Below are 72,089 nucleotides of genomic sequence, written 5' to 3' on the forward strand. Positions count from 1 at the left end.
CACTTAAAGTTTTATGCAACATGTCTTTAGTCATAGCCATAACAAAAATGGGATCACTGAACTTTTGTCCCCACGAACAAAATTTAAAGGGTACTGACAGCACTTTATTTCTTTAACAAAAATCTGACATGTGCACTAGGTGCAATACAACTAGCATTAGCACCTAGTAAGCAAAAATAGCAAATAGAAATAGGAAGCTAAAATAGAAAGGACAGTTGGTTAGGGATATCCCTAACCTAATAGCCACTTGCATGGAAGTTTTTCCTATGTCTGGACCTGCTTTTACTCCAATATCAGTCTAGCAGTGTTCTGAAGTCTTTGTCTTTCCCCATATTCAGAAGTGTACTGGGTCTCCACTTTGTGCCCTAAGGCCCAAGGCCTGCCCCTGTGGTCTTCCCCATTTTCTCTACTGAGCACTCTTTATGCTCCTTGCTCCTCAGTGTCTTTATTGATACTTGGTCTACACACCAAAGTTTCTTGAAGATCCAGCATAGGAAAGAAATCCACCAAAACCTTTGCATGTTACAAACTCTACTTGAATATCCACTATTCCAGATTTAAATGATTTTAGAACTCTGAAACAGGGACCAGTCATGCCTTCAAAAGATTGAAAATGAATCTTGCAATCCTCTTGTGCCTTGGAAGAAAGGCAATGGGCTAGACAATGAAGTATATACTTTCTAGCATGACCAGTATATGGATTTGCATGCCTTGACTACATTAATTTATTACAAGAGAAGGATTCAGAAATGGTATAGGAAGAGAAGCTAAGTACTTATGGTTATACAAAAGAAGAGAATAAAGAAATGAGCATTCAATGAAAGATTTTGAAAATACACGAAAAAGGAGGCTAAAAAAGGGGACAAAGATTAGCAGAGCAATGTTGTTACTATCATGATATATGTGTGTGTGTGTACACACATGTATGTATATTGAGCTTGTATGTGCATGTAATACACACATATAAATGCACATATACATATCTGTGTATAAATTCTATGTACCAAAGGTTTACAGTTTCATATGTAATCTTGAATTCTGTTCTTTTTATGTGTTTATTTACTGGTGTTTATAAAGTTCCTAAGAAAAAAAATAAATCTTTGTGTCTACTTTTCTCTAACCATTGTTCTTCTTCTATCTGTGACTTTCTTATATCACTATCTTTAAAAATGTAGCCAAATTTCAGATTCCTTTTTCTCCCCCTTAGAATTCCTCTGATGCCATGGATCTTGAGTTGAAAAACAGAGCTGTAACTAGCATGGGATGACAAGTGTTTTATAGCCAGGGTACCAGAACTTAGAGGGGACAAAATTTTATAAATGTGCCATTTCAGAATCATAGAAGTTACCTTCCCACACAAATAAATTTGCCTAAATTATTTTTTGTCTTTTTTTTTTACATTGATGATTACATTGTGCGATTTTAAGTTGCCATTCAGGCTCCTGGTCCCAGCAGGACATGTTCCTTTCTACTTATCACCAAAATTTCTCATTATGCCTTTGACTGAAAACCCTTCCCTAAGGATACAGAGAGCTCTGGGAGCAGAAGTAGGACTATAGGATTGTATTGCTAAGAAAGGGAAGGAAATCATGGCAAGAAGTTAAAATCCCAGAAGTTCATGATATTGTCCTCCAAGGAGTTTGAGGGCATCAGAAAGCCTACAGGAGTTTTTAATCTTTGAACTTGCTTAAGCTCTGATTTGGACAAAGAAAAAATATCCTTACAAAGGCTTAGCTGGTGAGCAGAAAAAACTGCATTCTTATTTTTTTTTGAAAACCAAAAATCAATCCAAATTTCTTTGTACACATGAATAGAGCTTTCTCAGTGGTAGTTCTATAGTTTCATGCCTTAGACTCCATTAGGAAAACAATGGCATAATAGATGAGGGGTCCAGGAAAGGACCTGAGACAGTTTTTTTTTTTATTATATGCCAGGGCCCCTGTCAGTAAAGATTTGAGGAAAAGGAGTCAGAACAAGTTATGATAAAATTATGGATACTTTCTACTTCAAAGTATTTCTAAAATTAAATTTAACTTCAGGACAGTATGCAAAGAAATGATCATCTAACAGGGTCATCCTTGGAAAAACTCACAGCCAAGAGCTTGATGAAATGACCCAGAATGAATAACTAAAGAAAAAAGGAAGTCATTGGAGATTCAGGATCGGGGGACTCGAGTTATTGGACATTTTCCTACAGAGTATCACTTTGACAGATGTACAGAGGATGGATCAGAGAGAGTAAAGAGACTGAAGTAGGAAGACCAATTAGGAGGTCATTGCAATAGAGCAGATGAGAAATGATGAAGACCTGGATGAGCATGGAAGTCATGTAAGTGGAGAGAAAGGAGTGAACATGAGAAAGGTTGTGGCAATGGAATATATGTAATTTGACTACTAATAAGATAGATGGTATGAGGGTGAGTGGTTGGTTAAGACATGAAAGTTAGCCATCTGAGTGACTAGAAGGGACAGAGTCAGGGAAGATCATATATTACAATTGACTTCCAAGATCATCCAGCCCAACTCTCTCTTCATCTAGTTAAAGAAATAAAGGTGATATTTAAAGAAAAAAGTCACAGAAATAGTAAGTATAGGGAAGAATTTGGAACCAAAATGACAAACGATGTGTGAATCAAGTGTAAATGGGACAATGAAGGAAGCGAATTTAAAAATGTGTTTGAGTTCAGTAAGCTGGATAATTTGGGAATTGGAAATAGTACAAGAGGTCCTTCAACAGAATTCTCAGGGAATTGGCAGATATTTCAGGATGTGCCTTTATGAAACCTAGAATTCCTCTGCTCCCTGATAGAAGTTAAGACTCCTTAGTTGAACACACCTGTCAGATTAGCTAGAATGACAGGGAAAGATAAGGTGGAATGTTGGAGGGGATGTAATGGGACACTGATACATTGTTGGTGGAATTGTGAACACATCCAGCCATTCTGGAGAGCGATTTGGAACTATGCTCAAAAAGTTATCAAACTGTGCATATCCTTTGATCCAGCAGTATTACCACTGGGCTTATATCCCAAAGAGATCTTAAAGAAGGGAAAGGGACCTGTATATGTAAGAATGTTTGTGGCAGCTCTCTTTGTAGTGGCCAGAAACTAGAAATTAAGTGGATGTCCATCAATTGGAGAAAGGCCGCATAAGTTGTGGTATATGAATGTTATGGAATATTATTGTTTGGTAAGAAATGACCAGCAGGATGAATTCAGAGAGGCCTAGAGAGACTTACAGGAACTGATGCTGAGTGAAATGAGCAGACAAGGAGATCATTATATACTTCAACAACAATACTCTATGATGATCAATTCTGATGGATGTGGGTCTCTTCAACAATGAGTTGAACCAAATCAGTTCCAATAGAGCAGTAATGAACTGAAGCAGCTACACCCAGCGAAAGAACTCTGGGAGATGATTATGAACCACTATATAGAATTCCCAATCCCTCTATTTTTGTCCGCCTGCATTTTTGATTTCCTTCACAGGCTAATTGTACACTATTTCAAAGTTTGATTCTTTTTGTACAGCAAAATAACTGTATAGACATGTATACATATATTGTATTAACTTATGCTTTAAAATGTTTAACATGTCAACCTGCCACCTGGGGGAGGGAGTGGGGGGAAGGAGGGAAAAAGTTGGAACAAAAGGTTTTGCAATTGTCAATGCTGAAAAATTACCCATGCATATAACTTGTAAATAAAAAGCTATAATAATAATAAAAAAGACTCCTTAGTTGGGGGATATCCCAGTGATTAACACTATAAAATTCCTTTTCCAAGTGTCTTGCTTCTTGACAAAAGTACTTGCTTCAGCCCCTTAATTTATCTCCCATTTCAAAAATTAATAAAGTCAATGCTTCAGTGTATTTCTTGTTTATATTTTGCATCCCCAGCACTTAGTACAGTGCCTGCCACATAATAAGTGGTTTACAAAAATGTTTCATTCATTTAATTTCTTTCAGGCACTCATTCATTCATGTGTGGACATAGCATTTCTCCCTTTGTGATTTTTGTCCTTTATATCTGTAAATCTTCTGTGAAAGATCTGTCAAACACTATAGCCTTTCTTCTGATTCTGTGAAGATTGTGTAGGTGCCAGTGTTCTGCTTGAGTTGTCCATCTGCTATCTTTCACTTTCATTCTGTAAATAGCCCCTATCCTTTTCCAGTCATACATCTCTTTAGAAATAACTGAGATTCTTGCCAACTGTGTAATCCTGGACAAGTTACTTCTCTGAGCCTCAGTTTCTTTATCTGTAAGAGAGATATAACGTTTTCCTTATAGAGATGTAGTGAAACTCAAATAAGACACATATGCAAACCTTAAAAGACAATATCAATGTCAGATTTTTCATTATCATCATAATTTGGTCTTTTATGCCATTTGTCAGATGCAAGTCATGATTAGTAACTCGCTGTAGCCTGCTTACATTCACCATGTGTTTTTCACTGTCTTTTGAGTCATCTGAAATTTTGGTTCACATCGTTTCATGATTCACAAGCTTATAGCCTCATAAAAAAATGGTAGCATCAGAGCTGGATTTTTTGCAGCATTGAGCTAATTGGAATCAGAAAACACCATGATAATTCCTAAATGTGATCAAGCTTGATTTCCTCCTATTTATTTCTGATACCAGGATATAGATCCATATAAACTAGGCAGCTAGGTGGCTAGAGCATATAGAGTACCTGTCTAGCATCAGGAAGACTAATGAATGTTATGAGTTCAAATCTGGCCTCAGAACCTTACTGGTTGTGTACCCCGGGCCAGTCACTTAACACTATTTGCCACAATTTTTTATGTGAAAAATGAGCTGGAGAAGGCAATGTTAAGCCACTCCATTATCTTTGCCAAAACTTCAAATGGGATCATGAAGAGTTGGACATGACTGAAAATAATTTAACAGCAAGAACCATATTAGTTTTCTGTCTTAAGATTTGGAAAATAATAGAATGATTTCAGGACTTCTTCAACTGTATGCCATAATCTGGCCAATGGATATTACTTTAAGGTTTGCAAAGAGTTTTACAAGCATTATCTAATCTGATACTCAGAATAATCCTAGGAACTGAATACTTTTATATTCCCATATTACAGATAAGGAAACTGAGGTAGATGATAGTTAAATGGCATGCCTAAGATTATATAGCTATAAGCTATAAGTAAGCACCTGAGGCTGGATTTGAACTCAAATCTCTCTGACTCTAGGTTCATTGTACTATCTCGGTGCTTTTGTTATTGCCTAGAACCTTTCAAGGTTCAAACCAGGAGTCATCTCCTATAAGAAATGTTATTAGTGCTCTCTGCAAATTATATATATATATATACACATCTGTATGTATAATATATATGTATGTATATATAACCATGTATGTATATATAACAGATATTGTCTATCCCTTTTAAATTAATACAGATAATCCTCTATGATATCCTGGAATACTTTGGTTTGGGGAGCATGAACTCTCTGTGTCAGCTCAGATATTGACTCTCTACTCCAATTCATCCACTCTCTGGGATATGCAGGGAAGTGATGTTGGGTTCTAGAAAGATCTGAAGAAAGAAGATAAACTTTGGGAGTTCCCATCATCCTGGTAGATGTTTAAGTAAATTCAATAGACTGGACATTGGTCAGCAGAGAACCAAACTAGCTGACCTGGAAAAGTTGATCAACAGGATGATTGCAGAAGACAAAGTGGTTTAGGGTCAAGGGTGATGGATGTGGATTCGAGGCTTTGTTCACATCAGGGTTATGAGTATGACCTTAGGCACATACCCTTGTCTCTTTGCTCTTTAGTTTCTTTATGAAGGCAGCATGTTGCAGTAGAAAGAGCACCACACATAGAGTCAGAGGAATAGGTTTCAAATCTGGAATGTGCCATTTCCTATCCTCATGATCTTGCTCAAGTTACTTAACTTACTACTTTCCCCTCTCCAGATCTCAATCCCTCCCCTTTAAGGTAAGAGAATGGAACTAGATGGTCTCTAAGGTCTCTTAAACCTAGGACATATTTTTGACCACAGTAACTGAAGAAAAGCACTGGCTAAGCCATAAAGATAGGACTATGGGTGGAGACTGGATCTCTGCATTAGAAAGAGAAATTTGAAGAAATGGGAAGTCCCTGTACCAATGAGGACTCTGACTGAGAAGGAGTGGAAACTTCAAGAACCAGAAATAAGCAGCTTTAACAAGTGTTCAGACTGATCTGGAGAGATCTATGGGTCAAAGAGAGAAATGGTTGGAAGAGAATAAAAAAAGAAATTAAAGTCAAATCAACAAGTATGGACAGAACATGGTGGCCCTTGCCTAGAATCCTTGCCCAGAATTAGAGAAAAACATAAGTTTAAATTAGGAAAGAGAATCAAATCTCTGTCTAAATGTTACAGAGACCTCTGGCTATTATGATTGTACTGGTATATTGTCTTCTAACAATTTATGAAAATCAAATGAAATAATGTTTGTAAAGCATTATGAAAATAGAGGATCAGAGAAGGAAGGAACCTTGGTTTCAAAATAATATAACACTCCCATTTTACAGATGGAGAAACTGAAGCCCAAAGTCAAGCCACAGGTCACAGAGGCAGTGAGGTGTAGAAAAAAAAGAAGGTATTGGACTCCAAAGTCAGGGCTCCCTCCACAACAGTATAAGACCTCCCTCTTGTTAGTATTGTTGTGCTGTGTACTGATGATGTCAGTCATTATCAGACATACACTGCTAAGCAATAGGAAGCAGTTTGCTTCCTGTGTCAGGCTCATTTGAAGTGATAACTCCATTCACCAATTCTTCCTTTCTTGTTCAGTTTTTAAATGTGTTTGCATGAGTTTTATCTATAATGATTCTCCCCTTGAGTGTTTGAATGCCTCTGGCAGCCTGAGGAAAGGGGTTTTCATGTTCATCAAAGAACCACCGCAGGGAAAGAATTATGTCCTGGGGCCAGAAATTTCTTTGCAAGACTATCTTTCATGGGGTAATACCAAATAATGCGAGATAATTCTATCAGGAGATTAATTAAAACACTGTTGGTTTTTCCTAATCTTCCTTTGGATCCCCTGTGTCAAATCGCATTTGTTCTCATCTGATCAGTATTGTTCCAGTCTCTCACTTACCTTCTCTTTTTCTTCTCATTCTCTGTTACTAAACTCTATTTCTTCCTGTTTCTATATTTCTGTCTCTCTGTGTGTATCTCTCTATGTCTCTTTTCTCTCTTTCTCTGATTATTTCTGTGTGTCTGCCTCTATCATGATCATGATCATGATCATCATCATCATCATCGTCATATCTTTTAGGGACTGGAACAAAAAGTATCCTCTTAATTGGGAGTCCTAAGAAAGGATGAAGTCATCACAAAAGTACTAGATTAAGCAAAACCAATCACACTTGAAGAAAATATTGATCTCCAGGGCAGGATTAAATTATAAAGAAGCTGAGCTGAAGGAGACTCAAAGAATTAAAATCAGAGAACTAAATCTTATTCTGGATTGGGGTGCTCATTCAGTGACTTTTCTTCCAAACAGCTTGAGAAATGGGTTCAGAAAAGGATGTTTTCTCTACTGTTGAACATTAATTAAAGAACTTAGCCTCCATTTTCTCCCACCTCCATCCAACTGTCACAGACAGGCTGCCAGATTAATCTTTATCCACAGATCAGCTCATGCCGTATCACTGCTTAACCACCTGCAATGGTTCCCCATTGCATCCTGAATAATCTTCCGCCTAACGTTCAGTCCTTGCCATTATCTTTCCACATACATTTCCAGCCTAATGAGTGAGTGAATAAATGAATGAAAATCATTCATTAAGCACTTTACTAGCATTTGGCACTGTGCTTAGTTCTGAGAATAAAAATATGAGAGAGAGAGAGAAATAGAAGAACAAAGTCAGAGAGAGAGAGAGAGAGAGAGAGAGAGAGAGAGAGAGAGAGAATGAAAACACAAGGAAGAGAGAAGAGACAGAAACACAGACAAGCAATCCTTCCTTCTGGGGAACTTACATTCTAATAGGTGAAGAGATCCTATATAAGCATATAAGGGTATAGTAGACTGGGAAACATGGTAGAAAGTAGGGCTGGGAGAAAGTATTTGCCCCAGCAAGAGGAGGCAGATGGACTGGGTAGATAGCTGGATGAAATAAGGAGGTGAAGCATCATCTGATCTTATTTCCTTTTTTCCAGATAATGTGGGCTACCCCCATCCTTCTTAATGCTTCTAGGAAATGGTCCATAAGAGCAGAGACCACATCTAATTGGAATTTTGAATCTCTACCAATACTCAATGATCTGTACAAAGTTGATGCTTGATTCCTGTTTGTATTCATGTTCATCAAATTGGATTCAAAGAATGGAAATTGTTCAATTCATCTCTACCTTCGCTCCAAACAGCAGCGGGTTGAGGTAATGGAAGGCACTAGTAATTGGGTCAAGAGACCTGAATTCTGTTTTCATTTATGCCACTGGTAAATCCCATGATGTGAGCAAGCCACATAAACAGCCCTCAATATCAGTTTCCTTCTTTTTAAAATGAGGTGATTGGGAGCAGCTAGATAGCACGGTAGATAGAGCACCAGCTCTGAAGTTAGGAGGACCTGAGTTCAAATCTGATATCAGATACTTAACACTTTCTACCTGTGTGACTCTGGGCAAGTCACGTCACCCCAAATGCCTCAGCAAAAAAAAAAAAAAAATGAGGTGATTGGAATAGGTATTTTTTTAAATTCATCATTCTATAGATTATTTCCCCTAATTAACAGCTTGCTCAATTTAGTGCTTCAACAAACATTTATTATGCTGTTGTTGATTGAGTGCAAGGTACTTTGCTAAATATGGAAGATGAAGAGTTAACACAAAACTTCCTGCCTTCAAAGAACTTTCTCTTTACTTGGGAGGGAAGAGTCAAATAAGGGAGGAGAAAAGAAATACAACATGTAGGCATGGGAATATGTACAAAGTAACAAAGGATAATTCCAAGAAGTTAATAACTGGGGGAATCAGGAAAGAACTAAACCTTGAGCTGGGCTTTGAAACACAAAAGGGAGCCTATGAAGCACATCTTAAAAGAAGAATATTTTTAAAATGGGGCAAAGGGGGTGGTGTGTGTAAAGACAATTGAACTATGCTTCCAGTGAAACCAGATCAATAAACATTTTATTGAATATGGAGGGACAGCTAGGTGATGCAGTGGATAGAGCAATGGCCCTCAGAGTCAGGAGTTCAAATCCAGTCTCAGACACTTCATGCTTACTAGTTGTGTGACCCTGAGTGATCCTGTGTGAACCCAGTTATCTTGCCAAAAGAAAGAAAGGTAAAGCACCCTATAATTCATTCCACTCATCCTCCTCATTTTATAGGTAAGAAAATTGACACTCAGAAGGGTTGCATCTTCTTGGGTCTCTTCCCGTCTGATTATTTATAATACTATTTCTGGGATCTTGATCCACTTTTCGTATATCTCTAGCCTAGAGCTATAACTTTATTCATATTTAAGCAGAGATTAAATCTGACCAAAGACAACTTCTAAGTTCCTATTTCATCCCAAGACCAGTTGCCCTTTCTTACCTTACTATTTCCTTCCTGGAAGAAAACATGTCCCAGATTTGCATGTATTTTCTGTTTCCTTGGAACATGGCCACTCTGTGAGAAATTACTTCAGACTCTGAGTAGTTACCTGCCTAGTGTTAAGCAGTAATTGCCTAAATAAATGGCATATTAAATACAAAACCCAACACTAAAAGAAGGCTCCAATATAATTCAAATGAGAATTTAATTACAGACTCAAACTGCAGCGAAGAATGAACCAGAGCAAAAAGATAATTAACAGTCTAACAGGATGAGGCGAAGATAGAGATTTGGAGAGATGGGATTCAGCTTGCTTGCAGAGGACATTCACAAAAGAGAAACTCCCAGTGAAAAAGAGGATTGAAGATAATAACAGCATAACATCCTGCTTGGCCCAGTGGAAAAGTACCAGACTGAGAAGTTGGCAAACTACTCTGTTAATGCTGGTTCTGGAGATCTGGATTCAAATCTCTCACAATAATTTACTAGCTGTGTAACCTGAATTACATATCTTCTGTGAGCCTGTGTCCTAATCTGTAAAATGGGGACAATAATGGTACCTCTTAAGAGTCATTTAGGATTATACATAAAGGGCTTTGCAAATATTATATAAATGACAGCAATTATTCACTGAATCTCAGAGGAGAGGCTGGATGATCTCTAAGGTTTCTTCCAAAATTCTATGATTTCAAGCAGTTCATGAAATTCTCTGTACTTCTGTCTCTTGCTTACTCTCCTTTTATGGGAAAAAACAGATATTATGTGTGTGTGTGTGTGTGTGTGTGTGTGTGTGTATCGAAAAAATTGAAGATACAGGCTTTATTTTCTGGATCATACTATAAGACATGGGAAGAAAGAGCTCTCAATTAGGCATGATGGACAGCAAGGAAAAAGAATATTTGATTGCCTGCTCTTATCTGTAGACTTTGAGCAGATTATTTAGCTGCTCTGGATCTCAGCCTCCTTGTCTGTTAAGCAAAGGGCTTAGACCAGAAACAGAGGGGAGAACTAAGGTCCCCTCTATCTCCAAATCTAAGATCCTCTGAATAGTGTCAAGGAGACTAAAACTCCAAATGAACTGCGGCTTGTGAGAAATTCTAAAGACAACAAAAAAAGGGTAGTTTGTTTTGCTTCACTTTATTTTTAGCAATCTTAAAGAAGGAAAAGCAAGGCTAGATGAGACCTGCTGCTTTGAACAGATGGTGTCATTTTAGTGGACCACAGAGAGAAGAGAAAGGGGAACTACTCAGTTCCTAGTTTATTTCCCTTTTCTCAGTAGAGAGTGATCTTTTAAGTAGGGAAGAGAAGCTAAAAAAATAAAACTAAAAGGAGTGGTAGCTTAAGATATCCTTAGAATATGTCCAGCTGCCCTAACTGGGTTCAAGTCTCTTGGTTAGAAGACCAACTCAAGGTATTAAAATAACTTGCACATATAATCAGCAATGATTGTTGATCAATTAAAAAGTGGACAAAGAGAGATGGCACTTATGGCATATTAGAGTCATTTGCAGACTAACAAGTATTGTTCTATTTTTTTAATGAATAAAGTAGATTCTGGATGTAATTTTCATTGTATCATGGTCTGAAAAGGATGTATTTACTATTTCTGCCTTACTGCCTTTGAGTTTGAGGTTTTTATGTCCTAATATATGGTCAATTTTTGTATAGGTTCCATGAACTGCTGAAAAGAAAGTGTACTCCTTTCTGCCTACATTTTGTTTTCTCCAGAGATCTATCATATCTAACTTTTCTAGTATTCTATTTACCTCTTTGACTTCTTTCTTATTTATTTTGTGGTTTGATTTATCTAATTCTGAGAGTGCAAGGTTGAGATCTCCCACTATTATAGTTTTGCTGTCTATTTCTTCTTGTAGCTCTCTTAATTTCTCTGTTAAGAATTCAGATGCTACACCACTTGGTGCATATATGTTTAATATTGATATTACTTTATTATCTATGCTACTCTTTAGCAAGATATAGTGCCTTTCCTTATCTCTTTTAATTAGATCAATTTTTGCTTTAGCTTGATCTGAGATCAGGATGGTTACCCCTGCTTTTTTGACTTCACCTGAAGCATAGTAGATTTTGCTCCAACCTTTTACCTTTACTCTGCATGTATCTCCCTGCTTCAGGTGTGTTTCCTGTAAACAACATATTGTAGGATTCTATCATTTAATCCATTCTGCTAACCGCTTCTTCTTTATGGGAGAGTTTACCCCCGTTCACATTTATGGTTAAAATGACCAATTCTATATTACTTGCCATCTTGTTAACCCCTGTTTATGCTTGTCTCCCTTCTTTCCCCTTCTTTCCCCCTTCCCCGCTTCCCAGTATTAAGCTTGTGAGCACCACTTGCTTCTCACAGCCCTCCCTTTTTAGTATCCCTCCCCCCATCTTAGAGTTCCTCCCCCTATCTTACCCCTTTCCCTCACAGTTTCTGTATTGCCTTCCACTTAGCTTATTCCTTCCCTTTTCACTTTTCCCTTCTCACTTTTCAATGAGCTGGGAGAAGTTTCACCATAAATTGAATGTCTAAAATTTTTCTCTTAAAGCCAATTCTGATGACAGTAAGATACTCACTATAATGAATAAAGTAGATTCTGGAAACTCTAGGTTAATGTTAGTCCCCAGAAAAATCCTAAAATATATTCTGAAACTGATGAACTAAAATAAATAAAAATTCCTGCTCTCAGGCAAATGAACTAAAATCAACTGAATGTACTAGGAGAGACACCACTAGACAACAATTCAACTATAAAACACCTAGTTTTATTTGGAAGTAAGTTTAATAGACATTAACAAAATGGAGTAAGTTATTGTGAAAAAATGTGAAGCATAAAATTAAGTAACATAGGTTCTAATTCTACCTATTGCACTGAGTCGTCATGAACAAGTTATTTAACTGTCTCAGTTTTCTCACCTTAAAATAGGGCTAAATTAAGATGTGTAAATCTAAGACTTTGAAATGAATATTATTCATTTTTTATTAGTTTTTATTAGTTTAGTAATTTTCCAGTTATATCCAACTCTTTGTGACCCCATTTGAGGTTTTCTTAGCAAAGATATTGGAGTGGTTTGCCATTTGTTTCTTCATTCCATTTTGCAGATGATAAATTGAGGCAAATGTGGTTAACTGATGTGCTCAGTTATACAGTTGGTGCCTGAGACCAGATTTGAACTCGTAAGTTGAGTTTTCCTGACTTCAGTCCAGTACTCTATCCATTGTGCTAACTTTTATTATTTATTAATTGATTTTTTATTAGAGAACTTCCCAAATTGTTAAGAGGATCTTATCTTTCATTAATACACATGTGATATCTATTGGAAAGGATGTTCTTGTCTTGCTCAGGCCACACCTGGAGTAAGGCATTCAGCTCTGCAGACAATATCTCTCTTAATGCTCCCTCAGATGACAACAGATATTTTTATCTGATAAATCACACCACGGACTCATATTGAGTTTGTGACCCACTAAAAACCTTAATCTTTTTCAGATAACTGCTACCTAACTCCATCTACTTATCTTGTACTTATGAAGTTGATTTATTGAACCTAAGTCTGAGTATTTACATTTGTTCCTGTTAGATTTCATTTTATTAGATTCAACCCAGTGTTCTAACCTGTCAAGATCTTTTTGGATCCTGCCTCTGAAATCCAATCTATTTGTTATTTTTCCCAGTTTTGTTTCATCTGAAAATTTGTTAAACATGCAATGTATACCTTTATTCAAGTCTTTTGAAAAATATTATGTAGAAAATTTGCCTCTGTAGACCTAAACAATTTTTTCAATATATATTTTGCCTCGCCAAATGAGAAACTAGCATTTCCCCCAACCCAAATCAAACATTTCCAGTCTATTTTTCACCCCTTGCTCTAGAAATGATAATTAAATCAACATAATCATTACTTGTAAAAGGCAGCATAATATGTTGGAATTTATAGAGGGTCACAGATAGTGGGGAAACTCTGGGTGAATTACAAGACCCTTCAGCCCAGAGGGAACCTGCTAACAATGCTTGGTTCAGCTCCCCATCTCCCCTAAGGGCTCTCAGCCTGCCTGAGACGTCAGGGGCCGGTGACAACCTGTATTGAGATTGAAGCAGAGTGATACCAGGTGGAAGAGTGATCACCAGGTGGCAAATTATATACAATAGCAAATTGTTTATGTGGTCCCATGTGCACAGGATATTCTTAGCACATGCCCAGTGTTTTTGTTACATAAGGGTATGAGGGTATAAAAAGGGGAAAGTCCTTGAAATAAAAGGACTCCATTTTCCCACCATCCTCAGAAGTCCCACCTCATCACTTCTCTATTAAGATGATATATTTTAATCACCCTGGCATGGGGACTCTAGAAAGCAATGGGACATTTTATCACCCCAACTTGGGGACTCTAGAAAGCAAGGCACAACAGGAATTGGAGCCAGGAAAAAAAAATCTGATTTCAAATCTGACACAGATACTTACTAACTATGTGATTGAGCAAGTTACTTAATTTTGCCATGTCTCAATTTCCTCATCTGTATATAAAGGTAATAATGGCATTTGCCTCACGGTATTTCTGAGAAGCAAATGAAATGTCTATGTCAGGTGCTTCACAAACCTTAAAACATAAATTATTATACATCTTTATATTTATACATAGATATTCTAAACATTTTAGAAAGGGCAACGTAGTTTACTGATTTATTGTTCCACTTAAAAATCTTAACTTCCCAAACAAACAAAAACAAAAAATTCCCTGGCCACCATTTCCTATCTATATGTTTTGTTTACCTCTCTATATACTCTATTGAAGGCAAGGATTGCTTAGCTTTTATATTTGTATCCCCAGTGCTTACCATGGTTCCTGACATATATGCTCTTTCATTTTTTCATTTATTTATTCAATATCATAGGACCAAATACAGAACCCTCAATCAATCTATAAGATATCCCCTTCCAAAGTGATATTGAACCATTTAAAGACTACTCTTTAACTCCAGGCATTCAATCAAATGAGATAACACAAAAAGCTCTCCAAAAAACCTGAAAGTGTTACTAAAATACTGACTGTTATCATTAATCAGTTCCAAATCCACCTAACTATATTATTACCTAATCACATATTGCTACTTTTTTCTATAAGAGAGCAGATGTAACTTTGTTAAACATTTTGTTAAAATCTAAGTAAACTGTAGCTCTGATCTTCTAGCCTCAAAACTTTTAATAAAAAGGGAAATAGTTACTATGACCTGACCTGTTCTTAATGTGGTAACTACTTCCTTTGCTAGATATTTATTAATCATGCCTTTAATTCTAGACCTTTAAGATGGTCTAGAATTGCTCCAAGTGTAACCACTTGGTGGTGCTGTGAGGCAGGGTTAGCTATATTAGGAGTTGGTGAAGGGAAAATGAGAGAAATCTTATTTCCCCTTTGCTCCTTAACTGTTCTTCTGATGTGGATGGACCTGTTCTTTCTCAATTCTTCTTTTTTTTTTTCTCCTTCTACCTCCTCTCATTCCCCTGAACATGGATGATAAAATAGCACCTATCCCTCTCACAATCCTATGATGGTGTATTTATACAGCTTCTCTGGAAAAGCTCATTTTAGTTCAAGTGTCAAAAGACTTTGGGACTATCTTTAAAATATTTGCAAAAGTTAATAAATAAAAAAGTATTATATAGCTAAATCCATAGTGGGTATTTTCTTTTTAAGTCGAGCCTTTTTAGATACAGGGGTCAGACTTTTGTTTTCATCTCAGTATCAATCCCAACCATCCATTAAATCACTCCTTTGTAATCCTATTAGCAAATGAGCCAACACAGAGATCAAAGCAGGTAATATTTATTTTATTTTTGTCTAGAGAAATCTGCCTTTAAAATGCTATTCAAATACCAATATAAATAATTTAAAAGAACAGAGAAGCTTTAAGGCAAATCTGTCATCTGAGGCAGAGGAAAAGAGAAGGAAAAGAGGCTAAGTGTATCACCTGTCTCAATCCTTTTGTAGGAATGGGGGGAGTTCAATAATAGTTCAACACTTCTTATAAGGCGATGGCTAATGGAGTCGGTAGTGTACAGACATTCTAATTGTAATCTCTTCAATCATATCACAAAATGCCTAATGCAGCGCCTCTTTTCCTCTCTTATAACATGTATCTCATCCACTACAGGAACTTCTGATAGCAAATCTAAGGGGGTCCATTCCAACTTATAAAACTTTAACTATCCGCATGCCATTTCTTTGCCTCAGAGAAAGTTGGCTAGAGCTAACGAGCACAAACTCACAGGAGCTAATTGTTCATTTTTCATTGTCAGCATTTATGCCTCAAAAATCAGCAAACACTACAAATCAGAGCTTGATTTATTATTTTGTTGATTATTTAGATGCAATAGACTGATGGAGAAAATAGTAACAATTCAGATTAAACTTTAAAGTATTTCATAGGTATCTGGGGTACGAGGAGGGGAAGGGAGCTGATTGTTGCACATTTACTAGCACACAGTTGGAGAAATGTCACTGATTACAAAAGAATCAAAATCAAGCTAACCAGCCTTTATTTTCCAGATTCTATTGTCTTTCTTTTTCTTTTTTGAAAAACTAATATATTTGTTTTTCTCTTGCCATGGACCACCACATCATAGATAGAGACCTGGAAAGGACCTTAGAAATCAATCAAATTCTCTTATTCTTCTTAATGAGAAATCTGAAGCCTGGAGTAGTTCACACAGGAAGGAAGGCTTTCCAGGTAGAAAGTGATAGAGTCAGCATTTGAATTCAGGTTCTTTAATTCCAAATCCACTGTTCTTTTCATGGTGTCATACTGCCTCCTTTGCTACCTAGCTCATGCTCATTTTCTTTTCAAAGATCACTGAAAATATCCCAACAATCACATCTGTCAATTCTTTTCAGGACCTTTAAATGCAACTCATCAAGATCTCATAACTTGAGCTCATCAAGGGCAGCTGAATAATCATTTGCTCTCCTTACTTACCTTGGATGTCAATTTCTATTAGCCATTTTTGTTCTCTTCTTGTCAGGACAAAGATCATTAGCCTTGATGGAGAAAAAGAAATCAAATAAAAATTGAATAGCCTTTTTCTCTCAGTCATATGATATTGTTACTCCACCTACTTTGCCTAGCATACAGTAATTTAAGCCCTTCTCTTATCTTCTTTTTCTCCAATATAGCTTTTTGTAAAACTTAAAATCTTTTTTGGTCTTTTTATTGTCTTGTATTCTGAGCTCATCCTGAGCTTTAGTACTCTTAACACTATTCATACAGGACCATGCCATGCCTTTGAATTTATTTGTTTTCATATATGCTAGCTTTAATCTTCTATATGTGTCTTTTCTTTTAATAAATTACCAAGTATTTACTTTTTCACCTTCTACTTCCCCCCACCCTTGGATGAATAAAATAAAAGTATTTTACATATATTTTCAAATCTAAATGTGCTTGATGAGTTCCCTATGCATCCATAACAGTTCCTTGAAACTACTTTCTTTTCTGTATCTCTTCATCAGATTTGTTTCTCTTTGTGTCTTCAGAAATCCATTCTGGAGAGTCCTTCCATCCCTCCCTCCTAGGCTGGCTGCTCCAATTCAATGCTAGTCAGTAATAATATCCTAAGGATTGCTTTTGTAAGTAGGAAGAATATTCTAACAGAGTAGCTAGTGGCATGAGTCAAGCTGAGGAGATGAAGTTGAATCTTGAAGATATTTAGGTACAGTGCCATCAGCAAGTTCACCACCTATGTCCCATACAAAACAGCTAACACCAAGAGTGAAGGATGAGCAAAGATTTAGATCTTTGGGGGCCATCTGCAGAACAGCCCTTTTAGAGAGAAAATGGGCTTCCATTTCACACACTTTGAATGGCAAGATTTTTAATTCCTCAGAATATACTTTCTGATTTGAATCTTTCTGAGAGTCCCACCTCACCTTTCCATTTGTTTGAGTTTTGTGTGTATCTGGGATCCAGGCAATCAGTACAAAATGATTTATGCAATCAGTCAGTATCATGATGCTGGGAAAATTTCTGGTCTTTCTTCATCCACCAGAAAGAAAGGTTGAGAGGAGAAGAAAAAAGTATGGAATAATCAGTATGACATGAAGTTGAGCAGATTGCTGAAGGAGAGTTAGTCTTGAAGGTCAAGTTTATGAGTGTTTATCTTGTTCTGAGACACCCTCTAGTGGCATTTAAAACCCTCTGCAATCTAGCTTCCATTTACCTTTCTTTAAAAAAAAAAATCCAGCTCTTGAACAGTGTCTGACACATAATAGGTGCTTAATACTTCCTGATTTGACTTAATTTTTCAAATTTATTACACACTACCCTCCTTAATTAGGTTCATATTTCAATCATACTGATCTACTAATTGTTTCTCAAATTCAATATTTCATCTCCCTGTCCCACATCTCTGGAAAATACTTCGACTTCACCTCTGCCTCACAGATCCCTTAGAACCTTCGTATCAGCTGTTTTTTTTTTCTCCAGAAAGCATTTATTGATGACCCCAGAGTTCTCTCTCTCCATAAATTACAAATTTACTTATCTGTGTACATGTTGCATCAAGCAATATAATTTAGGATTCTTGAGTTCAGAGACTATTTGTTTCTGCTTTATTAAGTCCACTTCCTATCATGTTGCCTTGTACATACAAGATACATGCTCGTGATAACAGTAACATGGAAATTCCTCCTCCAAAGCAGATTCTAAGCCACCTATCACTTAGTAAATTAGACTCAGTATGTTGTTTAGGCTCACAGTGGTTATTTAGTAAGTTCATGGTTTCACAGTTTAGTAAATATCAGAAATGGGATTTTAACCCAGTTCTTTATTCCAAGCTCAATACTCGGTCTATGAGAACATATAGGTGCTTAATAAATGACAGTTGGGTTGAATTAAACTATTCACAACATTGAAGAAATGTTTTTTGGAGTCAGAAAATCTGGGCTGAAATCTCACATCTGACTTCCTGTATTATTTGCATTTCTTCATCTGTAAAAACAGGTTGGACCAGATGGCTTCTGAGCTGACCAGCTCCAGATCCATAATTCTATGATCACTGTAGCTTTCAAATCCCATAAATTCAAGTATCCTCCCTGACTTCAAATCGAGCCTTAGAAACTTAACACTTCTTAGATGTGTGTCAGATCAATTAACCCCATTTGCCTCTACAAAAACAAACAAATAACAACAACAACAACAACAACAACTAAACTAAAGTGTCTTAAATTGTTTAGTCAATATTAACAGATTATTGATTAGGAAACTACTGTGGTGCATTGGAAAATCATTCAACTCATCCTCTCTTTCCACTTCTAGGCATATAATATTAAACAACTCACAGATTGTTTCATCTCAGAGCCTTTCTCTGAAAGAGGAGCATAATAATATCTCTACTGGTCATCCCATAGGGTCATTTGGAAGCCCCCGAGACAACAAAGTACATGAAAGTTTTTGTCAGATGAATAGGATTTTATAAAGTCAGATGTGATTATTCTCTGCATCAGGAAATTTCATAAGAAATCCAAAACCTGGCTCTGAGAATCGGAGATAAACTGAGCCTCTCTATTGTATATAACAAAGAATGTTTATTTTGTTTTCTTTAAGGGAGAAAAACTAGGGGAAAATGAGGAGATATTTTATTCACATCTTTATAATGTGAATTAAAGCAGCCAGGGGGTGAGCAGGGCATATAATAGTAGACATAAAGCTTGACCTTTAACTAGAGCAGAGTTATCTGACCCTGGTACTCTAGAGACCCAGAAAACAGCAACCTCTCCATAGTGAAAGGAGCTCAAAAAGAAACCCAACATGGATACTCAAAGGTGCCATTGTCCTGAAGTTCCTTAGTGCTTCTCCTCCACAGTGGGACAGACCAAGAATTGATTTTTAAACTTCAGCTCTGCTGCTCCCAGGCTTCCCACACTATGTTTTAGATTTCTACCACCTGCTGCCCTCCCACAAGCCATGGGCTCTTTCTATCATACCCTGCTGTTTCCCCTGTATTAGAATGAAGTCATTTTTCAAGCAAAACAGAAATTACAGAGTTAATGATTATTTTTTGAATCAACAAATAATCCCAGAACCTAAGTATCCAAGATATTACTAAAGAGATGAATTTTTTTTGGGGGGGAGAATGGACCAGTATATTACATAGTAAGAATAAGAGTAAACTGATAGGCAGCCTTACTTGTATCTACCCAACACTGAGACATCTATACGAGGGTCCTACTACATTGAATGGATATCTATGGAGGATTTACAGGATGATTTGGACGTAAATGGATGGAAGTCTGCATCATTGAAGGGAACATCCAAATTGATGAAATCATAGATACATTATGTCTTTCCCAAGCTACTACAATAAATTATATTATTCCAGAATGAAACTATATCTCTTTACCCATGGCATCCAAATTTAACAATTTATTCAATTCTAAAAATGCATGAAAAGTACCTTCTATGTCCCACTGTCCTTGATGCTGGAAATACAAGAATAAAAACAAAATGTTCTCTGCTCTCAGAGAGGTTATTAATTTATTAAGGAAAGGGTGAATGATCACATACCTTTTGTAGCTGATTACCAACTAAATGAAAATCACAGAGCTTAGAGCTGGACTAGACCTTGAAGACTAGTTAGTCCCAACCTTTCATTTTGCAGTTAAAGGAAGGAGTGAAATTGCCACTTAGACAGTAAAGAGAAGGGGATTGAAGTTCAAGAAGAGGAAAGGATTTCTCTAAGTTCATTTAAACAATAAAAAGAAGAGCAAGATTTCAGAACCAGGCTTCCTAATTCTAGATACCAGTCCAAATTTTTTTTAGGGATGTGTGTGTGTGTGTGTGTGTGTGTGTGTGTGTGATGGATCCCTTTAATAATCTGGTGAAACCTACAGACCCACTCTCAAATGTATGATTTTAAATTCATAAAATAGTTATGTGAACAACAAGATGATAGACTAGACATTTTCTCTGATCCCACAACCTCTCAAATCTTTTCTAAACAGAAATTATGCACTAAAAATAAGACAAATTCAACTGTTTCCATGGTCTAGTACACCCACAATTCAAAATAAGGTTAGAAAAAATATGAATTGCTACCTGCTCTCAGTTCACTCATCATTGCCTCCCCCACCATTCCTCACACTACCAGCTGCAAGGCTCCTGTAGCCAACTCATAGCCTAGGTACAAAGGCTTGTGACAAAACCCAACATCTTGTCCTCTCTCCCTTTTTACAATGTCGTGGAGATTCCCTGAGCCAGGCTGTGGAAGTTGGCTCAGGTTATGACAGATAGGAAGCACTGAGGCCATGTTCCAGGCTGCAGACGCAGACTTGGGCCACAACACATAGCCAGGACTTGAATGGCAGCAGTGACAACATTTTGTGCTACAAAAGATCTCGCCAGGAGAGCCAAGGAACAGAGGGAAAAGGGTAAAAGGCATGGCAGGGCTTGAAATAAAGGTCAGCCCCACACTCTACGCTTCACCCCTAGAGTCTCAGAGACCCAAATTACAGAAATAGTCCCATAGTGCCATACCTCAGGGCAAAGAACTGAAGAACAGAGGAAGATAATTTTTTTTTAAGTGGGACAGGACCTTTTTGGAGAGAGGAAAGGGAGCTATGTGGTACTTTAATCCTGAAAAAAAGAACTCCACTTTGAGCTAGAGCCAGTCCTGTCCCCCAAAAGTCTCTTGGGGAGGAGAACTAGATTGACAAAATACAAATTGTTCAGAGAGGAGGATGGCTGTGATGCTTCGAGATGCAAACTTCAGGGAAACTAACCCACAAAAAATATTTTTGGAGATCTGAAACTTGGAGGAAGATTTTCAAAAATGATTTTATTCTTCAATCATCATAATATTAACACCTTCCATTTATCTATTGTTTTATTGTACTCAAAGCACTTTCATGCTCCCAACAATTATGAAGTGGTCAGAACAAGAATCCTACTTCCCTTCTCCCCCTTCTTCCCCATCCCACCCAACAAAGCTTGATTTGTGGGAAATAAAAGTTGGACATTTTTCCTAATTGTTAATAGAAAACAACCAGAACACCACTGAAAGTTTTTAAAAGGGAAGTTTTCAAAGACAGATACCATAAATAGCATCTCTGTTACTTTTTTTCTTTTTCTTCCTTTCTTCTTTCTTTCTTTGAACTTGGTCCATCATTTCATCCTTTGCTGAAAATGTACAAGGAACTAAAGGGCCATCATGAATACCCTGAAAATTATAATTGGACAGTGTTATATATCTCAGATAAAGCAAATTGCTGTAAATGAGAACAAGGCTATCTTCCTTCTCCAGCTATGAGTGTTTTTAATGATTGTGATGAGTCTTAGAAGTCATTTTAATTTTCTTTCAACAATACTCTGAGGTTACATGCTTCTTATAATGCAACTACTTAACTCTTCTAAAATACTGCTGGATGCATGTGTTTGCTGTGATATTGTCCCTTGGTTATGCTAAAAAGTTAGCTATCTTCCCTTACTGGACTTTAGTTTTCTTATTTATAATGTAAGGTAACTGGGATAAGTGGTCTCTAAGGATCTTTGCATTTCTAACATTTTGTGCTTCCATTTTAAAAACCAAGTACAGAGTCATACATTACTTGTTGAATTTGAGCCTGTACAAGAGATAATTAATTCTCAGAATAATGCTCTATCTTTTTTATTTATTTTATTTTATTTATTTTTTGCTGAAGCAATTGGGGTTGTGACTTGCCCAGAGTCATACAGCTAGGAAGTGTTAAGTGTCTGAGACTAGATTTGAATTCAAGTCCTCCTGACTTCAGGGCTGGTATTCTATCCTCTGTGCCACCTAGCTTCCCCAATAATGCTCTATCTTGATAGCAGTAAAGGCTTATCTTAAATATTAAGTCACATATAACTACACACACTCAGCAGGCATGGTGAAACTGTGACCAATTCTGTAGCCTAGTTTCCTCATTGTTCTGAACCACTCCCTGTTTCTTAGGTTAGAGGTGCCATTTTGAGTAATTAGTGGTTCAACTTCATAGCTCACAAGACACTGCTCAGTGATGACTGTATTGCTATATTTGGTCCGAGCAAAGAAAACTCTAATCAAACAATTTAGACATGAAACATAGTAAATAACAAAAGAACTTAATAAGTATAGATTATGGACAAGGAAGATAGTTGATCTAAAAAGGCTATTACCTTCCCACAATTCCTGCAATAAACAAGCATCCCAGATCTTTGGAAAGTAGTTATAGTTAAATTAAACTTGTAGCTAGGTATTAAGATTCTAGAGAATAGAATTCTTTAATAACATCTCTTTACAATCTCACTTCTTTTACTTATCATAAGCATAATCAAGTTCTATCCTTCTTTAGTTCTATTTGTCTAACATTACCTCTCTAACATCATTAGCTACTTTTCTTTCATCACTCATTTCCCTTCTTTAATTCCCAACTTCATTTCAGGCTCCAACCTCCCATGTTTTACTCTTTTCCACAAAATTTCTATTATACCTTTTAAATTGGGTACACTAAATGTTGCTAAACTCACACACAAGTTTCTGGAGAATATGGTTCTCAAAAGTAAGCATGATATCCATCCCTTTGACTTTGACCTTAGGACTTATCAAATCAAGTATGATATTTTAATCACGCTGCTAAATCTTCCTCCAATATCTCCTCAATGTGTGTAAGTGATCTTTTGTTCTTGAAGATAATACTGACAGTATAGAAGTTCTAATGAGCATTACAAAAATGGGGTGGATTAAGGATGTATTTGGTGCAGGGACATGGGAGCATGCTAAATAAGTCTTTGAGAAATTCACTTTGCTTTTAGATTGTTCTTTGGTAAGATCTGTATGATTTTTTCATCACAAAAAAAATGATTTAATATCACTGAATTTATTCATTAAGATATAATTAAATATTCAAGAAAATATATGATATACTAATCACGGTTCATGTATTTTCTATTTGCATAGACTCGGTTAAATATTGTGCTTCTTTATTCCAAACTCAACATAACTTTGGAGTTTGGAGAGACTAACCACCAGATGGTTGGCCTCCTGTCCTCAAGGAATTCACATCCCCCTAGGGAGAGAAGACAACATGTAGACACATAAGTAAATACAAATTAATCAATTGGCAAATATTTGTAAAGTGTCTATTATGTGTCAGGCATATGGTAGGTACTGGAGACAAAAGACAAAAAAAGCTTATATTCTATCTAGGGAGATGACTCACATTTCTAAGCATCTATATAACAAATATATACAAAATAAACATTAGTTAATTGGGGAGATACTTTCTTCTTTGGTTGGGAAATAGAAGTCTCTTGGAAGAGATGGTACTTGAGCTGAGTCTTGAAGAGAGCTGGAGATTCCAAGAGGCAGTGATGAGGGAGAACATTTTGGGTATGAGGGACAGCCTGTGTAATTGTATAGAGAGAGTAGGAAGAATGTCATGATGCAAGAACAGCAAATGGGCCTGGAACACAGAGTTTATGAGGGGGGAATTCATAATCTGCCTGGAAAGATGGGTTGCAGAGATATTATGTAAGCTTCATGTGTTAAATAGAGGAGGTTGTGTCATAACTAGGGATAATAAGGAGCCACTAACAGTTCTCAAATAGGAGAATGATATCCTCAGTCTTATCCTAAAGGAATCTTGATTTGAGAGCCAAGTATAGGATGGAAGGAAACAAATTAGGAGGTCATTGTCATAGAGGAGGCAAGAGGTTATATATAAAAGTCTGTACTAGGGTGGCAACTGTGTGAGTGAAAAATACAAGTGTTAGTGACACTATGGCAATAGATTGGACTGGCCATGGCATTGAATTAATTGAGTGAGAAAGAGTGAGGAGTCCACAAAAATGACAAAAGTTTCAAGGATGGGGAATAGAAAAGGTGATGATCTTGAGAGTAATAAGGATATTTGGAGATAGCTACATTTCAGAGAGAAAAAGTGAATTCTGTTTTGGACATGTTAATTTGAAATGTTTTGGGGGTATCTAAATGGACAAATCCCACAGACAAATAGACATACAAATTATGAGTTAAACCCAGAAGTCCAAGCATCTTATCATACATACATACATAAATGTTTCTCTACCTGCAATAAATTATTATTAATTATTATGAATAAAAATAGTCCACATTTGTATTGTACATTTTCCTTACAACAATCTGTGAGATAAGGATACAAGTATCATTACTTCTCTATTTCAGAGGGAAAACATTAAGACAGAGCATTGATGGGGCTTCTACCCAAGGCTATGAATGGTGCCACTTTCACACTAGATCTTCTCACTCCAGAATCACTGCCCTGATTCCTATATTAGGCTGCATTAGTATAAATCATAATCCATTGATTAAATTAATATAAAAGATCTTTTTCTGAGTGAAAGTATTCAAATCAGTTTAATTTGATTAAAGAAAGTCACTTGTGGACAGAGAGGAAAGGATAAGGCAAGGGCAGAGAAGAAAGGAGAAAAGGAAATGAAAGAAAGAGAGGGGAAAGAAAAGAAAGGAGAAAAGGAAGAGAAAAATAGTCTCTTAACAATGAAGATTATGAAGGCTCCCCAAAACCAAGCTTCTATCTATTAGCATTGCAAACTAAATGCAGGAACCCCAAATGACTTTTGCCTGGCATGGTTATGCCACAAAACTGGTTCTTCCAGGTCCCTATCCATTACATATGGCCAGCCAAATGAACCATATTTGCAGTCTCATTTAATTTGCCCAATGTGCAGATATTGACTCCTTTCCCAGAAGTTAGAGTTTTCATTTCAGAAATTATCTTATCCCAGAAAACAGAACATGTATAGAGGTGACCAAATAATGCAGTCAACATCACATGAGATGGCAGAGACAAAGTCATTTGTTTTGAATTATGCTATGTACAGTTGGGTTTTAATGTACATTATCTAAGTAAAATAAGTGATGGCATTTGACAGTACCTTGTGATAGTGTAGTAAAGTGACAAGAGTAATGAGTTGAGGGTTTGGTTTTGAATTTTGTTCTACTTGTGTGGATTTTTCAAAGTCACTTAATCTCTTTGTGTCCCAAGTTTTTTCTATTTTAGAATTGAAAGAATTGGATGGGATGGCCTCTAAGCTCTAAATCTATGATTCTATTGTGTGATTTTCCTCAGGAACTAAGTCTAGACACACACAAAAATCAAATTCAATAAAAATGAAAATTTAGTCCATCTAACACATGGAGGGCAGAGTGGCTAAATGGAAGAAATCTAATCCTTTTTCCTCATCATAGCCCTTCAAATGCTTAACAATAGTTATCATGGCCCCCTCCCTCTCCTCCAGGCTAAACATAGGATATCAAAATTTTAAGAAAGAAAATTATTTAATTTTCTGTGCTGAAGGATTCAATGTTGAGAATACAAAGCATGCTGAAATGGATCACACTAACCTTGAAGCTAGAAAGATGGAGTAAAGTCCCACTTGTGACATATTCTATTTTCAGGAACAAAAAGCTGACTCGACTACTTTGAATAAATACTAATTATTAATAGGAACATAGTATACTATTTCATGTATCAATCATTAAAGGAGTTTCATAAAATCATTACGTTTTGAGCTAGAAAAATCCCTAGTATTCTTCTTATGCAATATTCTCCTCATTTGCTAGAGAAGTAGAAAGAGGCCTGAAAAGTTGAAGGGATTTGCCTGAAGCCATACAATTGAGTTATAGAGTGGCTGAATTAGAAAATTGCCATTTTCTGCTTAAATATTTTTTTAATTGGGATTTTCTAGCCTATTTTAAAAATTAGAATTTCCTAATCTTAGTGTTAAGTGACCTCTCTAGTGATCTGCAGTTGGAGAAGAGTGGAAATTCTCAGGATCAAAAATAGACAAGATAAGTGATACATAGATCACTTTCTTCCATTTCACCCTATTATTTCTCTATCCCAAAGTAAAATGTAAACTCGTTAAAAGCAAGACAATTTCATTTTGTCTTTGTATCTTTCCTCAGTATCTAGAACATAATAGGTGCTTTGTAAATGTAAGTTGAGTTAAATAAAATTAACTTTACCACAGCCAAACTTTACAAATGCTGGATTTTTTAATGAAAGTAGTGGTTAAAGTTAATTTAGCCACATCCCCACATTACCCTTGAGGCAAGTAGGTAAATATTACTGAGGTTCTTTTAGGTATGTAATCCTTGACATGGATTGTAGTTTTACAGATGGAAAACCTGATAATCAGGCTGTAAACTCCCTAAGGCAGAGAATTAAGGAATCAGTCCAAGACCATAATGAATGTCAGCCTAATTGCTATAATCAGCACTTGAGAGTTCCTGGCTTTCATTCTTATTTTCTCATTTTCTCATTCCCTCTCTTCCTTCCTCCCTCCTTCTTGCTCTCCTTCTCCCTCCTTCCCTCTTTCCCTCTCTCAACTTCCTTCTTTATCACCCTCCTTCCACCCCTTTAAATCCCAATTCCTCTTTATCCCTTTTCCCATTCTTGCCATTTTTCTCCTAATCTCTTTCCTCACTCTTCCAACTTGAAATTTATAGATGCAATAGCCTCTCTCTCCTAAAACTCACTAGAAATCATCAAGCAAAAATGGATAACTACTTGTTAAAGATGCCATATGGGAGATTCATTTTTGAATCTGGTCTAACTGGATTGGATAAGACATTGCTAAATTCTCTATCAACAATAAACACTAAAATTTTAGGATTCTAAATCACAACAAAACCTATTGGGAAATTAATCATCATTTCTGATCACCCATGGTAATATGTTCAACATTGGTCGAATAGCTAATCCTAATAAAACTGATCATATATTGGAAATTTTAAATGAATCAGAGCTGATTCTTTGTGACTCTTAAAGTCAAGCTTTTGCCTTTTATTGCCAGGGTCCAGGTCTCCATTGTGCTTCCCAGCCATATGCATACCAAACATAATGTGGGCAAGAATGCTCTCTTTTGCATGTAAATGGATTAGCAATTTTTAGCAGATTAGAGTCATCCTGGCAGAGTGAATAGAGAGCCAGTCTCAAACAGATCTGAGTTCAAATTCTGCTACTGATCCTTGGTGATTGGGCAAATCACTTAACTTCTCAGAACCAGTCCCATCCCCACCTCTCATACTAACCATGGATAGAGGAATCCCACTAGAATCAAGAAGATCTGAGTATAACCTCAGACTCTTAATAGTTGTGTGCCTCTCCTACTCACAGTTCCCTTGTAACAGGATCACAGAGTGTTGTTGCAAGGATCAAATGAGATAATATTTATAAAGCCCTTTGAAAATTTAATTAAGCACTATGTTTTAGCTATTGTCTTTATTATAAATTGACTAATCTATATCAACTGAGTTTCCTCCTCTTCCTGTTGTAGATTCCCATTATAATCCCATTTGGGGTTTTCTTGGCAGAAATACTTGGAGGAGTTTTCCATTTCCTTTTGGAGCTCATTTTATAGATGAGGAAATTGAGGCAATTTTTATTCAATCACCATTCTAACCTCTTTCTCCAAGCAGATGCAATTCTTTCTAGATTGGTATCCATTGTCTCATATGCTCAGTCATAGGCTTTTCCTATAGGAACTTTCCTTGGTGAGATTCTTCTCACACTTGTCTGTCTTATGCTCTTTCATTTTTAACTTTCAGGATTTGTGTATTAGATAGCCTTAACGCCTCCTAGAAGATGGAATAAAAGCTAGTTAGTTCTCAGCTACATATATCACTAAAGAAAGACTACCAGTGAAATCTAATCCTAAGGATGGGTCAAAGAACAAATCATAGAAGTAATTCATAATTTCACTAAAGAAAATGACAATGAGACAACATACCAAAATTTATGGGATGTACCCAAAGCATCACTTAGAAGAAAATTTATATTTCTAAAAACTTACATCAATAAAATAGAGGGAAAAGCCAATCAATAAAATGGACCTACAACTGAAAAAAATTATCTAAAAACAAAATTTAAATCCCCAATTAAATACCAAATTAAACATTCTGAAAATCAAAGGGGAAATTAATATAATTGAAAGTAAGAAAACCATTGAACTAATAAATAAAACTAAGAAGTTGTTCTATGAAAAAAATCAAGAAAATAGATAAATTATTAGTTAATTTAATTCTTTTAAAAGAAAAAAAAATTACCAGTAAATGAAAAGAGTGAATTAATCACCAATCAAGGTATTATTATAAGTTATTTTATCCAATTACATGCCAATAAATCAAACAATCTAAGTGATTACAAAAATATAAATTGCCATCAATTATTCCCTAAAAAAAATCACCAAGACCAGATTGATTCACAAGTAAATTCTACGAAACATTTTAAAACAATTAGTTCCAATGCTAATGAATAATTTGAGGGGAAATAGGCAAAAAGGAGTTCTACCAAGTTCTTTTCATGACACAAATATGATGCTAACACCTAAACCAGGAAGAGGAAAAACAAATAAAAAACTAAATATCAATTTTCCTTTTGAATATTGATGCAAAAATTTTAAAGAAAATACTAGCAAGATTACAGCAATACATGATAAAGAATATACACTCTGATGAAGTGAGATATATACCAGGAATGCAGAGTTGGTTTACTATTAGAAAAACCATCAGCATCAATAACAAAACCCAGAGCATATGATTATCTCCATGGGTGAAGAAAAATCTTTTTAAAAAATATACTTGCTCCTATTGAAAAAAAACCCACTAGAAAGCATAGGAATAAATAGAGTTTTCCTTAAAAGTTTAAGTTTTGTAGTTGTCCTAATCTAGTCTGGTTTTTTGGGCAAAGATACTAGTTTGTCATTTCCTTGTCCAGCTCATTTTACATATAAGGAAACTGAGGCAAAAAAGTGCTTTGCCTAGGGTCACACAGATAGTAAGTGTTTGAGACCATATTTGAACTCATTAAGATGAGTCTTTCTAATTCCAATCCCAGTGTTCTACCTATTATGCTACCAAAGTGGTCAAAAAAGGGTAAGTAGTATTTATATAAAATGATCAGCAAGCATTATCTATAACAGGAATAAGATAGAAGCTTTCCCAGTAAGATCATGGTTAAAGCAAGGATGCCCATTATGGCTACTATTATTTGATACTGCATTAATAATGCTAACTATAGAGATGAGAAGAAAAAAATGAAGAAATAGAATAGGCAATCATGAAACAAAACTATCATTCTTTACAGATGATGGTATACTTGGAATCAACTAAAAAGAACAGTTGAAATAATAAACAACTTTAGCAAAGTTCTAGGACATGAAATAAACTCACATTAATCATTAGAATTTTTATATGTTACCAACAAAGTCTAGCAATCAGAGAAAGAAAGAGAAATTCCATTTAAAACAACTGCATACAATATAAAATAATTAGAATTTAATAAGTCTAAAGATCCAAGCTTTGAGAACAAAAACTTACTATTTGACAAAAACTGCTGGGAAAACTAAAAAGCAATTTAACAGAAATTAGGTATACACCTCATCTCACACACTATCCCCAAGATAAAGTCAAAATGGATACATGCTTTAAACTTAGAGGGTGATACAATAAGCAAATTAGGAAAGCATAGGGCTAGTTTATCTGTCAGACCCATCAATAAAAAGGTATTTTGACCAAACAGGGAAAAGAGAGAATTCCAGAATATAAAATGGATAATTCTGCTAAATTCAACTTAAAAGATTTTGCACAAACAAAATCAGTGTAGACAAGATTAGAAGAAAAGCAGAAAACTGGGGTGGGGGAGAAGTTTTACATTGAGTTTTTCCTCATTAAAGCCTTATTTCTCAAATATATAGAAAACTAAGTCAAATTTAAAGTAATTATATACAGGTTATTCTCAAATCAACAAATGGTCAAAGAATATAAACAGGAAGTTTTCAGAAGAAGAAATCAGAACTATTTGTAATCATATAAAAGTGCTCTAAATCACTATTGATTAAATAAATGTAAATGAAAAAAACTCTGAGGTACTACTTCATACTTATCGCATTGGCTAATGTGACAGAACAGGAAAATTATAAATGTTGGAGAGGATATGGGAAAAATTGGGATTTAACACAGTGCTTGGGTGGGCTTGTGAATTAGTCCAATGATTCCTAAAAAACAAATTGATATACACCCAAAGAACTATAAAACTTTGCATAACCTTTGACCCAGCAATACCACTACTAGATCTGCATCCCAAAGAAAACACAGGAAAAAAGGAAAAGGTCCTATATGTGCAAAAATATTTATAACAACTCTTTTTGCTGTGGTAAAGAATTGGACATTAAAGATATGCTCAACAACTGGGGAATGGCTGAACAAGTTGTGGTATATAATTGTAATAGAATACCATCGTTCTATAGGAAATGATAATCAGGTAGATTTCAGATAAATGTGGAAAGACTAATATGAACTGATACAAAGTGAAATGATCAGAACCAGAGCACTGTACATAGTAAAAACAATATTGTATGATGATCAACAGTGAATGACTTAGCTATTATCAGAACTACAATGATCTAAGACATTATATAGTCTTATGATTAAAAAATGCTATCACTTCCAAAGAAAGAATTGATGGAAGATCAAGATTGAAGCATATTTTTAAAACTTTTTCATAGTTTTTTTTTCCCCTGGGAGAGGGGGAGAATTTGTGTTATCTTTTACAACGTGACTAAAATAGAAATATGTTTTACATGATATAATCTGTATCAAATTGCTTGCCTTCTCAATGCAAAGTGAATAGAGGTCGAGAAGGAAAGAAAGAATTTGGAACTCAAATTTTTAAATGAATATTAAAAATTATTTTACATGCAGTTGGAAAAAATAAAATATTTTAAAATACAAGTAAACAACCTGACAAGTGATGAACAAATTGAAACTCTTATCTACTACATCAAAATTTAATTAAAACCACCTACCAAAGATTTTTCAGGTAAATATGCTCCAAGACTTGATCTTTAACCTTTGTTTCATTATCCATTTGCTCCCTTATTTATCTCCCATAGGTGCCCCAAACCTATTTTGATTTAATTCCTGGACTTCATCTAAGTATTGCCAGTCAGTTTCCTATTGAATTTTCCACTAGCCCTTCAAATACATTTCATAATTAATCATTTTCCTACCCCAAACCCTTCCTTATTTATATGGAGAGCACCATTGTCACTCATTTTCAAAACCTTGGAATATCACAAGCACATTTGAGTCTTCTTTGCAATGTTCATATCCGGTAACTTAGAACACACTAATAATTCTACCTCAGTTGCATATTTTTTTCATTCATATCTTTCTCTTGCCATCTTCTTTACCTCAAGGCTCCATAAATCATCTATGTTCTTAACAATAATTTATTTTTCTTGTGCCAGACAAATGCCCTTTTCCATCCATCCTTCAACTAGTTTCCTGAAATTGCCATCATATAATTTAGTCATTCTCCCTCTCAAAAATATTCATTGTATTTCTGTCCCTTCCTAGGGAAAAAATTCTTCAGTCTGACTACTTGTTTTCCAAAATTTTATCTTGTGACATCTTGCATTCCAGTAGGCTATCCGTGATACCTAGAATTCATTCTGTCTTCCTCTCTGCCCTTTAGATTCTTTATTTTCTTCCTTCAAAAGCCCAGGTTAAGTGTCATATCTATGAAGATTTCCTTCATCTGTAGTTTGTTGTCTGAGAATGAATCTCACTAAATATGGAAAGACTCATCTCTATAACTTTGATCCAAGTGATGAATTATTCAGTAAAACTCTTGAAAAAATTGAATAGCACTGTGATGAAAAACAAGATTTAAATTCACATCTAACATCATTTAATATAATAATTTCCAAGTAGGTCAATGATTTAAATATTTTAAAAACTACTTTTTAAATTAGCAGAAAATGGTGTAATATATTTTTTGTACTTGAAGAGGAGGAAGTTTTTTTATCAATTAAACAAATAGAAGAAATTATAGGAAATAAAAACAATTGAGTATATAGAAATGAAGAATTCTGCATACTTTAGAGCAATACATCTATAATAAATAAAAAAGAAGGAACAGGAAAAATAATATTTGCCTCAAATATTTCTGGCAAAAATCTGATCACCAAAACTCTATAAGGAATTGACACTAATTTCTAAGAGTAAGATCTGTTCCCCAAGGATAAATGTTCAAAAGATATGAGTATGTGACTCTCAAAGGAAGACATAGGAGTTCAGAGCCACCTGAAACAGATTCTAATAGAGAATTGAAATTAAAAGCAATAGTGAGGCACTAACATATTTATTCATTCAAATTTAATAGACTTCGCTTATATGCAAGGCACTGTGACAGGCACATTCATTACATTCCACTAAAGTATACAACACATATAGGGAAATACCAGGTAATTTGAACAAAAAGAGAACAATAATAATTAGAGGAAATACAGTAAGGCTTCACTGAGGAAATGACAAAAGAGATGACTCTTGGAAAATGGTGAGAAGGATTCTAAAAAGCAGAAATTTTTAAAAAAAAAAAGGTAAATTCATTCCTGGAGAAGACTGAGGGAAGGGTAGGATAGATGATTGAATACTGGAGAAAGAAGATTCAATGATGAGTTTGAAGAACAAATAGTAATGCATTTTGAATAAAAGAGAGAGAGCATAAAAGTGAACAATATGAACTAAAACTAGGGTGAACTTGTGGAGGGCCTTACAAACCAATGTGAGAAGATTATTTTTTTTTTTGAAAAGAAGCCACTAAAAGTCCATTAGCAGGAAAAGAGCCTGTACTTTACGGAGATTATTTTGGCAGTTCTCTGAATAAATGAATTGGCCATGGAAGAGACTAACAGATTTGGTATTGGTGGTCTAAGTAATATAAATACTACCTGGTGGGATGTGAAAATATAGGTACACCATTATACCACTGATGGAATCAGGAATTAATGTTATTAATCTTTTTGGAAATGAATGCAAAAGTCTTCATACCCTTCCCACAACTTAAAACTTTTTCCTTTAAGATGTTATTAAAATAAAAAAATCAGAATGAAAATATCCATAACAGTTTTATCTGTAATAACAAAAATAGAAATAATCTATATATCCTATGACTGAGGAATGGGTAAACAAATTTTGATATGCTGATATAATAGAGAACTTTGATTTTTAAGAAATTGCTTTTATTAAGAACATTAAGGATATGGGAAGACAGGAAGTGATACTAAATAAAGTTGCATCAAGCCAACAAGATTCCCACCATTTATGATTACATAATAAAGAATAATGGTAATGGTAACAGGGAATAAAATACATATGAAAAAAGCAGTCAGAAGTGAACATAAAAGTAAACAAGATGTAAGTACTAATTCTTAGTCTTAATATACAGATTTTAGAAAAAAAATTTTAATAACTTAAGACTTATAATTTTATAGATGATAATTTTTAAATGATTTACCCTGTTATTTGTTTATGCTGATGTTTTTTTTTAAGTTTAGAATTTAGATATCCACTTAGACTTACAGATTTTTCTTCTTATCCTCATTAGAATCTTGAAGAAAATGTTTTGTGTTCCATCAAGGATGTTCTTGATTCAAATACAAGAAAGAAACCAGCAACTTTTCTCCAATCATTTTCCTGAAGACACATCTTCTTTTCACAGTCAACTCAGAGGTATCAGGTATACAAAATCCTTTTGGGTCTGTTGATTGATTACCAAAAAAAAAAAAAAATGAATTGAATAGCCTTAAGAGCTATGCTACACAATGAAATGACTTTTACACAAATGTTAAGATCCCCGTATAGTCTTTTAAAATTTTGTTCAGTGGATATTTGTGACACTGTTCTGTTGTTCCTGCTATTGTGGGGGCTTAGATTCAATGATTAAATGGGAATTTGACACTTCTGAGGTACAGACGGGATAAAGTCAATTGGTTGTCTATTCTTAGTCCAGCACTAATATGATGAGCCTTCGAGAGTAAGAGATTGCTAGGTTGCCCAAAATAGGTCAACCAGGCTGGGCTGGAAATAAAGCAAAACAAAGTTTCCATTAAGTCGCTCCTATGGAGTAGAATGGAGTACAATAGAAAGAGTCCAAGTAAAAAAGATATCCCGTGTATATGGCAAAATTCTCTTGCCTATAGAGAGGCAGTTGAATTATAGTAGAAAGAGAGCAGGCCACTAAGATTATTTGGGTTTAAGTTCTGATTATAACACAGATTGGTACCTACTCTTTAAGGTCTAGTCTTACAGAATTGCTTAGGCCACTGAGAGATTAAGTGATTTGGCTAAGTTTACACAACAAATCTTAAAACATTGCTTGTAGTGGTGGTGATGGTGATATTGATGATGATGAAGACTCATAATTGGTCAGATTGGGTTACTCCAGAAAAACTGAATAGCACTTTCAATGATCCCAAGCTAAACCATCCACAAAAATCTATATATTTAATACTCATAAAAGTAGCCAGATTGGAATGAACATATATAGAGGAGTCTGTACTAAAAGAGATATACTTATGAGCTCATTGGTGGACTGATCTGCAAGGTGTATGAATAGGGGAAAAGATGAAAAGCAAGCAAAAAGTCTCAGACCTTATTAATAGTGAAAAAAGTGATTGAGAAACTAGCAGTAGCTACATATATATACATATATATATACATATATATATATATATATATATGCCTACGATCCAACTAATACAAAACTTATATGAATCACCTATATGTGAGTCAATGGCATAAACAATTGAGGCATCAGAGAGAATAATAGGGCTTTGACAAGTGATATTGAACAGTGAAACATCTTTACTATCTCACAATTAAGTAAGGGATTTGGAGAATATAAAATTTCATTGTGCTTACTATGTTTTTTCAAACATTGGTTTATAGGCTTTTTTTACATGAAAGGGCCCTCCATCCATACATACAGGACTCTTAGATGGTGTAATAACAGAAATGCTGTTTCATATCCTTTGACAACAAACATCAGGTGAGACATAAAACAGGTAGAATATGCTTGCCAAAAGTATTTGCCACAATGATCGACAAGATCCATGAAGAACTTGGCGAAGAGGGAATACCCTGGAGAAGTTGGCAAGTTTCTCCAGATGTTCTTGTTTATAAATGGCATTGTGTGGTCAGCATAAAGCCTCAGGATATGGCAGAGCTTCTTAGAGGAGTTTGGCTTTATAATCCACACGGGAAAGACAAGTGAATAAAGAATGTCCACTACCCAGATTTTAACATGTATTTGGATACATCCCTACAGAACCTATTGAAAAATATGTATATCTCAGATAAAAGTATAGTTAGGCAATGATCTGAGTCCATAATTAAATAGAAAGAGAAAGAAGTTGAGATGTATTGTCTTATAGAAATTTCAAAGCACTTTTACTAACTCCAAGATTCCCATAAAAGCAACCCCCACCTTTTTAATCCTAACATTTTACTGGTATGATTATTTGGTATCAGTACTTTAAGTACTTTCTTCTTTACTTTCTTTAGGAGAACTAAAGAAGAGCATACCACAGAGAGCAATGGATAAGTAAATGGTGAGTGTGAGCAGTCTATAAATGTAACTAAGGAGAAATTCTGAAGAGCAAGAGTAAAGGTGGGGAGAGTCAAAGAATTATCTGACAGGATGAGAAAATGAACTGATTACAGAGCAAAGAAAATCAGGTAGTCAGCATCTTCTACTGGCACCATTGTGATATAAGGAAAAAGAAAGGGAGATCTCTGGACTATTAGGTGAATTTTCTGTGGAGAATTTTTGGGAGAACATGGACAAGAGTTGAACAGGATGGGTAGGTGTGGTGTTCTTTTTCTTTAAAATAATATAATGGTTCACTCTGGGAGAAAGCAGGTTTCTCAGGTAGGTTTTCTGGAGGCAGCCTTTGTTTCACTTGAAAGTAATAATCACCCAAATGCAGCCAGGTGATAAAAGTTCAAACATTTATTTTCTCCTTCCAAAATAGCCCGGTTAGTTGAGGCCTATCTCGCTGCTTGATTCTAAGAGCTCTTGCAGCTTTGTCCTTTGCTTCTGCCTCTGCTTTCTTCAGCCTCCAGCCAGCCAAGTGGAAAATGGAGTGAATCTCTCTGCCTCTGAGAGAGGGCTTCTGGCTCTCAATCTCCCAGAGTGCTCTGTGTCTGTCCCGGCATGCTCCTCTCCAATCTAATTCAGCTGAACTCCCTTCTGAGTCCGCTTCTTATATATCATCTCCTAAAGGTTTACCCCTTCCCTCCAAGGGAGGGATTAAGGGAGGTGTGAATTTGGATGTCTCATACTAAGCCCTGAAATCTCTCAAACATGTGAACTTCAATGAGTACATTTGTGAACACAAGCATTGTTTCTCAGTTCCACTTAGTACCTTGTTTCTTCTGGCCCATAATATCTCCTTGTAAGACCAGAGCAATCATACTAAATTAGATAATTATTGTCTCTATCAACTCTAGTGACTTAACAATTTGTAAAGATTCCAACAGGTGGGGATAGATGGATTGTGACCCACATCACTAATGGTAATGCCCAAATCGATGAGATGATGGTATTCACCCATCAATGCCATTCTACTGAAAATCGCGGGTACCATGATCTTAAGAGAATTAAAACTGACAATATACCAAAAGACAATGGAAAAATACATGGTGGGCTAAGTCTGAGGCATACTACCAAAATGACTTGCATTCAATAATCATGTAAGCAACATCATCAAAGATAAGCTAGAAGAGGAGATAGAGCAGTCTACTGATTATCCTTTATTCTCTATACATTAATATCAGAAGACCTATATATAGGAAATTCTTCAGCACATAGTTATAAAATAACCTAGCATCATCATTACAGCTAATATTTAACTAGCACTTATTACATGCCAGGCATTATGTTCAGCACTTTAAAATTTTATCTCACTTCAGCCCCACAACAACTCTGGGAAATAAGTGCTATAATTTTCACTACTTTTCAGATGAAGAAACTGAGACAAATAAAGATTAACTTGACAAGAGTCACAGTTGGGAAGCATCTGAGGTTGGATTTGAACTCAGGTCTCCCTGATTCTAGGTCCCAGACTCTATCTACTCTACCATCCAGATGCCCAAAGCAACAATAGAATAGTTTAAATGTTGCATTGTGGCAGGAAGAGAGAAATATAGATTGCTTCCTCTTTTGCATCTTCAATAGAAAAAACAACAGCATAGCAATTAATTAGTTCCAAGAGCTCAGAAATCTTTTTGGTCTGATCCAAAGTTTTTGAGAGATTGCCCTGTTACCCATGGCTCCCCAGCAAACTGCCCTCCTGAGCAAAGCTTTTAATAGCCTGTTTCTCTCCTTATTGTGTTAACAGCTAATAACCTGTCCAGGTGCTTATTATTTGTAATTATTAGTTATATCACTTTCAACACCAGAATGCAAACAGTAGCTGCACCCAGATATAATTAGCAAATAATTGCCAAATGGTTTTGCTGAAGAATTCCAAGCTTTCATTCTCTTCTCACTTATTTCTTCTCTCTTCTTTTATTGCTCACTTCTCCTGTTTGCCCTCTCCCTTCACTCATCTTCTAATCTGCCCAAGGATAATTTTTTAATTAAAATATTTTTTGCTTCTTTTCCCATATAAAGTTAGTGTTCAAAATTCATTTTTTAAGATTTTGAGTTCCAAAATTTTCTTCCTTCCTCACTTTCCTCCCTGCCCAAGACAACAAGCAATCTGATGTAGACTAGACTATACATGTACAATCATGTTAACTATATTTCCATATTAGTCATGTTATAAAAGAAGAACCAGAACACAAGGGAAAATTCATGAGAAATAAAAAACAAATAAAGAGTGAAAACAGTATGTTTTGATCTTCATTCAAACTCCATGGTTATTGGGTTTTTTCCTAGATGTAGATAGAATTTTCCATCACAAAATTTTTGGAATTGTCTTGGATCAATATATTGCTGAGAAGAGCTAAGTTTAATACAGTTGATCATTATATAATATTGCTGTTACTATGTACAATGTTCATCTAGTTCTGCTTACTTCACTTGGCTTCAGTTCATGTAAATCTCCAGGTTTTTCTGAAATCCACCTGTTCATTTAAAATTAATTGTCTTGGTTTATGGGCATGATGCTAACAGGTAAAAATTGTTTTCACTAAATTTGAGAGTTTTTTTCTTTTTTCCTTTTTAAACCATTCATTCATCACTAATTTATTAAAATCCTTTTGCCTTAAGGTTATGAGATACAACACTAGGAAGGGACCCTAGAGAGCATGCAATCCAACTACCTTATTTAATAGATGAAGACATTGAAGTCTAATAAGGTTATGAAATTTACAAAGATGAATGGTGGAAGTGACTAAGTTCCTCTGCCTTCTAGCCCAGAGACTTTCTTATTTTAAATCATAAAGTATGAAGGAAATTCTAAGATCCTTCCTTCCTTTTTTATAAATATATATTTATAAATATTATTTTATATTTATTATATTATTATAAATAAATATATTTATATATTATAAAAAGTTATTTTATAAATATCATCCCCTCATTTTATAAGTGGGGAAATGAAGGATCAATAAGGAAAAGGGAGAGAAGGAAACAAGCATTTATTAAGACCTTTATATGTTCTATGAACTGAACTAAGTTCTTTACAAACATTATCTCATTTGATCCAAAATGGAAGAAAAACTTATTTCTATGCACAGGAACTAGTAGAATTTGGCAACTGACTCCAAATCTTCTAATTCCAAGTTTAATACTATTTTCAGATCAACAAGTTACCTCTTCTCTTCCTGATTCACTTTTCCTCTCTCCCCACCTCCATCTCATTTTGTAACTATGAAAATTTTCTTTGCAGCTAACTTTCTTTAATTTCACTTCCTCTCATTATAAAGAAGAAGGGAAAGAAAAAAAAAGAAAATCCATAGACAATTGAGGCTCAATGCTGGAGAATCATCCATTTAATCTTTCAAACACAATGCAAAATCTTTCATAAATTCCCCAAAGCCAGAACAAGTACCAATTCATTAATTGTGAGAAGATATCATAAATAGGAAAGTACCAGGTTTTCAAATAAAATGACTTAAAGCTAATTAAATCTCCAGAGGGGCCACCAAAGTGCCACCCAAAACACAGGAGCTCATTCCAATTAGAATCCTTGGCAGAGTTCAATTTAATGAAAAAAATTTTAAAAGAAACCAGTAGAAGGATAGAGCCTGTCATTTGAGTCACTTAAGTTCTGAAGCATTGGCAGGAACAGCAGAATGGATCTTCATATTTGGATGGCTTTGGGGTGGGAGGGATGGAGTTGCTATTTTCATTCCAAATAGAAATTTAATTTCAAAGGCAAACTGAAAACTGAAGCACCTTATAAATGAAGAACTGCAAAAAGAGTTGTGAAGGATGTTATCAGAGAGATGTAGAGTTGTAAACGGAATCAGGAAGACCTAACTTCAAATCCAACTTAGACACTCACTAAGTGACCCTAGTAAATTAATCTCTATTGTCTCAGTTTCTTCAACAGTAAAACAGGAATAATAACAATACCTTTATTACAAGGTTGTTGTGTGAATCAAATGAAATAATATTTGTAAAAAGCTTTGTAAACTTAAAGCACTATATAATTGCTAGTTATCATCATTATTGTTAAGGGTAGGGGAAAGACAAGTAAGTCACAGAGCAAATATAAGGTTTTATTAATGGATTACCCATGTGCTCCATTGTATTCATTCATTCAAAAAGTACTCAGTAAGCATCTTTTATATTCAGGGGATTGAGCTAGTACTGGAAATATAAGGACAAAAAAGAAAGAAAGAAATAGTCCTTTCCCTCAAGAAGTTTACATTATATAGAGACAACATATTTACACAGAAAAGTATATGTAAGATATACATAACAGAAAATTAAAGTAACTTTGGGAGACTATTTTCAGACTCAGTATTGCTGGAATCTTTAGACAGATTTCATCATCAATTATCATCCTTTGTGATCTGATCAACCCATTCCAATTCCCAGCTGTCCTTAGAGTTCTGACCCTCCTGGGAGCATGTAAATGGGATATAACTCCTCAGGGAGACACATAAACTCATACATCTAGGAGAGAAGTCCATTAATTCCATGGCCTTGTTCATGGCTCACACATGAATATTACATAGCAACAATAATGCAGGACTAGAAAGGAAAGAAACAAACACTGACTAAGTACCTATTATGGGTCAGGACAAGTATTTTACAAATATTATCTCATTAGATCCTTACAATACTGTAAAGTAGGAACTATGCTCCCATTTTACAGAAAAACTGAGATAATCAGAGGTTAATTGACTTGCAAAGAGGTTCACAGGGCTAATTCTTGTCTGAGGTTGGATTTGACCTCAAGTTTTCCCAATTCCTCACTCCAGGACATCGGTTCATCTTAACCAGATTGTCAACAGCTGTTTTCTGCTCCCTAAATGATAGATGTGAATATTCTCATCTCTATTACAGGTGAATCTACTACAACATCTGAGAAAAATCCAAGTTTTTTTCTGTCTCTCTACTAACAACTCCCTTGATTACACATGATTTATACAGTGAGTTTTCTCTGGGGACACATAGCTTCGTTGATTCCCCTTCTGACTCTTACATCACTGACAATCCCAAGATTTTCTGAAATTCATCTAAAGAACTGCAGTGTTTGGATTATTGATGAAAAATAGTTGTTAAGCAAAGTTGATTAAGGAGTACTTTATATTCAGCCTTCCAACTTCTATATATGGTAACTATATCATTCTTTTCATCAGGTAGTTGAGATTACTGTCTTATTTTGGAAATATATTATTTTAGTTTTCCAATTTTAGTCACTTGTGACATACTCCCCGAGCCAGTCTAGCAGGTACATTTTTTAGCTTTAGCTAATGAAAGCTATGCTTATTGTATTCTTCCACACTTGTATATCAGGATAAATTCTTAAAGATACTCTATAAAAGTGACATCATTTCTCAGTGAAGCTATGCTTCTTATTATCAGGGATGAATATAGTATACTATGCATCATATATAAAGAGAGATATGTATGTACAGGTATATATATTCATATGTATATGTGCATACACATACACACTTATATCTATATATTTATATAGATATATAAATATATCTTTATATATCTACATATAGAGATGAGTATATATGTATATCAGATATACATATATACTCATCTCTATATATTTGGGAGATTTTTCTGAATCTTGAAAAATTCCTCCTATCATTTTTTATTTCCATTTCAACCAAAAGTACCCTTGCACCTCAGATAATCCTCTTCACATTCTGCTTTAGGAACTAGAACTTCTATAAAGTTTAGACAGGTATAAAAATCACTTTTACAAATATAAGATAAAGTTGGTATGTCTAGACATCAGTTTTAGTGGAAAAGACCTTGGGATGTAAATGGACCAAAATCTTAATATGAATCAATAGTACAATATGGTGGTCAACAAAGCTCCTATAAATATATTCTACATTAAGAGGGAGATATAATATCCAAAATGAAGGAGGGGATGGTTTTGCTGTGGTCTGATGCTCAATGTACTGCATTTTAGGAAGAATACTGACATGCTAGAGAGTACCCAGAAGAATACAACTGGAATAGTGAGAAACCTATCAAGTATGCTACATGAAAAACATTTTATAGGATGTTTTGTTGAAAAACCCTTGAGAAAAGGAAGCAGACATTAAAGCTATTTTCTAGTATTTAAAGGGCTATTCTATGAAAGTCTAATGAGCTCTGTTCTTCTTAGCCCCAGGACCAGGAGCAAAGCTTGAAAGTACAAGAATGGAAGACTTGAACTTGATGTAAGGAGAAACTTCCTAAAAATTAGGCCTTAAAATTATGGCTTCTTAAAAAGTAGAAATTGACTGCTTCAGGGAATAATGGGTTCCCTGTCTCTCAAGGTTTTATTTTTGTTTTGTTTTTTGCTGAGGCAATTGGGGTTAAGTGATTCGCCCAGGGACACATAGCTAGGAAGTATTAAGTGTCTGAGACCAGAGTTGAACTCAGGTCCTCCTGATTTCAGGGTTAGTGCTCTATCCACTGTGCCACCTAGCTGGCCATGAAAGTTTTTTTTTTTAAACATAAGGATGGTAGTCCCTTGTCCACCACAGTAAAAAAAAAAAAAAAGGATTCTTGGTCAACTACAGGTTGGAGAAGATACTGAGATTCTGTGATTTTATGATATATCTGAAGGAAGGAATCTCAATTTCACTGCTAGCAGTTCATTTTATATTCTGATTAAATATACCAATAAAGGATTTAACCTTTTCTGAAGGGATTTATCAGACAAAAAAAGACTAAGAACCCAGGCAGAGGACCTCTGATAATTATGGTTAAGCCAAGTTGCTGAATTCTCTCCTTAATCTTCTCCTTTGATTCTTACGAGTAGAGCATGCTCCAATCTTCCCTGGCTACATCATTCTTAAAGCTATAAATGGTCTATATGCATTATTAAGCAGAAGGCACAAGGGCTTTGTAAAGCAGAAATAGTTCAGCTTATTTTTTTCTGTCCACCTACTTTATACTTCAGAAACTCTAGAGAAAGAATTATCTTTGAGCCAAGAATTTGTTTTAGATAAGCCAACAAGATCAGAGGATCATAGATTTAGAACTAGAAGGGACCTTATAAGCCATCTAGTCTACTCCTTTCATTTTACAGATAAACATACAGAGGGCCAGAGAGAAGGAAGGAGAAGAGGAAAAGGAGGAGAAAGAAGAAAAAGAAGAAAAGGAGGAGGAGAGGTGGTGAGGATGGCAGCAGCTATCCTTTATACAGCACTTTAATGTTTGCAAGACACTTTACAAATATTACATTTGATCCTCACAATAACCCTGGGAGGTAGATGCTATCCATCTACTCTTTTTTTTTTTTTCTGAGGCAATTGGGGTTAAGCCCAGGGTCACACAGCTAGGAAGTATTAAGTGTTTGAGACCATATTTGAGCTCAGAACCTCCTGACTTCAGGGCTGATGCTCTATCCACTGCACTACCCAGCTGCCCCCCTATTGTGTACTTTTGAAGCAGCTTGGTGGCATAGTAAATAGAGTACTAGGCCTGGTGTCTTAAAGACCTGAGTTCAAATCTTGCCCCCAAAACTTGACTAGATATGTGACCTTGAATAAGTTACTCAACCTGTTTGACTCATTTTCCTTAACTATAAAATGGAGGAACTTATAGCATCCACCTTCCAGGGTTTTTGTAAGAGTCTAATAAAATAATATTTGTAAAGCACTCAGCACTATGCCTGGCACATAGTAAGAGCTTTATAAATTATAGCTGTCATTATTATTTTACAGATGAGGAAAGAGAGGAAGAAATGAAATAATTTGCCCAGTACACAAAGCTAGTAAGTGTCTGAACTTAAACATTTCGGGTCTTTGAGCCTCCAAGTTCTATGCTCCACCCACTAGTCAGATCCAACTCTCATTTATCATTCAAAAAAACTACATTAATTAGGCTTCTTATATATATGGTAAGTGTTAGAGAGTTGCAAAGAACTATATGGCTGTTGATGAATTTTCAATATAACTGTTTTGTTTTTTAATCTGAAATATTTTCTGGGGACAGTTGAATACTTGGAGAGTTTATCTTTCCTGTAGCCAGAAGAATGTTGAACTGAGAAATCTAGATTCAAATGTTGGCTCAGACATTTACTAGCTTTGTGGCCGTGGACAAATAAAAAAGACTTGAAACTCAGTTGCTCTCTCTAAAAAAAAAAAAAAAGCATAATATTTACAAAGGAGAACTGGGAAGAAAGTATTCTGCAAACCTAAACTTATTCTATAACTTGGGCTATTAGCAGACAAAACTACTCTAAAGTAAATGCAATAAGGGGTGGATGTGACTTCTCTTAAATAGTCATCACTGAAAGGAGGAAGATGTAGAGGGAAGAGTAACTCCCTAGAAACCTATATGGTATTTAATCCTTTAGAATAGGAGGAAGTAAGGATGGCATAGGCAAGGGAAGGAGGATCCCCGAGATGAAGCCCCTAAAATGATAGAGAGAAGGGAAGGCAGTCAGTAAGGGCAGCTGGAATGATACTATTGATTCCATGCAATTTTCTGCCCAGGCAAAGTCCCTCTAGTCCTTTCCCAATCAGGGCTCTGCCTATTATATATTAGGCATTAATTATTTTAATAATAATCACATTAATTATAATCATATTAATAATAATAAATGCATTATAATTGGTATGACATTAATAATGATATAATTATATTAATAATAAAGTTTTATGCATCAATCATATTTATCTTAATTAATATGCAATTAATGTAATCTATAGTTTATTAAGTGGAAGAAATTTTTATTGCTCAAATCAAAAAAAATCAGAAATACTTTCTCACAATTCTGCTTTATATTTAGAAAGTACTTTTTAACAAAGGAACATTTAAATAATGCAGAGGCTTCAAAATTCTTGTGAGGGATAATAGATGGAGCCCGTCTGAGAGATGATCTGGATTCAAGTCCCAACTTTATTATTATTAACTAAAATAAAATCAGAAAAGCCCTCAAGCTTTACTGGAATCTTATTTTTGTTTGGTCATATCTGGTGTACATGATTCCCACAAACTTTGTCCAGAGGATTTTCTCAGCAAATTTTACTGGAGAGATTTGCCATTTTCTCCTCCAATGTGTTCTAATTTTGCAGATGAGAAACTGAGGCAAATAGGGCCACTCAGCTAGCATGATCCTGAGTCAGATTTTAATATCTTCTTGACTCTAGACCTAATGTTCTATCTACTGCACCATCTCCCTACTTTCAAGCTAAGTCAACTATCATTTATGGAGTTATTATTAGGTGCCACACCCTATGCTAATAAGTAATGGGGATACAAATATGAGTAAAAAAGAAATCCCCCACCTTCAAGAAGCTTGCATTCTACTAGGAAAAAGGAATTTAATGGGGAGAGGGGAGATCCCTACATAAAGGGATAGTGGTGGAATCTAGAGAGTCAGAAGCAGAGGAGGAAGAGAATGAAAGTGATCTGCAGGAGCTTCTTCCTTTCTCCTGGCTTCTGCTGCTTTCTCTATAAAATGAGAGAGTTTCTGCTAGAAGAATTCTTAGGATCTTTCAGCTTTATCAATGATTCTCACTCTTATTTCCTTGATTGGGGAGAACAAGTACTCCTAATATTATATAGCAACTCATTAAGGTTTTATATATATATATATATATAATATATATATATATATATATATATATATATATATATATATATATATATATATATATATATATATATATATATATATATATATTTACATTTTTCATTAAAGGCTTTGGGTTGGCCATCCAGAAATTGACCCATTGCTTAATAATATACCCCTTACTTTTGGTCAAACTGGTGATTCTCTAAGTCCAGGAAATTCTCAGGGAGAAAAGTTCCAGCCAATACTTGCTAACAAGTTAGAATGGCAAGGACTTGAACTCTTTTTCCCTAATCCTGCTCTATCCATTGACTATACCATTCTGCTTCTTCCAGCATGAAAATTAATGCTCTTATTCAAGCTTTGAATCTTGGTCTTCTTAACTCTGAAAATGACTTTATAGCCACTGTATCATGCTGCCTCCCTAATAGGATAGTTCCTAAAAGATGAGTTATAGCCAATTTTGTTTTGCATAAAAATATCACTGATGTTACTCCTATCTTCAGGTGCAAAGTTGCTACTTATTGTAATCTTGTATATATGCGAATGGAGAGGGTTTATGATCTGGATTGGGAAAGTAAATGCTTCTTTCTGAAGTAGACTCACAGGAAGCTGTACCATCATCTAACTCTATATGGTAATATCATGTGTATAACATTCATCAAGCCATCAATGCCCAATCTTCCAGAATCAGCATGGTTCTCTCTTCTCTGGATCTGGGAGGATGACACAGGGAAAATTGTGGAGAGGACAGTGACTATGAACATCAGAATCCTGGACTGAAGAGAATGACTCCCTGTATTGATTTTATTCTGCATTTCATAGAACTGAAATATAGCTTCAACCATCTCAAATCTAATGGAAGATTTGATTAGGCTTATAGCATGCAAACCACTGGCAGAGTATTTACTCTCACTCCCAGATGCAAAGGATACTTGGCAACATATGTACCTACCCCACTGCCATCCTTCAACATCAGTCTTGGTCTGTTAGTCCAAAGCTGCATTCATGGATTCACCAGCTCTTCTAGTTGATTCTGTTTATATGTCCCCATTCTGCCCTCTAGGGAAAGGAGTCCCATCTAAATGCCCTGTATCACTCCCCTTTGGCCACAAAGAGCAGTTCAATAAGAAATCTTGACATTACACTCAGTTTCTGTCTAGATTTAACCCCCCCTTCTTCCCTCTAGGGAAAGGAGCCTTGATACATCACATATCACTCTAGTTGGCCACATTACGTTCAGTTTCCCAATAAACACCCTGGGGAAAGATTGCAGTTCATTCTAGGACCTGGCAAACTCTCAAATGCACTGGGGTGAAGAAGGCTCATTGTAGAGGTTGAAGGTTTTCCAGACCACTCATTTCTCATCCTCCCTTTTACTGTAAGGTTTTTCAGATAGCATCATTGCTTGTTAGCATCTCCTCCATAGCAAAGGTCAGGACGAAGGGAAGAAATTCAAACATTCTCATTTATTCCTTCATTCTAACTTGGTTTGTAACCTTCACCTCCATGTAAGGGTTCTAGGAAATAGATCTCATGGCCTATAACGGATAAAATCTAAATAATAATCTCTCCTGACAAGAGTGAATGTCTTTCACACTGACCACTCACAAAATATTGAACTTCCTTCAAGGCAGTGTGGTACAATGAAAAAAGTATCAGATTCAGATGGGGTTCAAATTCCAGCTCTGCTAATTTCTGTGCTTGTGATTTTGGACAAATCATTTTATCTGGCAGGACCTTCATTGCCTCATTTATAAAATTATAGGTTGAACTAAATGACCTCTGACGTGTCTTTCAATTCTAGATCTATGATCCTCCAAAATTGAAATCAGATAGCATTTCCCAAACCTATCTTGTTTAATGTATATTTATTTTACTTTATTAAGTATCTACTATGTGCAAAACACAAAAACCTGCTCCCATTAGTTGTTAGCACCTTCACTCAAACCTGGAACTTACTTAGTTTATATTTTGTATGGCTTATCTGTATTCATGTTGTTTCTCCCAATTTGAATACAAGCTTCTTGAAGGTAGAGACTTTTTCCCTTTTTTTTTCCTTTGTATTCCCAGGATTTAGTACAATATGTGCTATATATGGGTGCTTAATAAATGCTATATCCCAAAGATCAAAGAAAGAAGAAAAGGAGTCATATGTACAAAAATATTTTACAACAGCTCTTTTGTGATGACAAAATAAAACTGGAAATTCTCATCAAATGAGAAATGGTTGAACAAACATGGCATATGAATATAATGGAATATTATTTTGCTGTAAGACATGAATAAAAGGTTTATTTCATACAATGACCAACCATAATTCCAGAGGACTGATGATGAAGCATGTTTCCCATTTGCTGACAGAGAAGAAATATTAGACTCAAGTTGTAGAGAGAAAAATGTGTAAATTTTTAGACCTGGCCAATTGAGAGATTTGTTTTGCTTGATAATGCATATTTGTTAGAGACTTTGTTTTTTCTTTCTTTTTTATTTTTCAATTTGGAGGAGGACTGGAGAGAGAAGAAAAATTAGTATGTATTAATGGAGGGAAGCAAAATTTCACTCTTTAAATATTGATACTAAATGATACTTTAGGCCCTTCTAAAAAATTCTTGTACCTAGAAGTAGTCTGTCTTGGTCTTAAAGGAGTCAGTTTATTTTTCTAGCTGCTCCCTTTACCATGTAGCTCAAGATTATCAACCAAAGTATTTTCAGCTTCCTCATGTCAGGAGTTATCTCAATGCAATTCCAGAAGTAATCCTACAGTTTGAGAGCAGACACAGGGCTGAGCAGCCTTCAAGATCATTCCAATCTAACCAAGTCCCTAGGATCTGTAATGGGCTGAGGCTTGAGTTGATGCACTGAGGTCCCAAGCACGTGAGGCTAAATAGTAATTGGACCATACTCTATTACTATATATGCTTGGAGAAAGAATGGCCCCCGCCCACTCTTTGTGCAAGTCCTGATGTGTTGTGTAGGAAATGACGTTTTTGGTGGGTGGAGGCAAGGGAGTGGGAAGGGAAGCAGGAGAGACTACTGACTGGCGTCTTGACACAGCTGCTCGCATTGCCATTGCGATGGCCTTTCATCTATAATCTCCCTCTGCTAGCTGGCTTCCTGTCACAGCTGCCCATATTGCTATTGCAATCCTTCTTGCCCATATTGCTATCGCAATTCTTTTTCACTGCTTCACTTCAATAAAGATTGAAGATTTTTCCCTTAACCTGAATTCCTGACTCTGGCTGATTTTAAATACATGGTCATCACAAGGATCCACGCCAGACTGCCCTTCTTGGGAAAGTAAATGCTTCTCTCTGAAGTAGGCAGTGGTTCTGAATCTACTTACATCCATGGGATAGAACAAAATACTCTAAACAGTAATTTCTAAATAAATTATTTGTTTAAAAAAACTCTTTGCAATTTATTTTGAGTTCACGGGCCAAAATATTAAAATCTAAATTCAGTAATATTTCAGCTGTTCAGTATGACTGTTCACAAATCATAAATAATTTAATTTCCCATGCATCACTGTTGGCATCACATCGAAAGAACTTTTGACTAAAAATCTCACAAATCAGAGTAGCTGAGATTTATTTTCCAAGTGACCGTATACTCGGTTTCTTGTAACCTTATGAGGACTTTTAGATTAATTACCAGCAAAACTTCATTCTACACTAGCAAGGAAACTATTAGATTCAGTGTGTCTAATAATAAAAACCATAATTTCTGCTGAGATATTTACTCAGACTTTACTTTGGACTGCTCATTCCATATAAATAATTCTATTAGAAGATCTTCAGAGAAATTAGTAATCAGAAAACATTCTGGTTTGTTCCTTCAGACTAAATTCATAATCTTCATTTCCATGTAAATGTTCTAGGGAATAAATCTCATGTCCTATAATGGATAAAATCAAAATCATAAAAGCAAAACTAAGTCGATGGCTGATTGTAAGCACAGTATTATGAATTAATCAACAAGCATTTGTTAAATTCTCAATATTTGCCAAACATTTCAGTAGTTGCTGGGGATACAAATACAAAACAAAAATGGTTCTTATCCTCAAGCAACTTGCAATCTATTAAGGGACATGATATATAAAACAAAATTATTACTATACTTACAATTTTACATACCTCATGATAAGGGTGAGAGGAGGGAAAAATGAATAAGTGTAAGGGTTAGATAATTCTAAAATCTTAATACTATCACAACAAAAAATCTGATATTTATTCATATTTCCTATTTTTTCTTAGATTAGAATTTAGTCCATTTTCAAGGTAGCTATTTTTTCCCCTAGTATTACAGTGGGGAAGGAGAGGCAGATAAGACCCAATCCCTTTATGGAAAGATGATCACTCCTTCAGCATTCTATTTCCAAAAGAGGTATTGAAATGGAATTATACCTATCTACCATAGCTCAAGTATTTCACATCTAGGGATACAATATTCTCTTTAAGGGGTTCAGAATAAAAGTCATCCTCCCTGGTTTTTCTAAAGGGAAGAGTTATTGTTTACTCTCACCAGCTTAACTCCCTCCTACCAAACAATCATCACAGATAGCTAATAAACCTCTTTATCAAAGCAGGCAGTAAACAGAAATTGGAGTGTTGAACAGATGAGAGTAGACAACTATATACACAAGAATAAATGAGCTTTTCAGGAGAGAGGTAAGATCTTAGCTTAACCAAGGAGAGAGAACAATCTTGGGGATAAAGAGGAAGTCTGTTCTTATCAGTATCTAGATTGTAGGCCCTGGGAATTTTTTTTTTAATTTTATTTTATTTAATAATAACTTTGTATTGACAGAATCCATGCCAGGATAATTTTTACACGACATTATCCCTTGCAATCACTTATGTTTCATCTTTTCCCCTCCCTCCCTCCTCCCCCCCCCCAGGATGGCAAGCAGTCCTATATATGTTAAATATGTTGCAGTATATCCTAGATACAATACATATTTGCAGAACCGAACAGTTCTCTTGTTGCACAGGGAGAATTGGATTCAGAAGGTAAAAATAACTCGGGAAGAAAATCAAAAATGCAAATAGTTCACATTCATTTCCCAGTATTCCCTCCTTGGGTGTAGCTGTTTCTGTCCATCATTTCTCCAATGAAACTCAGTTAAGTCTCTTTGTCAGAGAAATCCTCTTCCATCAGAATACATCCTCATACAATATCGTTGTCGAAGTGTATAATGATCTCCTGGTTCTGCTCATCTCACTTAACATCAGTCCATGTAGGTCTCTCCAAGCCTCTCTGTATTCATCCTGCTGGTCATTCTATTTTCATCCCTCTCCATTCTTTCTCTCAGATATATTAGGTTTTCTTTGCCTCTTCATGAAATGTAGTACCCCCACTTTCCCTTTTTTCTAGTACAATGTCCTTTCCACATCTAGTTTCTAGAACAAGGTATACATGTATGCTTTATACATCTTTACAGCCGAAATATAGTTCCCAAGATTAATCTTTACCTTTTTAGATTTCTCTTGAGTTCTGTGCTTGTAGATCAAATTTTTTGTTAAGTTCTGGCTTTTTCATCAGAAATAGATGAAATTCGCTTATTTCGTTGAATGTCCATCTTCTTCCCTGGAAAAAGATGCTCAATCTCGCTGGGTAAGTTATTTTTGGTTGCATACCAAGTTCCTTAGCCTTTCGGAATATCATATTCCAGGCCCTTCGATCCTTTAATGTGGATGCTGCCAGATCCTGGGTGATCCTTATTGTGGCTCCTTGATACTTGAATTGGGTTTTTCTAGCCGCTTGCAGTATTTTTTCCTTTGCCTGAGGGTTCTGGTATTTGGCCACTATATTCCTTGGTGTTTTGATTTTAGGATCCCTTTCAGTAGGGGATCGATGAATTCTTTCAATGTCTATTTTACCTTCTGTTTCTATGACTTCTGGGCAGTTCTCTTTGATAATTTCCTGGAAGATAGTGTCCAGGCTCTTTTTTTCATCATACTTTTCTGGAAGTCCGATGATTCTCAGGTTGTCTCTCCTGGATCTGTTTTCCAGGTCTGTTGTCTTCCCCAGAAGGTATTTCACATCCTTTTCCATTGTTTGATTTTTTTGGATTTGCTTGACTGATTCTTCTTGTCTCCTCGAGTCATTCAATTCCAATTGTTCGACCCTGATTTTCAGTGAGGTATTTTCTTCACTCACTTTTTAAAGATCTTTTTCTAATTGTCCAATTGAGTTCTTTTGTTCTGTGGAATTTTTTTCCATTTCGCCAATTTTGTTTTCCAGTTCACCAATCCTATTTTTCAAGGATTTGGTTTCTTTATCCACTCTCTCTTTAACTGACTTCTCCAGGCTCTTTTGCCAAGCCTCCCTCTCCTTTTGCAGAGCCTCCCTCTCCTTTTGCCAATTCTCCCTCTCCTTTTGCAAAGCCTCCTTCTCCTTTTGCCAAGCCTCCTTCCCCTTTTGCAGAGCCTCCCTCTCCTTTTCCCATTTTTCTTCTAGCTCCCTTGTGAGAGCCTTTTTAATTTCCTCCATGAGATTCATCTGTGCTGAGGGACATATGGTCTCCTCCTTTGGGGATTCACCTGGGGACTGTTTGTTTTTAGTCTCCTCAGGGTTTGGAGTCTGCTCTTTATCTGTATAAAAGCTGTCCAGGGTTAAATTCTTTTTCAGTTTCTTGCTCATTCTGTCTATTTATCAAAGACAAACTATCAAAGAAACAGAAGGAAAAAACCCCTTGAATGAAGGCTGCTTTCTTTGGGGGAGGGGCAGGGTATTCGTGAGGCACGGGTCCTACTGTGCTATGGCGCTGCGCGCTGAGATCCGAGCGCTCTGAGATCCGAGCGGGCTAAGACACTGTGGGGGAGGGGTGGCCAGGTCCCGAGAGACTCCAGCTGTTTGGGGTTGTATTCTTCACCCCCGGTGTTTTTAGCTTCTCTGCTGAGGCCCTGGGAATTAAGGGAAATATTGAGGGCTTTCCTATATCTGCAATGGCAACAAACGATGTTGTCCAAAATTCAAAATTTCTCATTGGCCTCTCAAAGTTCTCTTAAAAACCTTTGTCTCTTTCCCTGGACTTCCTAAATTCAAAGAAATGTCTTGTCCACTGTAGGCATTACCTGCTAGTCAATCAGGAGTCAGATTTTTATTGACCTCCATCTCCTACACTGATCTATAAAGTATCTCAGGAAACTGTTCTAGGCTTGAGGCAGGAATTGGGTTACATTAGGATATACCAATTAGACTTTGAGAGTTAGGATGACATGCAACTTCTCATTATGTCCCAAACATGACAGCTGGAGAGTTCCACGTGACTGCCCATCCATGTCATGTCAAAGCATATATATACATATGTGATTTTAATTTGACTAAATCTACCATAGATCATGGAAATATTCATATTACTGCTGGAGAGTTAAGCATGCTGGAATTCTGGTGAATACTAGACCCCAAGAAGGAGAGATTATGGGAGAAAAGCTCCAGGCCGTGCTTAATGGGAGAAAAGAAAAAGAGGTGAAGACTTTGGCTGCCCTTTTGATTCAAGAAAAGGAACGGAAGAACAACAGAAAATGGATACATGGCCTTAATAAGCTCATAGCCTTAGACTTAGACTCAGAGGCCATATAGTTCAAATTCCCCTCACCCATTTTCCTGATTAGAAAACTGAGGCTGGGAAGATTAATTGAATTCCCCAAGTTTTCATAGGTTTTAAGCATCTCACCAACTGTAAAAAAATGAACAGAGTGTTTTTAGAATTACTGAAAAGTTATAAAATGGAAACTTATGGCATTAGTAGAATCTAAGTTCCTTAAAGGCAGGAATTATCTCATTTTTCATCCCCAATCTAGCACAAGGCAGTTCATATAATCAGTACCTAAATACTAGATATTTGATGGATTATTCTATATTCAAAAGGATAAAAACCTAGTCTCAATCTAGGACTGAGTTGGGGTAACAGGAAGTTTAACCAAAGCACCAAATTTAAAGGGCACTAGATTTAGAGGCATGAGAGTGATACTGACATTTGTAGTCCCTTTGCTTATTATGGTGGGCTTCTCTCTGTCTTGCTTGTTCCCCACACAGTATCTGACCACCAGTATGCAAACTTATCTGTTTCTGCCCCTACTGCCACCCCTTGATCCATTGAGGGCAAAAGTTGGTCCATTGGTTGATCCTTTCTATACCTATTTCATCCTGCTATTAAACTGGGCGACAGAAAGAGGAGACAAATCAGAAGATCATGTTCTTGTCCCAGGGTCTAAATTATTCTCTTATTGTCTAAGCCACTCAAGTCTCAGTCCCTCTTTTAAGAGAGTCCAGTAGAGGTTAACTCTAAACTCTTGTTCCCTTCCTTCATTCTGCTGGGGGGGAGGGGAGCCTGATGCATCCACAGGATAGACAAATCATAAAATCAGGATCTATGTATTAAATCATGAAAATAGAAATCTAGCTTGCCATCATTTTTGCCCTAAAATCCATTTACTTTCTGCACTAATTCACAAATATATACCATCTCTGAAAGCTGCATTAGCTCCCAGGACTCTCTAGGCTGGGGCTATCCATTACTTTTGTGGGTTTTAATTTTCTTTAAAAAGCAAATCACCATTTGGATGAAAGAGTTGATTCCTCTTAAGGGATGTTGTTCACTGATGTAGTTTTTAAAAATTCACTAAGGGAGGAAGAGTTAAAGATGCATGGATAGTTTTTCACTTTTTAATGAGATATATTTTTGACTAAGCCTTTATATAACTGAGGTTGTATAATTCTTCACCTTAGGACAGTCTTATGGTCAGAGAAAAAAGAAATGCTTCTAGCTGCTGTTGCTAGGGGTTGGTTTCAACCTAGGTTCCATCAAATCTTCAGAAGAAGGATCATTTTAAATAAGTTCTGAGTCATGGATTAGCTCGTCTGCAGGAAGCTAAGTGGTAGAGTCTTTAATACATTGAACTTAGAAGCAGAAAGTCCTGAGTTTGAGTTCTGTCTTATGGACTTAATAGTCATGAGACTCTGGGCAAGTCATTTAACCTCCCTGAGTTTGTTTCCTCATCAGGAAAAGGAGGTAGTTGGATTAGATGGCCTCTTTCTACTCAAGACCAGGTCTTCTGATTGATGACAATAGAATTATAACTAGAGGGGGACAACCATGACTTTGATTCAGGGTAGAAAATGGGAATGCTAAAAAAAAAATACAACAGATAATCCTAGTCCTGCCCTTCTGGGTACAGCTTTCCTCAAAGGACCTGGGGTCACCTGGAATTCTGCAGAAGGGACCAATGTCCTGTTGCCTTTCCATAAAAAGCATGCCTTTGATGGTACATTATAGGTTTTTTGCTCATGGCACCAAATTGGTTATGCTCACTGTAAAAAGAATGCAGGACCAGGAATCAAAAAAGACCTGAATTCAAATCCAGATTCAGACACATACTAGCTATGTGATCCCAGGCAAACCACTAAACTAGTTTACCTCAAATGGAAATAATAATAATAATAATAATAATAATAATAATAATAATAATAATAATAATAATGGAATGGAAATAATAACAGCACTAGCTTCATAGGCTGATTGTAAGGATAAAATTAGATAATTTTTAAATCCTTAGCACATAGTAGACACTTAATAATTGCTTATTTCCTATTAAGTTAATAAGTGAGTAGTTCAGATGGGAGCTTGGAGAAAATTTCTCTCAAAAACCTTAAAATTCTCCTGTCAGTACATTGTTGACCTGCAGAAGAGCATATACACCTAAGTGTAATGTTCTATGATTTGATTGATACAAATGAGTCCTTGTTTCACCAATATAGGTCAAGATATTTGGATTTTGCTGTGGCTGAACATTTCATTCCCTGGTGGACAACATAGTGAATGACTAAATGCATGAAAAGAAATCAATTATGAAGAGCCTTCTATATGCCAGGAACATTGCTAGGCACTGGGGAAACAAAATGAAAGAAAATTGTTGAGGGGAGGGAGGGAAGAAAGAGACACAGAAAGGGAAACAGAGAATAGAGGCAAGACAGAAAGCTAGGTTCTTGGACCCTACCCCCACACTTATGCTTATGCTCAGAGCCTTTTTAGATTATGAAGATTTGTCAGAGTTTCCCATATATTGGCATTATTTTCTAGGACTGAGGGTCACCTCCAAGGTCCAATGAAACATCCAAGGTATTTTTTAAGATGCTCTCTCTCTTGAAATAACTTTGTATCTCTTTTTGTATGCATACTTAATGTATACATCTAATTCCTCCATAGAATATGGAGTATTGGCAAAAAGGAGTCACATCATCCAGTGATCTCTAAGTCCAGTCTCTATCTCTGTCCATGGTACCCAGCTCATGCCTAGTACATAGTAGATATTAAACAAATGCCTATTAAACTCAGTAATTTAGAATGCTAATTTTTTTACTTAAAATATCAGGTTATATGATTGCTTTCTAACTGATTGAGCTCCTATGAACAGTATATAGGGAGGAGAGAACTTATTTTTAAATTAAATAATTATTTGCTAAAAAAAAAAAAAACCCGAAAACTACTTTGTGTTCTGTAATAAGGGTCATAAAATATGTAGTTCAATCTGACAAGACCCCTGACCTCAAGATGCATATAACCCAATGTAGCAGTGTAGGTGCATATTGTTCCTTGTCATATAGCCATTTCCCTAGCTTATTTCTTGCTCATTTCCATTTTAATGGCTATATTTCTTGCTCATTTCCATTTTAATGTCCAGAATAGGTCCTGGTATGTATTGTTATTGTTCAGTCATTTCAGTTGTGTCCAACATGACTCAATTTGGAGGGTTTTTTTGGCAAAGATACTGGAATGGTTGGTCATTTCCTTCTCCAGTTTATTTTACAATGAGGAAACTGTAACAAATAGAATTAAATTAATTACCCAGGACCACCTAGCTAGTATCTGAGGCCAATTTTGAATTCAGGAAGATGAGTCTTCCTGACTTCAGGCCCAACTCTATCCACTATGCCATCTAGCTTACTGCTGCATAGGATATACAACAAATATTGTTATTAATTAAAAATAATACCACTTATAAAGCACTCTTAAAATATCTCACTTTGGGGGCAGCTAGGTAAAGCAATGGATAGAGCACCAGCCCTGAAGTCAAAAGAACCTGAGTTCAAATCTGGTGTCAGACATTTAACACTTCTGGTGTGGGCAAGTCACTTAATCCCAATTGTCTCAGCAAAAAAAAAAAAATCTCATTTTTTCTCATAATAATCCTGGGAGATAGTTGCTATTGTTATTGTCTCTACTTTACAGGTAAGGAACCAGAATCAGACAGAGGCTAAATAACTTGTCCAAAGTGACATATGTACTAAGTATCAGAGACTTTTCTTAGCACCAGGACCAATGTTCTCTCCACTACACCACCTTGTGGCCCCCTTGATTACTTTAAGGCTGCCAAGATATCTTGGAAAAGGATATCTGCTCTAAAGAAGTAAATCACATACTTGTCCGGCCTTTGTGATTCTTGTTCATTTCTCTTTATGAATGCTTCATCACGAATCTACTTCATATGCTGGAAACTTTCCTCTAGATCTTTTAGTATATAAGATCACTGGAAAAATACAGATTTTTTTTATTTTGTTGCTGGGGGAACTAACTTCTTTTCTTAGGGTGGAAATACCCTCCACAAAATCTGATCCCAACTTAGCTATCATAGGCCTAGAGATGGAGAGAATTTCAGATGCCATCTAGTCCAACAATGCCTTCATTTTCAGGTGAGAAAACTGAGGGACAGAAAGCTTAATTGACTTGCTCACAGTCAAGACCTTAAATGTCAAAAGAAGGATTTGAACTCAGGCCTTCCTAACATAAATTTGCTACTATTCCAAGCTTATAATCCTCACTGAAAAAAATATCAATGTTAAAAAGGTACTGTTTTATGGAAAACCATAAAATATGAAGATTTAGATGAGATAAAAATTAAATAGTAATGGAACTAAATAGCAGAAGAATCACCAGGCAGTAAATGATTAATTTCCATATGAGTGGAATAGAACATTGGTTCCCAACTGTGGACCCAGAATCCCTGGGGAGCAACAGACTTGTTACAAGGGGTTCACATTTCACATGTACTCCAAACTCTGGCATTATAATCTTTATTTAGCACTAACAAAGGAAACAATTATGACTCAGTTTAATAAATAAGCAAATAGCTTTTGTAGCTTGAATAAATTTCATATTTCTCGGATGTTACCATTATCCAAATGTTCATAGATGCTGTGAATAAAATATAAATTAGTTTGAAATGTTATTAAGTTTGTAATCGATTTTCATTATGGTCTTGCTTAATCAATTGATAATAATAAGAGCTGACATCTACATAGTACTTTTAAATTTGCAAAGAACTTTATGTAACTATATCTGAGCTTCACAACAATCCTATGATATATTTGCTGTCAATATTTTTTTATCTACATCTTAAAGATAAGGAAACTGAAGCTCAAAAAGGTTAATTGGCATGCTTATCATCACCCGACTAGTGTTAGAGGCTGGGTTCAAATTCAGGTTTTCTTGACTCCAATTACATTATTCCATTCATTAATTATTACTGATTATAAGGGTAGAAACAAAGTTTTGATGGAAGGATATGGAATTATCTTTGATATTAAAAAGAATCAATGTCAAAAAGCATCATACACATACGCCATTATATAATGTAATGAATAAAGTGCCAAAGAATCAAAGTGATGAGGGATTAAATTTTGTTTCCAAAAATTACTGGGTATGAAATCATGGACAAGTCAATTAACCTCCTAAGTAAGTCAGGCAATAAATATTTATTAAGGACCTACTGTGTGTCAGGTACTGTCCTAAATATTAGGGAATACAAAGAAAGACATAAAATAGTCAATACCCTCAAAGAAGTAACAATCTAATGGAGAAAGCAACATGTAAACAGAAAGAATAAGTAAGAACTAATCAACAGAAGGAAAACATTAGAATTAAGAGGGATTAAGAAAACCTTCCTCCAGATGGTGGGATAGTTACAAACTAACTTATATGTAGGTTCTAATCTTCAACTCTTCCTAGAATTTTGTGTCTATCTCTGAGCACACATGTCCCTATTTACTTTGTTGGATCTCTCTGTTTAATGCCTCCACCAGGGACTCTCATCTCCCAGCCTCAGCCACAAAAACCTGGAGGGAAGAGGCAATGATACAGGAGATCGAGTCTAAAGTAAGATGGTGGTAAAGAAAGGAAAAGAAAAACTGATAGGCAAGATATTTCAACAGAATTATCGATAGAACTTGTCAACTAGATGAGGGGGAGGATTTCAGAATAAGGAGAGGTTAAGGATAATTCTGAGGCTTCAAGTCTAAATGACTGAAAGAATAATCATCAAACCATTAACTGAAATAAATAAATCCACAGAAATATAATAAGTTTAAAGCTGGAAGATACCTCACAGTCCATAAAATCTAATTCCCTCTTTTTTCAGATAAAGAACCTGAGGCTTAGGGAGACTGTGATTTTAAATTATTGAATCATAACTCGAGCAGATTTTTTGTGTAATTGATCCCTTTGTCAGACCTATGTATTGTCTCAGGGTAGTGTTTGTAAATACATAAAATAGAATTGCAAAGGAAAACAGCTATATTAAAATATAGATGTCAAAATCTTGATGAAAAAGTAATGGATTACTGATTAAAACTCCTTTTCTGGAGATCAAAAGGACTTCAGAGACAAGTCACCCAAAAGTCTTATCTTACAAATGAGGAAATGGATGTCTAGAGCAAAAGTGGCAAAAGATGTCAAGAACCTAGGTCCAGAGCCAGAAATAATCATAGAGGTTATCTATCTATCTATGATTCTCATAATTCTAGATGAGGAACCTGAGGGCTGGGCAGGTTAAATGGTTTCCCTAAATTCCTGGAAGTAGTAAACATTAGAGATGGTATTTGAATCCAAGTCTTTGGAGATCATTTCCAGTAATCTCACTACAGCACTAATAGATTTGAGAGAGGGACAATGATAAGTTTATCTTCAATGTATTGAGAAGTGTGTCATAGTGAAGAGTTTCCACAAATCACTGAAAATATAAGGCCTGGCTTTATTTTATGTAGATGTCAATATGATAACAATGACAGCCATGAGATGAAACTCTCAGGAAAAGCACAGGGCTAAGGACTAACCCTTGGAAAGCACCTTTATTTTGAGGACACTTGGAAAAAGAGGACTGAAAAAGGAATACTCAAACAGTCAATATAGAGACACTGAAAACAAAGAGAAGTAGAATGTAAGTGGAGATTTAGGAGGGAAGAGAAGTTCACCAGAATCAAGTACACCAGAAAAATCACAAAGAAAGCTATTACATTTAGCACCTTAAAGGAAGAGGGGAAATGGGAGACCCAATGAGAAGAATCATGGCTCTACAATTGAAAAGTGCCTTAGAAATGAATAAGTCCAAACCTTTCATTTGAGGACACTGAGACTCATAGAATAATTTGTCCAAAGTCACACAACTACTAAGTATCTAAGACAGAATTCAAAGTTAGGTTTTCCTGATTCTAAGTCCAATTTTTTATCCACTCTACTATACTACTTCCCCTATGGGGACTACATAGACACATTGGGACATTTTTTAGTTCTCACAGACATTTTGTTTCAGAGTTACATGATTTCCCTGAAACATTTATGAAGATAATAGACACTATAGACTCTATAAAAAGGAAGACAAGGTCTCAGAAGGAAATAATTACATCTAAATTCAATTTAATTCAAGTTCACAGGCATTCATTAAGTGTTCACAATGTATAATAATAACGTAATTTTCCAAGGTTTTTGATAAAGACTTGTGGAAAATTATGGCAAAATGTGGTTGCCTGGAGAAGTTCATCAGTATTGTACATCAATTCTATGATGTCATGCTTGCACACGTTCTGGATAATGGGCAATGTTCTTGTGCTTTCCCAGTCCCCCGTGGATTACAGCAGAGCTATGTGCTGCTCCCAAGCTTTTTTAGCACAATGTTTCTAGCAATGTTGTCACATGCCTTCAATGAAGACAAATATAGCATCACGATCAGCTACTTCACTGACAGTAAGTTATTTAACTTGAAAAGACTACGAGCCAAGACTAAAATGGAAAAAGAGTTGGTGTGTGACTTTTTCTTTACAGATGATTATGCACTTAGTTCAGTCTCTGAGTCTCTGATGCAACAAAGTATGGATCAATTCCCTGTCATTTGTGTAATTTTAGCCTGACAATTAATACCAAGAAAACAGCTCTCCACTAGCCAGCATTGCACCATCGATATGTGGAACCATCAGTTACAGCAAATGGAGAAATTTTGAATGCTGTGAATTGGTTCATTTCCCTTAGTAAAGTATACTTTTGAGGGCTGTACACATAGATGTTGAGATTGACTCATGCATTGCCAGAACTCCAGTGTTTGCGAGATTCCAAAGGAAAGCATGGCTGAGGAGAGGTATTAAGCTACTACCAAACAAGGTAGACAGAGCCATTATTGTATGCTGTCTTCATTGTTGTATGCCTGGGAAGCCTGGACAGTATACCAGTATCACGTCAGGAAATTGAATTGCTTCCACTTAAATTGTCTTAGCAAGATTCTAAAGATCACTTGGTAAAATAAGGTAGTGAACCTTGGGGTCCTTTCTGCCTTTCTACCAACCATTACCAGGTAACAATCACCACCACAAAAATAATAACTAGCATTTGTAAAGTCTTTAAAGTCTATAACATGCTTACACATGGTATCTCACAAGACTTTATTTACAACCTTACTAAAGTTTGTCTCTAGATGCAATGTTAGAGTTCCTCAGAGTCTGGATTCAAACCTTGCCCTAGGCATATAATGTTTGCATTGACCTGGGCAAATCACTTAATTTCTTAGTGCTCAAAGCAACTCTCTCTGTCACAAAACAGGTTCAGTGTGCATTGGGAGAGAGAATTTACTCACCTCCTTTGACTACTCACATCTGAAATATATCTGATGCCAATTTTATCTCATTCAATTCATCACAATGACTTCAACTGGACTAGATCTTCCAGGAATACAATATATATCCTTACCTAAAGTCTTCTTAAGATTTTGTTGATGGAAATTTGTTTTCTTTGACTATGTGTGTTTGTTATAAGGGATTTGGTTTCCTTTTCATTTTTCACTGGACAGAGGGAAAGATTGGAGGGAGAAAAAAATAAATTATATTTGATCAACAAAACAAAATGAAGAAAGACTTTTTTAAAGAGAGAAACAATGACTTGATCAAAACAACAATCCTTCATTTAGCTTTCAATGTAATTTGAAAGATCTCAAGAGCAAAGACCATCTGTCTTCTTGGTTGCATAGAGCCCTTAAAACAGTGCATGACCAATGCTCAAAGAGGTGTTTTTGGATGAAAAAACCCAAAGGCAAAGGAATGGATTGCACGCTTTGGGGTGCATGTACCTCCATTAATCAGAGTTGACACAATTCAAATTCTAAACTACGCCTTGCAAAGAGTGTTTCTGCCAGGTGCCATACTATTATTGATGAGTAGTCTCTGTGAGGCCCCTTGGGAATTCCCAATTGATGATTCATCTGTACATGCCAAATTCACTTCTTTGAGTTTGTGATCATCCCCTTTGTCTGTCCTTCAGCTGTTGTGTCTTGCTATCTGCCATTTCTAGTAGGGCCATTTCTCAAATGCTTTCACCAGCTCCTTTTGTTCCATAAAGTTTTGATTGATGGAAAAGCTCCCATGACAGGCAAAGCTATGTCTGCCCAGAACTTGCTAATGTTTTATTGCTTAGTTTTAGATAAGAGCTGTAAAATTTTCTGCCCCTTTTGAAGTTCCTACTTTCCAACCCAAACCTATACACACACACACACACACACACACACACACACACACACACACACACACATCTGAAAGGAGCTCCAAAAGTCATCTAGTCCAAAATTTTCATTTTATAAATGGGGAAAGACTTTAGATTTAAAGCTGGAAGGGAACTTAAATGGGAAGGGAACCTAAAGGGAACCTAAATCCAACTTTCTTTTTTTATAGATGAGAAAAGTAAGGCTCAGAGAGAAGGGATGTGCCTAAGATCACAAGAAAGTGCCAAGTAAGATGCTCAAGTACGTGGCAGAATAGCAATTTGGACCTAAGTTCTCTGATTCCAAATCATAGTATCCTTTACACTGCATCAGAAGGGAGTTGTCCAACATCATCTAGATAGTAAATCATAAAGCTGGGATTAGAACCCAATGCACTCCATTGCCCTCTCTTTATTTTTCAGGAAGCCTCATTTGGTACTATTAGACTATTCATTTAATAAAAGAAAATTGAATTCTGTTAATGACACAGGAAGGAGAGTGCTGTGGGTCATAACTAAAGCTATGAATTCATAAAACATCTTGTGATAAGAACTGTCAAAATGGAGATTTACAATGATTAAATTAATTGAAAAAATTAAGTTCAAATTGCCTCTGGAGAGAAATTTCAAAGACTATTGTTTTGATCTTCAGTAAAGGGCCACTTTTGAAAGTAAAAAATCCTTTGAGGAAAGTACTTTTAAAATAAGGTGGGAGTAAAGAGGAAGGAATAAGGGATACTTTGTTGTCTTCTGCCTAGGTCCAGTCTCCAAAACCTTAGTGAAAGGATGTGATTGTTTTACAATACAAACTGGCTTTGTCTTTTACCTAAATCAATGGCCCTCAAGTTAAAGGAAACTCTGCCTTGAAAAAAACAAAACAAAACAAAACAAAAAAACCTTGTCTTTGTGATCCTTGATCTCTGGCTTTGGCTGCAAATCTGAGATTATTTTCTTAGGATCACAGGATCTCAAAGTAGAAAAATACCTCAGAGATTTCTAGCTTCATTTGGACCGCAGCAAAAATTCCCCCAACAACGTAATTGGAGAAACGTGATCCAACCTGTTTGAAAAACTCCAGTGGGAATAACCCCGCCCCCCACTATCCCAAGATGGCCCTTCAGCTTTTGGACAGCTCCCATTGTTAGAGAATGTTTCTTCGTGCTAATCTGTTTTTTTTTTTTTTTAATAACTTTCACTTAGTATTCTTAGTTATTTCTTCTGTGCCAAGCAGAATAAGGAGAACCCTCTTTCCATCTGGCAATCTTCCAAATAGTTGAAGCCATCTAGGCATATATAGAATATAGTCAGGGTATCCCCCTGATTTTTGCCCAGAGGGGAGGGGAAAAGGAAGAATCAATCTGAATGTTTCCCCAGGATGTGTTATTAGCCCCCTCTTATGCTCTATAATTCTTTGTGAAGCTAGCTTCCCCAGATCTTCTCCTTTCCAAGTTAGATATCTGTTCCTTCAACCAGTCCTTAAATGGTATAAATATAAAGCTCTTCACCATCTCCCTTATATATCTCTATGCATTTTCCAGTTTATCATTTGTGAAAAGAACTGTCAGTATTATCTGACAAGAGTTGCATGCCATGAGGCTATCGACTCTGTAGTCTTGGATCCTAAGCCTCATTTCATGTCAGCTAAAACCTCATTGAGACAGCTAAGTTGCTCAATGGGTGAAGTGCTGAACCTGGAGTCAGAAAGACCAAAGTTCAAATCTGACTTCAAACACTTACTAGCTGTGTTTCCCTTAATCCACTAGAAAAGGAAATTACAAACTACTCTGGTGTTTTTGCAAAAAAAAAAAAAACATACCAACACCGCTACAACAATAATAACAATAATAAACCAGTCCATGGACAGTTTTGATATGCTATGGCCCAAAGAGTCATGAAGAGTCACACATGACTGAATCCTGCAAACTACTCTTGTATTTTGCTAAAAAAAAATCCACAACAATAATAATCACAACCACAAACTAATTCATGGACAGTTTTGGTGTGCTATGTTGTATGGAGTCATGAAGAGTCAGATATGACTGAATTACTAAAGAAGAAAATATCATTGATTTTTTTGGTTTTCATATATACTCTTGACTCATATTGAACTGGAAGTCCATAAAGATCTTTAGATATTTTAAAGCAATTGCTGTCTACTCAAATCTTTCCCATCTTCTACCATCTGAAATAGGTTCTTTGAACCAAAGTACAAGATTTTATATTATGTCTAATAAATTTTATCACATTAGATTTGGTTCATCCTCCTGGTCGGGTATCATGCTGTTGTCCTCCAGTGTGACAGATCAGGAAGAATGGTTAGAAATTTGAAAGAGATGTTTAGATGGCATTCAAGAACATCCAAAGAATATAGAGTTCCATGAAAGTGCTATAGACTGCTTCCAGAGATAGTGGGGCTTCCTCCTTAGAAATCATCAAGCAGTGACTGTAGACTACTAGTCACTTAAGTTGCAGTGAGGTTTCCCTTTGGAGGTTGAATTGGATTAGATGATGTTTCAGATCCCTTTCAACTCTAAAATACTGTGATTGTGAGTAGGTGAGTGTGTATTGTGTATATGAGAAAGAAAGAGGGGATGGGTAGGGAAATAAACAAAAGCAAACCCTTGAAGAGCTCTTTTGAGGGAAGAAAATATAAATGGCACCTGGAAAACTTTTAGGTATAAGAGGGGCAAACATTGGAGATGTCTAGAAAGTGTGGATGAAGACTGAGGTAAAGCCAACAAGATAAAGCCAAAACCGGACCATTAAAATCCAGGGACAATGAAAGACTAAAATGCAATTTTCTGTTAAGGAGAGATTGAAAAGAGCATAGTTGAAGGTATCAGAGAAGTGTCTAATTAATTTTTTAAAAGTCTTATCTTGAGGATTAACTTAGAACCATGATTAAAAGGTATATTGTCAGATAGTCATATTTGAATTTTGTTTTCCATAACAATAATCTGATGTCTGCTCTCTTTCCCTAGCATGTTGCTACCAAATATCTGGTACTTTCATGTTGCGCTATCAACATTGAGGTAGACGTGTTGGCCCTTACTTTAAAATATTGGTGCTTCAAATTGGTGAGCAGAACCTATGGATAATTATGTACATAACTTTCAGTCTGTCTATTTCTCTACTCATCACCTGAGCCCATTAACATTCTCTCTTTTTTCCAATCAGTTGAGAGACATCTGGGAATATAAAAAAGTTCAACATATGTGGTACCCTGTCTTGGATCCTTGCTCTCTTGCTAAGTGACTGCTGACTTGTATCCTGGACAAGGATCTCATGATCTCTGACTATAAAGTCCCACAGCCTCTCTTAGAAATAGAAACCTCAAGTAATCTTGTTCCTCACCTCAGCATTAATTTCTGCATTAGGATTAACATCTCCTATTATTAAAAAAATTAGAGGAACATAGGATAGTTTATCTCTCAGACTTGTGGAGGAGAAAGAAATTTGTGATCAAAGATGAACTGGAGACCATTACTGATCACAAAATAGAAAATTTTGATTACATCAAATTAAAAAGCCTTTGTACAAACAAAACTAATGCAAACAAGATTAGAAGGGAAGCAACAAACTGGGAAAACATCTTCACACTTAAAGATTCTGATAAAGGCCTCATTTCCAAAATATATAGAGAACTGACTCAAATTTATAAGAAATCAAGCCATTCTCCAATTGATAAATGGTCAAAGGATATGAACAGACAATTTTCAGAGGATGAAATTGAAACTATTACCACTCATATGAAAGAGTGTTCCAAATCATTATTGATCAGAGAAATGCAAATTAAGACAACTCTGAGATACCACTACACACCTGTCAGATTGGCTAAGATGACAGGAAAAAATAATGATGAATGTTGGAGGGGATGCTGGAAAACGGGGACACTGATGCATTGTTGGTGGAGTTGTGAACGAATCCAACCATTCTGGAGAGCAATCTGGAATTATGCCCAAAAAGTTATCAAACTGTGCATACCTGTTGATCCAGCAGTGTTTCTATTGGGCTTATATCCCAAAGAAATACTAAAGAAGGGAAAGGGACCTGTATGTGCCAAAATGTTTGTGGCAGCCCTGTTTATAGTGGCTAGAAACTGGAAAATGAATGGATGCTCATCAATTGGAGAATGGCTAGGTAAATTGTGGTATATGAATGTTATGGAATATTATTGTTCTGTAAGGAATGACCAGCAGGATGAATACAGAGAGGCTTGGAGAGACTTACATGAACTGATGCTAAGTGAAATGAGCAGAACCAGGAGATCATTATACACTTCGACAACGATATTGTATGAGGATGTATTCTGATGGAAGTGGATTTCTTTGACAAAGAGACCTGAGTTTCAATTGATAAATGACGGACAGAAGCAGCTACACCCAAAGAAAGAACACTGGGAAACGAATGTGAACTATCTGCATTTTTGTTTTTCTTCCCGGGTTATTTTTACCTTCTGAATCCAATTCTCCCTATGCAACAAGAGAATTGTTCAGTTCTGCAAACATATATTGTATCTAGGATATACTGTAACATGTCTAACATATATAGGACTGCTTGCCATCTAGGGGAGGGGGTGGAGAGAGGGAGGGGAAAAATCGGAACAGAAATGAGTGCAAGGGATAATGTTGTAAAAAAATTACCCTGGCATGGATTCTGTCAATATAAAGTTATTATTAAATTAAATAAAATAAAATATTAAAAAAGAAAAATAAAAAAATTAAGAAAAAAAAAGGATTAACATCTCCTAAAAATTATCTTCCTCTCAGATTTTATTGGAAGCATCCATTCTTTTCAGTTTAATCCCTTTTGAAAAATTTCCAAACTCTCACCTCCCTTCTTAGAAAATGGTCAAATAACTTTCTTATGATACTATCTAGGATCTATCTTACTGCCTTCCACATGTTTTGATCACAATGAATAAATCAGATATTTGTGTTTTCAATATGAAGTGAGAAAAAAGTTGGGCTGTTTTAGAACATAAACTACCTCCCTTTTGGCTATGAACTGGACTCACCATGTTGTTTCAATGGTTTCTTCTATTTTTGTCCACTGGAAGAAGAATTTACTGATCCCCTGAGCACCATACACATAGTCATTAATAGCTATGAATAGGTCAGATCTCTTTCTTCTGCAATATATTGGAGACGGTGTATAGTTTTAAATTTTTGTATCTGGAAGATCTAATTCAAATCCCTCCTTTTGTATTTAATAGCTATATGATTTGGGATGAGTGATTTAATTTTATTGAGCTTCTATTTCATCATCTACAAAAGGAGTATAATACCTATAATGCTCATCCCACAGAGTTGTCATGAAACTTAATGAAGATAATATCTATAAAGTGCTTCGCAAAATTAAAAATACCACAGAAATGATCAGTATTTAGACAACCAAAAACTCTGTTTAACAGAGGAGAGAGTTTACTCTTTCTTCAAACAAACTCTTTTCCATATCTATAAAGATGGCTCTTTAAAAATTAATTGAGGTCATTTTGATTATCATTATGAACTTGGGAGAGGGCAAAGATAAACAGGTCTGTTTTTTACATAAACTGTTTTGATGAATTTAAGATTTCACATTTGGAACTTTCCTCCTAAATATTAATGACAAGCTGTGGTAACAATGGGGAAGAATTCAGCCTTTGAGGATCCTCTTTACTTCCAATCAAGTCCCAGCAGGAAGTAAAGGATCTATTTACCTCAACCACCATCTAAACCAATCTGTAATCAAAAGAAAATCCCCAACAAAGAATCATCTAGCCCCTTATGTACCAATACAGTCCAGTCCACTTTTTGACAGCTCTTATTTGGGGGGCAGCTAAGAGGTATAATGAATAGAGATGGGACCTGGAGTCAGAAAAACTCATCTTCCTGAATTTAAATCTGACCTCTGACACTTACTATTTGTGTGAGCCTAGAAGAATCATTTAACTTTAATGAAGCTTGAATTTCTCTCTGCAACTTCTTTTCATTGCTCCTAGTTCTATCCTATGGAACCAAAAGAAAATTCACCAAAAAACCCTAAAATCTAAACTAAACTCCTTTCTATACAATGACTTTACAACTGCATTCTACTTGAGTGAATTTGAATAAACCATGTCGATCATCAGTTTCCTCACCTATATATCACATCTTCTCTGATATACAGCCACCCAACTTCTACTTAAAGACTGGGACTGCAAGATAGCTATTTGGAAATCATGTCATGTTATGAGTGTGCATCTTGAAAGATATACCTCATTAATGCCCACCAATTCATTTAACTTTAATAATCAATCAGAAGATACAAATAACATGAAACTAGGACATTTACTGAGACAGTCTAATATGAATATGGTAACAATCCCCCCCATAAATGTGAGAGAATTGGACACAGCCATCAAGAGAAATAATGTACATATAGCAACAGTAAAGATGTACACATATAGAGAACATAGGAACCAATCCAATAGCCCAGCTGAGTGACAAGATCAGCAGAAATACAGTGCCCAAGCGAACATCATGAGAACAGTTAAAGGTAATACTAGAACTCACAAAAGAGGTGAAAGTAAGATATACATAGAGTTATCTGAATAGAGATAGGAGCTGATGACAACACGGAAAAATAGTGTAAAGAAAAAAAAGAGAGAATATGAGATAGAGTCTTGAGATATACCCAGGTGTAGAGGGGTCAAGGAATGGGATGACTGTTGATGATTCTGCATTAGAAAAAGAGAAGGATTAGTCTGAGAGAATTGTAATAAAATACTATTCTAAAAACCAAGGGGAGAAAGAATTTTCAAGAGAAAAAAAAGATCAACAATATCAAATACTGCAGAGATGACAAGATGGAAGAGAACTGAGAAAATTTAGCAACAGAGAGGTCACTGATAAACTTGGAACAGGAAGTTTCAGTCAAGTGGTACAGAATGAAGTCAGATTGCAAAGGATTGAGAAGTGAGTGGGAGGTGAAGCAGTAGAGACAAAGAGCACACACAGCTTATTCTAGGAGTTGGGCTGTGAAAGGGAAGTAAGATTGAGGAAAATAGCTTGAGGGGTGAAATCAAATGAAAGAATTTTTTCTGGTTTGGTTTGTCTTTTTTTTAAAGGATGGGGAGATAGGGATATGTTTCAAGACAAAAGAGAATAAACCAGAAGATGGGGGTGAGGAGAATTAGGAAGAGAGAAGAAATCATCTAACAGCAAGCTGCTAGAGGAGATAGAAGCTTATGGGATCAAGAGAAAGTACATGGTTTAAAAATTAGGGCATCATTTGCCCTTATGTATAACTAGTTATATAAAATAAATAAATATTTATATAGTTAACTGCAGTATAGTTATCTATGGTATCTGTGAGAGAATGGGGCAAAGAGAAAGAGAGAAAGGGAAGGGGAGAGAGAGGAGGAGGAGGAGAGACAGAGAAAGGGGGAGGAAGGGAGGGAGGGAGAGAGAGAGAGAGAGGAAGAGAGAGAGAGAAAGAGAAAAAGAGAGAGAGGAAGACAGAGAGAGACAGAGAGAGGAAGAGAGAAAGAGAGAGAGAGGAAGAGAGAAAGAGAGAGAGAGAGAGAGAGAGAGAGAGAGAGGAAGAAAGAGAAAGAGGAAGAGAGGAAGAAAGAGAAAGAGGAAGAGAGAGCGAGACAGAGAAAGAGAGGGGAGAGGGAGAGGGAGAGGGAGAGGGAAAGGGAGAGGAAGGAAGAGAGAGAGAGAGAGACAGAGACAGAGACAGAAAGAGAGAGGGAGAAAGGGGGGAGAGAAAGAGAGAAAGAGGGGGGGAAAGAGAGAGGGAAAGAGAGGGAAAGAGAGGGGGAAAGGGAGGAAGGAAAGGAGGGAGAGAAAGAAAGAGAGAGAGATTTTATATATTTTATCTCATTTGTTCCATACAACAACCACTGTAAGGGGTTTTCTCTTTGTCCTTTCTTTTTCAGATTAGATTGACAATACTCCTGCTCCTCACAGAACTTCAAAAATTCTGTTACCATGGACTGGAAGACATCTACTATGAAAAATAGCAGAAAGGAAGATTGGCAATTTCCAGAAAATATGAAAAAAGAGATCCAGCAAAAATGTGGACTTAGAAATCTATATTTTAAAGTATAAATCATGGACATTAAACAGATGAACTAAATATACAGATGTAAGAAGGCAAACTTAACCCCAGATATATTGCCAGGTCTTAGTGGCATGGGACTTATGACAGAGATAAATGGGCAAGCAGAGTAGTATTGTCTAGTAAAAAGATATGCTTATGTAAAGAAATCCATTAATATGAAGTATGAAACATGATGGAGAGAACATAAGTGGAACCACCAAAGATATAGAAGGAACTGTTTAGTTCTGTTAACTAAAATTAACTATAATAGAACTGTTAGAGTTTCAGAAACACATCACAACTGTCACAGAAACATGAAAATGAAAACAATTATTAGTAGTCCCTCTCTCTCTGACAACAGTAAGGCAGATGATAAATTTGCTCACCTCAGTAATAATTCCATTCTTTAAAGGGTGTATGAAGCACTAAGCAGTGCTTTTTTAGACATGCTTTTCTTTGAGAAGGAGCTGGTTAAGTAAAAATGGCAGGACCTAGCAGCAGGTCACCACTCCTTCAGAAATTATCTAATAAAGAGAAAATCATTGTATATGCTTTATATACACCCTAATCTTAGGGAGAATGACTATTATTTTAACAAGAGAAGCCACTCCAAGAAAGATAGGAAGCTCTCAATAAAGAAATTATAAAGAAATGACTTTAAATATATATTTATATATACATATATACACACATGTATCTATACATATATGTGCATGTATAAATATAAATATGCACATATATCACAGATATATAGAGATATCTGCAAATGTGTATGTTTATCCATGTATGTAAATAATATACATGTAAATATAAATAACATAGAGAGAGACACTTATCTTTATATGTCAGGGCCAAATAACTGAATTAGAATAACATTAATCTTTTATAATCTTATTAGGAGGCACTAAAGCCTGAAATAAGTAAGATTGTTAATGAATGTTAAAGGCAAGAAAGGGGGAATTATTTTATTTTAAATCTGGGCTAAGGATGCAAGAAGGGATCTCTCTGTCTCTCTATCTCTGAGTGTCTGTCTCTTTCTCCACATATGTGTGCATAAATACATACATACATATATATATATATATATATATACATATATATATATATATATATTTAATCTTATGGGATAATAATAATTGATGCTGGAAAGAAAGCATAACAACTTAATTCTTGCCTTGTTTCATTTTTTTCTCATTCAAGGAAAATGATGTTTAAATTAAAGAATAAAAGAAAAATACCTTACTTGGATTTGAAATTCAAAATTAGTTAGGAAACAGCCAAGTAGCATGCAGCAACTCTGGATGAGTACATCAAATTTGAGCTGAGTGCAAAAGTGAGGTCAGGTGTAATTGCTGAGCCATCAGTGGCATCCAAAATACCTTAGAGATGGGCAAGGTACCACAGGACTGGAAAAGAACAATGGCTGTCCCAGTTTTCAAAAAAGAGAAGAGGAAAAACCTGAAAACTTTAGCATTGTAAGTAGCTGTCTATTACTGGAAACACTTTTAAAATGCACTATCAAAATAACAGTTTATGAATCCTTAAAAAAGCAGTAATTTTTAATTTTACATCAAAAGCCAGGATAATCAATGATTAAGA

This window comes from Antechinus flavipes, chromosome 3, assembly GCF_016432865.1.
Source record: "Antechinus flavipes isolate AdamAnt ecotype Samford, QLD, Australia chromosome 3, AdamAnt_v2, whole genome shotgun sequence".
Lineage (NCBI taxonomy): Eukaryota > Metazoa > Chordata > Mammalia > Dasyuromorphia > Dasyuridae > Antechinus > Antechinus flavipes.